The sequence below is a fragment of the Mustelus asterias genome, unplaced genomic scaffold (assembly GCF_964213995.1).
Source record: "Mustelus asterias unplaced genomic scaffold, sMusAst1.hap1.1 HAP1_SCAFFOLD_1243, whole genome shotgun sequence".
Lineage (NCBI taxonomy): Eukaryota > Metazoa > Chordata > Chondrichthyes > Carcharhiniformes > Triakidae > Mustelus > Mustelus asterias.
The window spans coordinates 13,323-84,581 of NW_027591188.1; the positions used below are offsets into that span (position 1 = coordinate 13,323).

General features: G+C 56.1%; 1 protein-coding gene across 1 annotated transcript; it reads left to right on the top strand.

Moving 5' to 3' along the window:
* The first annotated feature begins 15,516 nt into the window (after positions 1-15,516).
* rbm42 (RNA binding motif protein 42) lies at positions 15,517-48,102 on the top strand. The gene is made up of 10 exons (XM_078206076.1): positions 15,517-15,783; positions 17,437-17,566; positions 18,278-18,365; positions 23,363-23,431; positions 29,713-29,858; positions 32,497-32,622; positions 36,271-36,384; positions 40,588-40,705; positions 43,912-44,106; positions 47,227-48,102. Exons 1-10 carry the CDS (start codon positions 15,668-15,670, stop codon positions 47,337-47,339), a joined length of 1,215 nt encoding a protein of 404 aa, XP_078062202.1. The 5' UTR covers positions 15,517-15,667; the 3' UTR covers positions 47,340-48,102.
* The last annotated feature ends 23,157 nt before the right edge of the window (positions 48,103-71,259 follow it).

Genomic DNA, 71,259 nt, shown 5'->3' on the forward strand with positions numbered 1-71,259 from the left:
CTCTGCAGAGAGGTGACCTATTGGAGGAGGAGGAGGACGTGGGGGCTGAACAGCTGGGCATCACTGGCGAGGGTGACCAGCCGGGCGTCGCTGGCGAGGGTGATCAGGTGGGCATCACTGGCGAGGCTGACCAGTCGGGTGTCGCTGGGGAGGATGACCAGCCGGGCGTCGCTGGCGAGGCTGACCAGCCGGGTGTCGCTGGGGAGGGTGACCAGTCGGGTGTCGCTGGCGAGGGTGACCAGCCGGGCGTCGCTGGTGAGGATGACCAGTCGGGTGTCGCTGGCGAGGGTGACCAGTCGGGTGTCGCTGGGGAGGGTGACCAGCCGGACGTCGCTGGCGAGGGTGACCAGCCGGGCGTCGCTGGGGAGGGTGACCAGCCGGGCGTCACTGGGGAGGGTGACCAGCCGGGCGTCGCTGGGGAGGGTGACCAGCCGGGCGTCGCTGGGGAGGGTGACCAGCCGGGCGTCGCTGGGGAGGGTGACCAGCCGGACGTCGCTGGCGAGGATGACCAGCCGGGCGTCGCTGGCGAGGATGACCAGCCGGGTGTCGCTGGTGAGGGTGACCAGCCGGGCGTCGCTGGCGAGGATGACCAGCCGGGTGTCGCTGGGGAGGGTGACCAGCCGGGCGTCGCTGGGGAGGGTGACCAGTCGGGTGTCGCTGGGGAGGGTGACCAGCCGGGCGTCGCTGGGGAGGGTGACCAGCCGGGTGTCGCTGGGGAGGATGACCAGCTGGGCGTCGCTGGCGAGGCTGACCAGTCGGGTGTCGCTGGGGAGGGTGACCAGTCGGGTGTCGCTGGGGAGGGTGACCAGCAGGAGGAGGAGGGAGAGGAAGAGGAAGCCGATGAACAGCACCCAGGCACTGGAGTGCCGGCAGCCCAAATGAAGCATGTGAGGGCGGCAAGGGAGGCCCTGATCACCAGGCGGTTCAGTCGCTAGGGGGTTGTGTCTGTGGGTTCCGTTAACCCCCCCGCAAATTCCTTCCATCTCCTGCAACATCGCCGCCACAGAGTGGTGGGCCTGGGTACTCTGTGTTAGCGAGTTTCTTTGGCAGACAGGAGGGCGATGAAGACTCGCTAAGCTCCATTATGACGAAGCTCTGATGCAAACTAGTCTGACTCCTACCTGAGCTCCGCATGCACGCTGGCACCTGGGCCCACGTCTGTGTAGTGGGTAAGGGATCTGAAACCCCCATACAGGGCCCTGGGGGATGGGAGGGAATCGCCCGTGGGGACTGGGGAACCAATGGCTTCCTTTTCTCAGTGACGCAGCATTGAGGGGCCTCCCGAACTGACATCAACATGAAGCACTTGGAGCACTGTGCACAGTTCCAGTCTCCATATCCCTCGGTTAGACCCACACTGGGAGCACTGTGCACAGTTCCAGTCTCCATATCCCTCGGTTAGACCACACTCGGAGCACTGTGCACAGTTCCAGTCTCCATATCCCTCGGTTAGACCACACTCGGAGCACTGTGCACAGTTCCAGTCTCCATATCCCTCGGTTAGACCACACTCGGAGCACTGTGCACAGTTCCAGTCTCCATATCCCTCGATTAGACCACACTCGGAGCACTGTGCACAGTTCCAGTCTCCATATCCCTCGGTTAGACCACACTCGGAGCACTGCACACAGTTCCAGTCTCCCTATCCCTCGGTTAGACCCACACTTGGAGCACTGTGCACAGTTCCAGTCTCCATATCCCTCGGTTAGACCACACTCGGGACACTGTGCACAGTTCCAGTCTCCATATCCCTCGGTTAGACCACACTCGGAGCACTGTGCACAGTTCCAGTCTCCATATCCCTCGGTTAGACCACACTCGGAGCACTGCACACAGTTCCAGTCTCCCTATCCCTCGGTTAGACCCACACTTGGAGCACTGTGCACAGTTCCAGTCTCCCTATCCCTCGGTTAGATCACACTCGGAGTACTGTGCACAGTTCCAGTCTCCGTATCCCTCGGTTAGACCCACACTGGGAGCACTGTGCACAGTTCCGGTCTCTATATCCCTCGGTTAGACCCACACTTGGAGCATTGTGCACAGTTCCAGTCTCCATATCCCTCGGTTAGACCCACACTCGGGGCACTGTGCACAGTCTGGTCTCCATATCCCTCAGTTAGACCCACACTCGGAGCACTGTGCGCAGTTCCGGTCTCCATATCCCTCGGTTAGACCCACACTCGGGGCACTGTGCACAGTCTGGTCTCCATATCCCTCAGTTAGACCCACACTCGGAGCACTGTGCGCAGTTCCGGTCTCCATATCCCTCGGTTAGACCACAGTCGGAGCACTGTGCACAGTTCCAGTCTCCATATCCCTCGGTTAGACCCACACTCGAAGCACTGTGCACAGTTCCGGTCTCCATATCCCTCGGTTAGACCACACTCGGAGCACTGTGCACAGTTCCAGTCTCAATATCCCTCGGTTAGACCCACACTTGGAGCACTGTGCACAGTTCCAGTCTCCATATCCCTCGGTTAGACCACACTCGGAGCACTGTGCACAGTTCCAGTCTCCATATCCCTCGGTTAGACCACACTCGGAGCACTGTGCACAGTTCCAGTCTCCATATCCCTCGGTTAGACCACACTCGGAGCACTGCACACAGTTCCAGTCTCTCTATCCCTCGGTTAGACCCACACTTGGAGCACTGTGCACAGTTCCAGTCTCCCTATCCCTCGGTTAGATCACACTCGGAGTACTGTGCACAGTTCCAGTCTCCGTATCCCTCGGTTAGACCCACACTGGGAGCACTGTGCACAGTTCCGGTCTCTATATCCCTCGGTTAGACCCACACTTGGAGCATTGTGCACAGTTCCAGTCTCCATATCCCTCGGTTAGACCCACACTCGGGGCACTGTGCACAGTCTGGTCTCCATATCCCTCAGTTAGACCCACACTCGGAGCACTGTGCGCAGTTCCGGTCTCCATATCCCTCGGTTAGACCCACACTCGGGGCACTGTGCACAGTCTGGTCTCCATATCCCTCAGTTAGACCCACACTCGGAGCACTGTGCGCAGTTCCGGTCTCCATATCCCTCGGTTAGACCACAGTCGGAGCACTGTGCACAGTTCCAGTCTCCATATCCCTCGGTTAGACCCACACTCGAAGCACTGTGCACAGTTCCGGTCTCCATATCCCTCGGTTAGACCACACTCGGAGCACTGTGCACAGTTCCAGTCTCAATATCCCTCGGTTAGACCCACACTCGGAGCACTGTGCACAGTTCCAGTCTCCATATCCCTCGGTTAGACCACACTCGGAGCACTGTGCACAGTTCCAGTCTCCATATCCCTCGGTTAGACCACACTCGGAGCACTGTGCACAGTTCCAGTGTCCATCTCCCTCGGTTAGACCCACACTCGGAGCACTGTGCACAGTTCCAGTCTCCCTATCCCTCGGTTAGACCACACTCGGAGCACTGTGCACAGTTCCAGTCTCCATATCCCTCGGTTAGACCCACACTCGGAGCACTGTTCACAGTTCCAGTCTCCATATCCCAGTTACACCACACTCGGAGCACTGTGCACAGTTCCAGTCTCCATATCCCTCAGTTACACCACACTCGGAGCACTGTGCACAGTTCCGGTCTCCATATCCCTCGGTTAGACCACACTCGGAGCACTGCGCACAGTTCCAGTCTCCATATCCCTCGGTTAGACCCACACTCGGAGCACTGTGCACAGTTCCAGTGTCCATCTCCCTCGGTTAGACCCACAATCGGAGCACTGTGCACAGTTCCAGTCTCCCTATCCCTCGATTAGACCACACTCGGAGCACTGTGCACAGTTCCAGTCTCCATATCCCTCGGTTAGACCCACACTCAGAGCACTGTGCACAGTTCCAGTCTCCATATCCCTCGGTTAGACCCACACTCAGAGCACTGTGCACAGTTCCAGTCTCCATATCCCTCAGTTACACCACACTCGGAGCACTGTTCACAGTTCCAGTCTCCATATCCCTCAGTTACACCACACTCGGAGCACTGTGCACAGTTCCAGTCTCCATATCCCTCAGTTACACCGCACTCGGAGCACTGTGCACAGTTCCAGTCTCCATATCCCTCAGTTACACCACACTCGGAGCACTGTGCGCAGTTCCAGTCTCCATATCCTTCGGTTAGACCCACACTCGGAGCACTGTGCACAGTTCCAGTCTCCGTATCCCTCGGTTAGACCCACACTCGGAGCACTGTGCACAGTTCCAGTCTCCGTATCCCTCCGTTAGACCCACACTCGGAGCACTGTGCACAGTTCCAGTCTCCATATCCCTCAGTTACACCACACTCGGAGCACTGTTCACAGTTCCAGTCTCCATATCCCTCAGTTACACCACACTCGGAGCACTGTGCACAGTTCCAGTCTCCATATCCCTCAGTTACACCACACTCGGAGCACTGTGCGCAGTTCCAGTCTCCGTATCCCTCGGTTAGACCCACACTCGGAGCACTGTGCACAGTTCCAGTCTCCGTATCCCTCGGTTAGACCCACACTCGGAGCACTGTGCACAGTTCCAGTCTCCGTATCCCTCCGTTAGACCCACACTCGGAGCACTGTGCACAGTTCCAGTCTCCGTATCCCTCGGTTAGACCACACTCGGAGCACTGTGCACAGTTCCAGTCTCCGTATCCCTCCGTTAGACCCACACTCGGAGCACTGTGCACAGTTCCAGTCTCCGTATCCCTCGGTTAGACCCACACTCGGAGCACTGTGCACAGTTCCAGTCTCCGTATCCCTCCGTTAGACCCACACTCGGAGCACTGTGCACAGTTCCAGTCTCCGTATCCCTCGGTTAGACCACACTCGGAGCACTGTGCACAGTTCCAGTCTCCGTATCCCTCCGTTAGACCCACACTCGGAGCACTGTGCACAGTTCCAGTCTCTGTATCCCTCGGTTAGACCCACACTCGGAGCACTGTGCACAGTTCCAGTCTCCGTATCCCTCGGTTAGACCACACTCGGAGCACTGTGCACAGTTCCAGTCTCCGTATCCCTCGGTTAGACCCACACTCGAAGCACTGTGCACAGTTCCAGTCTCCATATCCCTCGGTTAGACCCACACTGGGAGCACTGTGCACAGTTCCAGTCTCCATATCCCTCGGTTAGACCCACACTTGGAGCACTGTGCACAGTTCCAGTCTCCATATCCCTCGGTTAGACCCACACTCGGAGCACTGTGCACAGTTCCGGTCTCCATATCCCTCGGTTAGACCACACTCGGAGCACTGTGCCCAGTTCCAGTCTCCATATCCCTCGGTTAGACCCACACTCGGGGCACTGTGCACAGTTCCAGTCTCCATATCCCTCGGTTAGACCCACACTCGGGGCACTGTGCACAGTTCCAGTCTCCATATCCCTCGGTTAGACCCACACTTGGAGCACTGTGCACAGTTCCGGTCTCCATATCCCTCGGTTAGACCCACACTCGGAGCACTGTGCACAGTTCCAGTCTCCATATCCCTCGGTTAGACCACACTCGGAGCACTGTGCACAGTTCCAGTCTCCGTATCCCTCGGTTAGACCACACTCGGAGCACTGTGCACAGTTCCAGTCTCCGTATCCCTCGGTTAGACCACACTCGGAGCACTCTGCACAGTTCCAGTCTCCGTATCCCTCGGTTAGACCACACTCGGAGCACTGTGCACAGTTCCAGTCTCCATATCCCTCGGTTAGACCCACACTCGGAGCACTCTGCACAGTTCCAGTCTCCATATCCCTCGGTTAGACCACGCTCGGAGCACTGTGCACAGTTCCAGTCTCCATATCCCTCGGTTAGACCACACTCGGAGCACTCTGCACAGTTCCAGTCTCCATATCCCTCGGTTAGACCCACACTCGGAGCACTCTGCACAGTTCCAGTCTCCATATCCCTCGGTTAGACCACACTCGGAGCACTGTGCACAGTTCCAGTCTCCATATCCCTCGGTTAGACCACACTCGGAGCACTGTGCACAGTTCCAGTCTCCATATCCCTCGGTTAGACCACACTCGGAGCACTGTGCACAGTTCCAGTCTCCATATCCCTCGGTTAGACCCACACTCGGAGCACTGTGCACAGTTCCAGTCTCCATATCCCTCAGTTAGACCACACTCGGAGCACTGTGCACAGTTCCGGTCTCCATATCCCTCAGTTAGACCCACACTCGGAGCACTGTGCACAGTTCCAGTCTCCATATCCCTCGGTTAGACCCACACTCGGAGCACTCTGCACAGTTCTGGATATGTGTAGAGAACATTCATAAGGACAGTGTCAGAAATGAGAGGTTATAACTATCAGATGAGGCTGAACAGGCCGGGGCCCTTTCCTACGGAAAGAGAAGGCTGAGAGGGTGACCTGATCGAGGCATTTAAAATTCGGAAGGGGTTTTGATTGGGTCGATGTTGAGAAGATGTTTCCCCTCGAGTCGGGGAGACACCAGAACTCAGGGCCATCGATATATGACAGTCACTGATAAATCCAATGAGGAATTCAGGAGAAACCTCTTCACTCAGTCAGGAGAGTGTGGGACTCGCTCCCATGGGGAGTGGGGGAGAATGTGGGACTCGCTCCCACGGGGAGTGGGGAGAATGTGGGACTCGCTCCCATGGGGAGTGGGGAGAATGTGGGACTCGCTCCCACGGGGAGTGGGGAGAATGTGGGACTCATTCCCACAGAGAGTGGGGAGAATGTGGGACTCGCTCCCACGGGGAGTGGGGAGAATGTGGGACTCACTCCCACGGGGAGTGGGGAGAATGTGGGACTCACTCCCACAGAGAGTGGGGAGAATGTGGGACTCACTCCCACAGAGAGTGGGGGGAGAATGTGGGACTCGCTCCCACGGGGAGTGGGGAGAATGTGGGACTCGCTCCCACGGGGAGTGGGGAGAATGTGGGACTCGCTCCCACGGGGAGTGGGGAGAATGTGGGACTCGCTCCCACGGGGAGTGGGGAGAATGTGGGACTCGCTCCCACGGGGAGTGGGGAGAATGTGGGACTCGCTCCCACAGAGAGTGGGGAGAATGTGGGACTCGCTCCCACGGGGAGTGGGGAGAATGTGGGACTCGCTCCCACGGGGAGTGGGGGAGAATGTGGGACTCGCTCCCACGGGGAGTGGGGGAGAATGTGGGACTCGCTCCCATGGGGAGAATGTGGGACTTGCTCCCTCGGGGAGTGGGGGAGAATGTGGGACTCGCTCCCACGGGGAGTGGGGAGAATGTGCGACTCGCTCCCACGGGGAGTGGGTAGAATGTGCGACTCGCTCCCACGGGGAGTGGGGGAGAATGTGGGGATAAACGCGAGGGAGAGATGAATAGGAGATGGTGATGGGGGCAGGGGGAGGGGGGGGTGGGACGCGGCTGGCATGAAGCGGGAACACTGGCACGGAGCAGGGTGAGGGGCCGAATGGCCTGGTTCGATGCTGTGATGGCTCCTAGCCTTCACATATCCGCCATTTACCCTCTCTGGTTGAGGGGGTGATTCAGGGAAAGCTAGTCACTGCGATACTGTTCAGGGGGTAAACGTGACTCCCTGTTTGAGTGTCATGTGGCTTTGCAAACCATGACGGTGGAGATAAGCGAGGCTGATCTTGCCTGCGCCGTGTTTGCTGTTTGATTGTTCCTTGCTTAATCCAGCAATCAGCAACTCGAAAGATATCGGTGGTTCCTTTATCTGAGCGTACGCTCTCAAGGTGACAGCAAGGTTTATTTGTCCTAGATTCACACGGTTAATTCGAGAGAAATCTCTTTCCCGTTAGACCTTCATGGTGTCTCTGGATGGGCCCAACATCCCTAACTGCCCCTTAAACTGAGTGTCTCACTCGGTCAGTTCAGGGGGCAGTTAAGGGCCAACCACATTGCTGTGGCTCTGGAGTCACATGTAGGCCAGACCGGGTAAGGACGGCAGATTTCCTTCCCCTCTGCTGCCTCACAGCGCCAGAGACCCGGGTTCGATTCCCGGCTCGGGTCACTGTCTGTGTGGAGTCTGCACATTCTCCCCGTGTCTGCGTGGGTTTCCTCCGGGTGCTCCGGTTTCCTCCCACAGTCCAAAGATGTGCTGGTTAGGGGGACTGGCCATGCTAAATTTCCCCTTAGGTTTGATTTGATTTATTATTGTCACATGTATTAGCACACAGTGAAAAGTATTGTTTCCTGCGCACTATACAGACAAAGCATACCGTTCATAGAGAAGGAAAGGAGAGGGTACAGAATGTAGTGTTACAGTCATAGCTAGGGTGTAGAGAAAGATCAACTTAATGCGAGGTAGGTCCATTCAAAAGTCTGACAGCAGCAGGGAAGAAGCTGTTCTTGAGTCGGTTGGTACGAGACCTCAGACTTTTGTATCTTTTTCCCAACGGAAGACCATGAGACATAGGAGCAGAATGAGGCCACTCGGCCCATCGAGTCTGCTCCGCCATTCAATCATGGCTGATATTTTTCTCATCCCCCATTCTCCTGCCTTTTCCCCATAACCCCTGATCCCCTTATTAATCAAGAACCTATCTATCTCTGTCTTAAAGACACTCAATGACCTGGCCTCCACAGCCTTCTGCGGCAAAGAGTTCTACAGATTCACCACTCTCTGGCTGAAGAAATTCCTCCTCATCTCTGTTTTAAAGGATTGTCCCTTTAGCCTGAGGTTGTGCCTCTGGTTCTAGTTTTTCCCACTAGTGGAAACATCCTCTCCACGTCCACTCTATCCAGGCCTCGCAGTATCCTGTAAGTTTCAATAAGATCCCCCCTCATCCTTCTAAACTCCAACAAGTACAGACCCAGAGTCCTCAACCGTTCCTCAAACGACAAGCTCTTCATTCCAGGGATCATTCTTGTGAACCTCCTCTGGACCCTTTCCAAGGCCAGCACATCCTTCCTTAGATACGGGGCCCAAAACTGCTCACAATATTCCAAATGGGGTCTGACCAGAGCCTGATACAGCCTCAGAAGTCCATCCCTGCTCTTGTATTCTAGCCCTCTCGGTATGAATGCTAACATTGCATTTGCCTTCCTAACTGCCGACTGAACCTGCACGTTAACCTGAAGAGAATCTTGAACAATGACTCCCAAGTCCCTTTGTGCTTCTGATTTCCTAAACATTTTCCTATTTAGAGAAGTCAATGCCTCCATTCCTCCTTCCAAAGTGCATAACCTCTCACTTTTCCACATTGTATTCCATCTGCCACTTCTTTGCCCACTCTCCTAACCTGTCCAAGTCCTTCTGCAGCCCCCCTGCTTCCTCAATACTACCTGTCCCTCTACATATCTTTGTACCATCTCAAACAATGACGAGACAGAGTACAGGAATGAGATAGACAACAATAATCTCTCCCTCAATGTCAACAAAACGAAGGAGATTGTTATCGACTTCAGGAAGTGTAAAGGAGAACATGCTCCTGTCTACATCAACGGGGATGAAGTAGAAAGGGTCGAGAGTTTCAAGTTTTTAGGTGTCCAGATCACCAACAACCTGTCCTGGTCCCCCCATACCGACACTATAGTTAAGAAAGCCCCACCAACGCCTCTACTTTCTCAGAAGACTAAGGAAATTTGGCATCTCAGCTACGACTCTCACCAACTTTTACAGATGCACCATAGAAAGCATTCTTTCTGGTTGTATCACAGCTTGGTATGGGCTCCTGCTCTGCCCAAGACCACAAGGAACTACAAAAGGTCATGAATGTAGCCCAATCCACCACACAAACCAGCTTCCCATCCATTGACTCTGTCTACACTTCCCGCTGCCTCGGCAAAGCAGCCAGCATAATTAAGGACCCCCACGCACCCCGGACATTCTCTCTTCCACCTTCTTCCGTCGGGAAAAAGATACAAAAGTCTGAGGTCTCGTACCAACCGACTCAAGAACAGCTTCTTCCCTGCTGCCGTCAGACTTTTGAATGGACCCTCCTTGCATTAAGTCACTACACCCCAGCTATGACTGTAACACTACATTCTGCACTCTCTCCTTTCCTTCTCTATGAATGGTATGTTTTGTCTGTATAGTGCGCAAGAAACAATACTTTTCACTGTACCCTAATGATAAATCAAATCACATGATCTGCAAACTTAGCCACAATGCCCTCAGTTCCTTCGGTGGAAGAGGGAAAGTCCGGGGTGCGTGGTGTCCTTAATTATGCTGGCTGCTTTGCTGAGGCAGCGGGAAGTGTAGACAGAGTCAATGGATGGGAGGCTGGTTTGCGTGATGGATTGGGCTACATTCACGATCCTTTATAGTTCCTTGTGGTCTTGGATGGAGTGGGGAGACGCTGTCAGGGAATCAATGCAGTCTCAATGGCCTCCTTTTGCAGTGTAGCGATTCTCTGATTCGAAAGGGGACGTTACAGGGCCAGATGTGTTTTTGACAACAATCAGTCACCGTTACCAGGACAAGATTTCAATCCCGGATTTTGAGAATGGAATTTAGATTCCACCACTGGCCGAGGGTGGGATTTGAACCTGTGTCTCCAGAACATTAGTCTGGGACCTCTGCATGATCAGCCCATCAACAAAACGACCATGTTCCCTGGTGTGACAGAATGTGAACCAAATTACTGTCAGGGTCAGTGCTGAGGGAGTGCCGCACTGTCAGAGGGTCAGTGCTGAGGGAGTGCCTCACTGTCAGAGGGTCAGTGCTGAGGGAGTGCCGCACTGTCAGAGGGTCAGTGCTGAGGGAGTGCCTCACTGTCAGAGGGTCAGTGCTGAGGGAGTGCTGCACTGTCAGAGGGTCAGTGCTGAGGGAGTGCCGCACTGTCAGAGGGTCAGTACTGAGGGAGTGCTGCACTGTCAGAGGGTCAGTGCTGAGGGGGTGCCGCACTGTCAGAGGGTCAGTGCTGAGGGAGTGCCGCACTGTCAGAGGGTCAGTACTGAGGGAGTGCCGCACTGTCAGAGGGTCAGTGCTGAGGGAGTGCCGCACTGTCAGAGGGTCAGTACAGAGGGAGTGCCGCAGTGTCAGGGTCAGTGCTGAGGGAGTGCTGCACTGTCAGAGGGTCAGTGCTGAGGGAGTGCTGCACTGTCAGAGGGTCAGTGCTGAGGGAGTGCTGCACTGTCAGAGGGTCAGTGCTGAGGAAGTGCCGTACTGTCAGAGGGTCAGTACTGAGGGAGTGCCGCACTGTCAGAGGGTCAGTACTGAGGGAGTGCCGCACTGTCAGAGGTTCAGTGCTGAGGGAGTGCCGCACTGTCAGAGGGTCAGTGCTGAGGGAGTGCCGCGCTGTCAGAGGGTCAGTACTGAGGGAGTGCCGCACTGTCAGAGGGTCAGTGCTGAGGGAGTGCTGCACTGTCAGAGGGTCAGTATTGTGGGAGTGCCGCACTGTCAGAGGGTCAGTGCTGAGGGAGTGCCGCACTGTCAGAGGGTCAGTGCTGAGGGAGTGCTGCACTGAGGGTCAGTATTGTGGGAGTGCCGCACTGTCAGAGGGTCAGTGCTGAGGGAGTGCCGCACTGTCAGAGGGTCAGTGCTGAGGGAGTGCTGCACTGTCAGAGGGTCAGTGCTGAGGGAGTGCTGCACTGTCAAAGGGTCAGTGCTGAGGGGGTGCCGCACTGTCAGAGGGTCAGTACTGAGGGAGTGCCGCACTGTCAGAGGGTCAGCGCTGAGGGAGTGCCGCACTGTCAGAGGGTCAGTACTGAGGGAGTGCTGCACTGTCAGAGGGTCAGTGCTGAGGGAGTGCCGCACTGTCAGAGGGTCAGTACTGAGGGAGTGCCGCACTGTCAGAGGGTCAGTGCTGAGGGAGTGCCGCACTGTCAGAGGGTCAGTGCTGAGGGAGTGCTGCACTGTCAGAGGGTCAGTGCTGAGGGAGTGCCACACTGTCAGAGGGTAAGTACTGAGGGAGTGCCGCACTGTCAGAGGGTCAGTGCTGAGGGAGTGCCGCACTGTCAGAGGGTCAGTATTGTGGGAGTGCTGCACTGTCAGAGGGTCAGTGCTGAGGGAGTGCCGCACTGTCAGAGGGTCAGTACTGAGGGAGTGCCGCACTGTCAGAGGGTCAGTGCTGAGGGAACGCCGCACTGTCAGAGGGTCAGTGCTGAGGGAGTGCCGCACTGTCAGAGGGTCAGTACTGAGGGAGTGCTGCACTGTCAGAGGGTCTGTGCTGAGGGAGTGCCGCACTGTCAGAGGGTCAGTGCTGAGGGAGCGCCGCACTGTCAGAGGGTCAGTGCTGAGGGAGTGCCGCACTGTCAGAGGGTCAGTACTGAGGGAGCGCCGCACTGTCAGAGGGTCAGTACTGAGGGAGTGCTGCACTGTCAGAGGGTCTGTGCTGAGGGAGTGCCGCACTGTCAGAGGGTCAGTGCTGAGGGAGTGCCGCACTGTCAGAGGGTCAGTGCTGAGGGAGTGCTGCACTGTCAGAGGGTCAGTGCTGAGGGGGTGCCGCACTGTCAGAGGGTCAGTGCTGAGGGAGTGCCGCACTGTCAGAGGGTCAGTGCTGAGGGAGTGCCGCACTGTCAGAGGGTCAGTACTGAGGGAGTGCCGCACTGTCAGAGGGTCAGTGCTGAGGGAGTGCCGCACTGTCAGAGGGTCAGTACTGAGGGAGTGCCGCACTGTCAGAGGGTCAGTGCTGAGGGAGCGCCGCACTGTCAGAGGGTCAGTACTGAGGGTGCGGAAGGCATTTTCTTAATGCAGCCCATTGTAACTGGAGGTAAAGTTCCCTTTCCAGCCTCTCAGTCCGGAGGAGGCTTTCCTCATACAGCCCGGCTGCTGGACAGCTGCACGGAGCAGGGTGCCCACTCCTAGCTGGGTCGGGATAGAACAGGAACAAAGAACAATACAGCACAGGAACACGCCCTTCGGCCCTCCAAGCCCGCGCCGCTCCCTAGTCCAAACTAGACCATTCTTTTGTACCCCTCCATTCCCACTCCGTGGCTATCTAGATAAGTCTTAAACGTTCCCAGTGTGTCCGCCTCCACCACCTTGCCCGGCAGCGCATTCCAGGCCCCCACCACCCTCTGTGTAAAATACGTCCTTCTGATATCCGTGTTAAACCTCCCCCCCTTCACCTTGAACCTATGACCCCTCGTGAACATCACCACCGACCTGGGAAAAAGCTTCCCACCGTTCGCCCTATCTATGCCTTTCATAATTTTATACACCTCTATTAGGTCACCCCTCATCCTCCGTCTTTCCAGTGAGAACAACACCAGTTTCCCCAAACTCTCCTCATAACTAAGCCCTTCCATACCAGGCAACTTCCTGGTAAACCTCCTCTGCACTCTCTCTAAAGCCTCCACGTCCTTCTGGTAGTGTGGCGACCAGAACTGGACGCAGTGTTCCAAATGCAGCCGAACCAACGTTCTATACAACTGCAACATCAGACCCCAACTTTTATACTCTATGCCCCGTCCTATAAAGGCAAGCATGCCATATGCCTTATTCACTACCTTCTCCACCTGTGACGTCACCTTCAAGGATCTGTGGACTTGCACACCCAGGTCCCTCTGCGTATCTACACCCTTTATGGTTCTGCCATTTATCGTATAGCTCCCCCCTACGTTAGTTCTACCAAAATGCATCACTTCGCATTTATCTGCATTGAACTCCATCTGCCATTTCTTTGCCCAAATTTCCAGCCTATCTATATCCTTCTGTAGCCTCTGACAATCTTCCTCACTATCTGCAAGTCCAGCCATTTTCGTGTCGTCCACAAACTTACTGATCACCCCAATTACACCTTCTTCCAGATCGTTTATATAAATCACAAACAGCAGAGGTCCCAATACAGAGCCCTGCGGAACACCACTAGTTACAGGCATCCAGCTGGAAAAAGACCCTTCCACTACCACCCTCTGTCTTCTGTGACCAAGCCAGTTCTCCACCCATCTAGCCACCTCCCCTTTATCCCAATCCCAGATCCAACCTTTTGTACCAACCTACCATGAGGGACTTTGTCAAACGCTTTACTAAAGTCCATATAGACGACATCCATGGCCCTTCCCTCGTCAACCATTCTAGTCACTTCTTCAAAAAGCTCCACCAGGTTAGTGAGGCATGCCCTCCCTCTCACAAAACCATGCTGACTATCGTTAATGAGTTTATTCCTTTCTAAATGCGCATACATCCTATCTCTAAGAATCCTCTCCAACAACTTTCCTACCACAAACGTCAAGCTCACCGGCCTATAATTTCCCGGGTTATCCTTCCTACCCTTCTTAAATAACGGGACCACATTAGCTATCCTCCAATCCTCTGGGACCTCACCTGTGTCCAGTGACGAGACAAAGATTTGTGTCAGAGGCCCAGCGATTTCATCTCTCGTCTCCCTGAGCAGCCTTGGATAGATTCCATCAGGCCCTGGGGATTTGTCAGTCTTTATATTCTCTAACAAACCTCACACTTCCTCCCTTGTAATGGAGATTTTTTCTAACGGGTCAACACTCCCCTCCGAGACACTCCCAATCAACACATCCCTCTCCTTTGTGAATACCGACGCAAAGTATTCATTTAGGATCTCCCCTACTTCTTTGGGCTCTAAGTATAATTCCCCACTTTTGTCCCCGAGAGGTCCGATTTTTCCCCGACAACCCTTTTGTTCCTAACGTATGAATAAAATGCCTTGGGATTCTCCTTAATCCTGTCTGCCAAGGACATTTCGTGACCCCTTTTTGCCCTTCTAATTCCTCGTTTGAGTTCTTTCCTACTTTCTTTGTATTCCTCCACTGATATCACCGGGATCACTGCTATCAGCCTGGACGGTGGAAGGGAACTCTGTCCTACAATTTCACTCTGGCCCCAAGGTGAGGTGAGGCTGGGGAGATGCTAGAACATCTCTCTGCTCCCTCCATTTTCCAGGAAAGACTGCTGGAAAAGGAATCAGGATTGGCCGTCCTGGTCTGAATAGTCTGTGATGCCCTCTGCAGTCAAATAGCCAGGTCAGCAGCAGGGGACCTATTGAGTCCTCCAGGGCAGCAGGGGGAGCAGTGAGTCCTCCAAGGCAGGAGAGGGAACAGTGAGTCCTCCAGAGCAGCAGGGGGAGCAGTGAGCCCTCCAGGGCAGCAGGGGAAGCAGTGAGTCCTCCAGTGCAGCAGGGGGAGCAGTGAGTCCTCCAGGGCAGCAGGGGGAGCTGTGAGTCCTCCATGGTAGGAGACGAAACAGTGAGTCCTCCAGGCATGGGGGCGGTGCAGTGAGTCCTCCAGGGCAGCAGGGGGAGCGGTGAGTCCTTCAAGGCAGCAGGGGGAGCAGTGAGTCCTCCAGGGCCACAGGGGGATCGGTGAGTCCTCCAGGGCAGGAGAGGGAGCAGTGAGTCCTCCAGGGCAGCATGGGGGAGCTGTGAGTCTTCCAGGGCAGCAGGGGGAGCAATGAGTCCTCCAGGGCAGCAGGGGGAGGAATGAGTCCTCCAGGGCAGGAGAGGGAGCAGTGAGCCCTCCAGGGCAGGAGAGGGAGCAGTGAGTCCTCCAGGGCAGCAGGGGGAGCAGTGAGCCCTCCAGGGCAGCAGGGGGAGCAGTGAGTCCTCCAGGGCAGCAGGGGGAGCAGTGAGCCCTCCGGGGCAGCAGGCGGCGCAGTGTGTCCTCCAGCCCAGTGATGGCGCTGAGTCCTCGCGGCAGCGCAGTGAGTCCTGCAGACCAGTGGTGGCGGTGACTCCTCCACGCCAGTGGTGGCACTGAGTCCTCCAGGCGGCGGTGGCGCTCGGTAGCGGGGCTGCTCTTTTCGGGCCTGGTAGCCTCCTCGGCGGGGGGGGAAAGTGAGGCCTGGGAGGCCGCGGACACACACAGGCCGGGAGACTATGATGGCAGCACCGCCACCACCGGGACCACCGCCCCCTCCGCCGCCGGCTGGGGCGGGAGGGGGGCTGAAAACTGGCGAGGAGAAGCTGAAGGAGATGGAGGCGGAGATGGCGCTGTAAGTGCGGAATCCGCTCAGCCCCGTGGGGCCGGCCCTCTACCCGCGCCGAGAGCGGCGGCTCCCTCAGTCCGCGCTGCAGTCCCGCCGCCGACCACACAGCTCCCGGGCGCTGTTTACGGAGGGTGCGCAGGCGCAGTGATTTATCTTGCAGTCCCGCCGCCGACCATTGCTACCTCCGAGGCGCTATTTGTGGTGGGCTGACTTAGCGCAGCCGCAATGACACCTTTTGCAGTTCCGCCGCTGGCCACAGAGACCTCCAGGGCGCTGTCGCACACGGGTGGTTATCGCTCCCTAGTGGCCGAACCAAGAATAGCAGCTCAGAGACTTGATCTCCATTGATGGGAACAAGAGCAGGCCATTCAGCCCCTCAAACCCACCTTGCCAGTCAACCAGCTGGAGGCTGGCAGACAATCCAGTTTTGTCCCATAGCCCATAATACATTTCACTAACAAAAATCTACTATGGAAACATTCAACACACAAATACAGTTGCCATAGTTGTCCATTCAGCCCATTAACCATGTACTAGCTCTTTGCAAATTGGTCCCCAACCTCATCTCATTTCCCCTATACCTTCGGCCCTCCAAGCCTGCACTGATCACGTTGTCCTACCCACTGCCTGTATCCCTCTGTTCCCCGTCTGTTCATGTGTCTCTCCAGATAAGTCTTAAATGTCACTAACGTGTCTGCCTCAAACACCTCACTTGGCAGCGCATTCCAGGCCCCCACCACCCTCTGTGTAAAAACACTTCCCCCCGCACATCTCCACTGAACCTTTCCCTCCTGACCTTGAGCTTGTGCCCCCTGTAATTGTCATTTCTGCCCTGGAGGAAAGCTCCCAACTGTTCACCCTATCCACACCCCTCATCATTTTATAAACTTCTATCAGGTCGCCCCTCGGCCTCCGTCTTTCCAGGGAGAACAATCCCAGTTTATTCAATCTCTCCTCATAGCTAATACCCTCCACACCAGGCAACATCCTGGTAAACCTTCTCTGTACTCCCTCCAAAGCCTCCACGTCCTTCTGGTAGTGCGGCGACCAGAACTGGACACAGTATTCCAAATGTGGCCTAACCAATGTTTTATATAACGAACATAATTTCCCAACTTTTACACTCGATGCCCCGTCCGGTGAAGACAAGAATGTCGTTTGCTTTCTCCACCACCGTTTCCACCTGTGCTGCTACTTTTAAGGATCTGTGGACCTGTACTCCCAGATCTCTCTGCGTGTCTGTGCTCCGGATGGATCCCCGTCTCCACTCTGTTCCGGACCCCCTCACGCTTTGACCTCCTCAATCAAATCCCGATTCTCTTCAATCTGTGTCCCCTCTGGTTACCGAGCCTCCTGTCACTGGAAACACTTTCTCCTCATTCACTCCATCCAAACCCCCCCCTCCCCCTCGTGATTCTGAACGCCTCGATTCAATCTCCCCCTGAACCTTCTCCGCTCCGAGGGGAGCGATCCCAGCTTCTCCCAGTCTCTCCGCCTGAACTGAAGCCCCCTCGTCCCCCGGAACGTTCTGGTAATTCTCCCTCCGCGCGCTCTCCCGGACCTCGATGCCCGTCGGGGAGCGTGTGGTGTGCGGAATTGTACCCCAGCAGGACCCGAACGCAGTGAGCATCTCTCATTGTTCCCTTTCTCTATCCGCAGCTTCGAGCAGGAGGTGTTAGGGGCGCCAGTCTCCACCCCAGCGGTCACAGCAGCGCCCGAGACCGTGCCCGTGGCACTCATTCCAGTGCCAGTAGCCCGTCCCATCATTGGAACCAACACGTATCGGCAGGTAAAACACGGTGCATCGGCCTGTGTGTCTGTGCAGGCGACAGCGCGTCACAGTGGAGTTTGTGGTTGTTAAAGAGAGCCTGTTACACAGGAACAGGAGGAGGCCCCATTCAGCCCCTCGAGCCTGTTACACAGGAACAGGAGGAGGCCCCATTCAGCCCCTCGAGCCTGTTACACAGGAACAGGAGGAGGCCCCATTCAGCTCCTCCAGCCTGTTACACAGGAACAGGAGGAGGCCATTCAGCCCTCGAGCCTGTTACACAGGAACAGGAGGAGGCCCCATTCAGCCCCTCGAGCCTGTTACACAGGAACAGGAGGAGGCCCCATTCAGCTCCTCCAGCCTGTTACACAGGAACAGGAGGAGGCCATTCAGCCCCTCGAGCCTGTTACACAGGAACAGGAGGAGGCCATTCAGCCCCTCGGGCCTGTTACACAGGAACAGGAGGAGGCCATTCAGCCCCTCGAGCCTGTTACACAGGAACAGGAGGAGGCCCCATTCAGCCCCTCGAGCCTGTTACACAGGAACAGGAGGAGGCCATTCAGCCCCTCGAGCCTGTTACACAGGAACAGGAGGAGGCCATTCAGCCCCTCGGGCCTGTTACACAGGAACAGGAGGAGGCCATTCAGCCCCTTGAGCCTGTGACATGCTTTAAGCTGATGTGTGTGCTGTTCAGTGTCGTAACCGTGTCTGTGTCTCTCCCGCCCTCGGCAGGTGCAGCAGAGTCTGGAGGCTCGAGCTGCTGCTGCAGCCACTGTGATGCCGCCAGTCCTGGGACCCCCGTCACCCTTTGTGGGACCGGGTGAGTACCCCCCGACTCGGGACAAACCTACCCCTTCTCAATCACTGCCGCACGGCTGCTGCTCCGCTCTGAACCGCTACTCTCTGTCTCTCTCCCTCCCTCCGTCTCTCCCTCTCCCCCTCCCTCCCTCTCCCCCTCCCTCCCTCTCCCCCTCCCTCCCTCTCCCCCTCCCTCCCTCTCCCGCTCCCTCCCTCTCCCGCTCCCTCCCTCTCCCGCTCCCTCCCTCTCCCGCTCCCTCCCTCTCCCGCTCCCTCCCTCTCCCGCTCCCTCCCTCTCCCGCTCCCTCCCTCTCCCGCTCCCTCCCTCTCCAGCTCCCTCCCTCTGCCTCTCCCTCCCTCATTCATTCCCTCCCTCCCTCGCCCGCCCTCCCTCGCCCGCCCTCCCTCGCCCGCCCTCCCTCGCCCGCCCTCCCTCGCCCGCCCTCCCTCGCCCGCCCTCCCTCGCCCGCCCTCCCTCGCCCGCCCTCCCTCGCCCGCCCGCCCTCCCTCGCCCGCCCTCCCTCGCCCGCCCGCCCTCCCTCGCCCGCCCGCCCTCGCCCGCCCGCCCTCCCTCGCCCGCCCTCCCTCGCCCTCCCTCGCCCGCCCTCCCTCGCCCGCCCTCCCTCGCCCGCCCGCCCTCCCTCGCTCGCCCGCCCTCCCTCGCCCGCCCTCCCTCGCCCGCCCTCCCTCGCCCGCCCTCCCTCGCCCGCCCTCCCTCGCCCGCCCTCCCTCGCCCGCCCTCCCTCGCCCGCCCTCCCTCGCCCGCCCTCCCTCGCCCGCCCTCCCTCGCCCGCCCTCCCTCGCCCGCCCTCCCTCGCCCGCCCTCCCTCGCCCGCCCTCCCTCGCCCGCCCTCCCTCGCCCGCCCTCCCTCGCCCGCCCTCCCTCGCCCGCCCTCCCTCGCCCGCCCTCCCTCGCCCGCCCTCCCTCGCCCGCCCTCCCTCGCCCGCCCTCCCTCGCCCGCCCTCCCTCGCCCGCCCTCCCTCGCCCGCCCTCCCTCGCCCGCCCTCCCTCGCCCGCCCTCCCTCGCCCGCCCTCCCTCGCCCGCCCTCCCTCGCCCGCCCTCCCTCGCCCGCCCTCCCTCGCCCGCCCTCCCTCGCCCGCCCTCCCTCGCCCGCCCTCCCTCGCCCGCCCTCCCTCGCCCGCCCTCCCTCGCCCGCCCTCCCTCGCCCGCCCTCCCTCGCCCGCCCTCCCTCGCCCGCCCTCCCTCGCCCGCCCTCCCTCGCCCGCCCTCCCTCGCCCGCCCTCCCTCGCCCGCCCTCCCTCGCCCGCCCTCCCTCGCCCGCCCTCCCTCGCCCGCCCTCCCTCGCCCGCCCGCCCGCCCGCCCTCGCCCGCCCTCCCTCGCCCGCCCGCCCTCGCCCGCCCGCCCTCGCCCGCCCGCCCTCCCTCGCCCGCCCTCCCTCGCCGCCCTCCCTCGCCCGCCCTCCCTCGCCCGCCCTCCCTCGCCCGCCCTCCCTCGCCCGCCCTCCCTCGCCCGCCCTCCCTCGCCCGCCCTCCCTCGCCCGCCCTCCCTCGCCCGCCCTCCCTCGCCCGCCCTCCCTCGCCCGCCCTCCCTCGCCCGCCCTCCCTCGCCCGCCCTCCCTCGCCCGCCCTCCCTCGCCCGCCCTCCCTCGCCCGCCCTCCCTCGCCCGCCCTCCCTCGCCCGCCCTCCCTCGCCCGCCCTCCCTCGCCCGCCCTCCCTCGCCCGCCCTCCCTCGCCCGCCCTCCCTCGCCCGCCCTCCCTCGCCCGCCCTCCCTCGCCCGCCCTCCCTCGCCCGCCCTCCCTCGCCCGCCCTCCCTCGCCCGCCCTCCCTCGCCCGCCCTCCCTCGCCCGCCCTCCCTCGCCCGCCCTCCCTCGCCCGCCCTCCCTCGCCCGCCCTCCCTCGCCCGCCCTCCCTCGCCCGCCCTCCCTCGCCCGCCCTCCCTCGCCCGCCCTCCCTCGCCCGCCCTCCCTCGCCCGCCCTCCCTCGCCCGCCCTCCCTCGCCCGCCCTCCCTCGCCCGCCCTCCCTCGCCCGCCCTCCCTCGCCCGCCCTCCCTCGCCCGCCCTCCCTCGCCCGCCCTCCCTCGCCCGCCCTCCCTCGCCCGCCCTCCCTCGCCCGCCCTCCCTCGCCCGCCCTCCCTCGCCCGCCCTCCCTCGCCCGCCCTCCCTCGCCCGCCCTCCCTCGCCCGCCCTCCCTCGCCCGCCCTCCCTCGCCCGCCCTCCCTCGCCCGCCCTCCCTCGCCCGCCCTCCCTCGCCCGCCCTCCCTCGCCCGCCCTCCCACGCCCGCCCTCCCCAGCCCGCCCTCGCCCGCCCTCGCCCGCCCGCCCTCCCCCGCCCGCCCGCCCTCCCCCGCCCGCCCGCCCTCCCCCGCCCGCCCTCCCTCGCCCGCCCTCCCCCGCCCGCCCTCCCCCGCCCGCCCGCCCTCCCCCGCCCGCCCGCCCTCCCCCGCCCGCCCGCCCTCCCCCGCCCGCCCGCCCTCCCCCGCCCGCCCGCCCTCCCCCCCCCGCACTCCCTCAGCACTGACCCTCTGACAGTGCAACACTCCCTCAGCACTGACCCTCTGACAATGCGGCACTCCCTCAGCACTGACCCTCTGACAGTGCAACACTCCCTCAGCACTGACCCTCTGACAGTGCGGCACTCCCTCAGCACTGACCCTCTGACAGTGCAACACTCCCTCAGCACTGACCCTCTGACAGTGCGGCACTCCCTCAGCACTGACCCTCTGACAGTGCGGCACTCCCTCAGCACTGACCCTCTGACAGTGCAACACTCCCTCAGCACTGACCCTCTGACAGTGCGGCACTCCCTCAGTACTGACCCTCTGACAGTGCGGCACTCCCTCAGCACTGACCCTCTGACAGTGCGGCACTCCCTCAGTACTGACCCTCTGACAGTGCGGCACTCCCTCAGTACTGACCCTCTGACAGTGCGGCACTCCCTCAGCACTGACCCTCTGACAGTGCGGCACTCCCTCAGTACTGACCCTCTGACAGTGCGGCACTCCCTCAGCACTGACCCTGTGACAGTGCGGCACTCCCTCAGTACTGACCCTCTGACAGTGCGGCACTCCCTCAGCACTGACCCTCTGTCAGTGCGGCACTCCCTCAGCACTGACCCTCTGTCAGTGCGGCACTCCCTCAGTACTGACCCTCTGACAGTGCGGCACTCCCTCAGTACTGACCCTCTGACAGTGCGGCACTCCCTCAGCACTGACCCTCTGACAGTGCGGCACTCCCTCAGCACTGACCCTCTGACAGTGCGGCACTCCCTCAGCACTGACCCTCTGACAGTGCGGCACTCCCTCATTGAATGGACCTACCTTATATTAAGTTGATCTTTCTCTACACCCTAGCTATGACTGTAACACTACATTCTGCACCCTCTCCTTTCCTTCTCCCCTATGTACTCTATGGGTGGCATGATGGTTAGCGCTGCTGCCTCACAGCGCCAGGGACCCGGGTTCGATTCCCGGGGGCACGGTGACACAGTGGTTAGCACTGCTGCCTCACAGCGCCAGGGACCCGGGTTCGATTCTCGGGGGCACGGTGACACAGTGGTTAGCGCTGCTGCCTCACAGCGCCAGGGACCCGGGTTCGATTCCCGGCTCGGGTCACTGTCTGTGTGGAGTCTGCACGTTCTCCCCGTGTCTGCGTGGGTTTCCTCCGGGTGCTCCAGTTTCCTCCCACAGTCCAAAGATGTGCGGGTTAGGTGGATTGGCCGTGCTAACTTGCCCCTCAGTGTCAGTGGGATTGGCAGGGTAAATACATGGGGTTATGGGGATAGGGCCTGGGTGGGATTGTGGTCGGTGCAGACTCGATGGGCTGAATGGCCTCCTTCAGCACTGTAAGATTCTATGAACGGTATGCTTTGTCTGCGCAGGAAACAATACTTTTCACTGTATCCCAGTACATGTGACAATATTAAATCAAATCAAATCAATGGAAAGACAGTGGGAGGAGAGACTTTGAATATTTCTAAGGCAGAGCGAGATAGATTCTCGACTAAGGACACCCGGACACGACTGCATCAGACAACACTTTTCCAGAAGCCCTATTCTGGGACTGTGAGTCAGAGCAGAGAGGGTTCGCTTCCAGCTTTCCTGCAGCAATGTCCCTGGGAGGCAACAGGAGTCAAACTCCTGACAATGGGCTGTCTGGGACACAGCCAAGGAACAGGGAAAATCGATCCGAGCTTTCAGGAGAAAGGGCGGGAGGGCGGGGTGAGAGCGGTACATAAAACGAGCACAGAAAGATCCCAGGTAGTGCTTCCCTCAAGAAGCCAGGGCCCTGTCTTTAAGCGTGTGCGTGTGTGTGTGTGTGTGCGTGTGTGTGCCACACACATGTACAAAGGCATCATACTGATACCCTCCCTCACATTTGCCAAGAAGACACAACAGAGAGAGTTGAGGGGGGGAGACAGAGAGGGAGGGGGGAGGGAAAGGGGGAGAAGGAGGTAGAGGGGGGTGGGGAGGGGGAGCGGGAGGGAGAGGGGTCGGTTCCAAGTCCATTCCGTCGGCAATGAGAAACGGGATATATAAATCCTTACCCACTGCCAACACCACCATTCCAGTCGCTCCGATCATCTTCTCCCTGTGAATCCAAGATAGATCAACATGAGATTAATCACTCGAGTTCCCATAGAATAGAAAAATATTCCCAAAATATTCCTGTCCAATACGAACAAACAGGAAAGCCGACAAGTAACAGGTTAATCTTTCTCTACACCCGAGCTGTGACTGTAACACTCCATTCTGCACCCTCTCCTTTCCTTCTCTATGAATGGTATGCTTTGTCTGTACAGCGCGCAGGAAACAATACTTTTCACTATTAATCCATGTGATAATAAATCAAGTCAGATGAACCGCTGTTTTTGGGATGGATGGGGGTGTGTCTGGTTCCCACGGAGAGACAGTTTCACCATTCTACAGAGTGGAATTGTGAACCTCGGAATACCTGCCGCTCTGTAACTCTCTCAGGTAACGGAAGCGCTCTCGCTGACATTGAGACTCCGATATGTTCGACCAGCTCCTGATACACGTTCTTCCCTCTCTCCACAGCGATGCCACCTCCGAGACAGGCTCCCATCATCCGACCCGTCTTCGTTCCGCATGTATTACAGAGACCAGGTACAGACACACAGCACGCAGCAGCAGCCCAGTGTGACACTGTAACCCAGTGTGACACTGTAACCCAGTGTGACACTGTAACCCAGTGTGACACTGTAACCCAGTGTGACACTGTAACCCAGTGTGACACTGTAACCCAGTGTGACACTGTAACCCAGTGTGACACTGTAACCCAGTGTGACACTGTAACCCAGTGTGACACTGTAACCCAGTGTAACACAGTGACAGACCCGTCCCCACCAGTACTGTACCCCAGTGTTATACAGTGACAGACCCGTCCCCACCAGTACTGTACCCCAGTGTTATACAGTGACAGACCCATCCCCACCAGTACTGGACCCCAGTGTTATACAGTGACAGACCCATCCCCACCAGTACTGTACCCCAGTGTTATACAGTGACAGACCCATCCCCACCAGTACTGTACCCCAGTGTTATACAGCGACAGACCCGTCCCCACCAGTACTGTACCCCAGTGTTATACAGTGACAGACCCATCCCCACCAGTACTGTACCCCAGTGTTATACAGCGACAGACCCGTCCCCACCAGTACTGTACCCCAGTGTTATACAGTGACAGACCCATCCCCACCAGTACTGTACCCCAGTGTTATACAGCGACAGACCCGTCCCCACCAGTACTGTACCCCAGTGTTATACAGCGACAGACCCGTCCCCACCAGTACTGGACCCCAGTGTTATACAGTGACAGACCCATCCCCACCAGTACTGTACCCCAGTGTTATACAGTGACAGACCCATCCCCACCAGTACTGTACCCCAGTGTTATACAGTGACAGACCCGTCCCCACCAGTACTGTACCCAGTGTTATACAGCGACAGACCCGTCCCCACCAGTACTGAACCCCAGTGTTATACAGCGACAGACCCGTCCCCACCAGCACTGCACCCCAGTGTTATACAGCGACAGACCCGTCCCCACCAGCACTGTACCCCAGTGTTATACAGCGACAGTCCCATCCCCACCAGTACTGTACCCCAGTGTTATACAGTGACAGACCCGTCCCCACCAGTACTGTACCCCAGTGTTATACAGTGACAGACCCGTCCCCACCAGCACTGTACCCCAGCGTTATACAGCGACAGACCCATCCCCACCAGTCCTGTACCCCAGTGTTATACAGCGACAGACCCATCCCCACCACTACTGTACCCCAGTGTTATACAGTGACAGACCCATCCCCACCAGTACTGTACCCCAGTGTAACACAGTGACAGACCCGTCCCCACCAGTACTGTACCCCAGTGTAAAACAGTGACAGACCCGTCCCCACCAGTACTGTACCCCAGTGTTATACAGCGACACATCCGTCCCCACCAGTACTGTACCCCAGTGTTATACAGTGACAGACCCGTCCCCACCAGTACTGTACCCCAGTGTTATATACATAAGACACCGAACCCCTCGATTAGATTCCAGTCTGTAACTCACTCCCGGGTATCTGTTATTCTATATATAAACCACCCCGAGCCCCTCGATTCGATTCCAGTCGGGAACTCACTCCCGGGTATCTGTTATTCTATATATAAACCACCCCGAACCCCTCGATTAGATTCCAGTCAGTAACTCACTCCCGGGTATCTGTTATTCTATATATAAACCACCCCGAGCCCCTCGATTAGATTCCAGTCTGTAACTCACTCCCGGCTATCTGCTATTCCATATATAAACCACCCTGAACCCCTCGATTAGATTCCAGTCTGTAACTCACTCCCGGGTATCTGTTATTCTATATATAAACATCCCGACCCCTCGATTAGATTCCAGTCTGTACCTCACTCCCGGGTTTCTGTTATTCCATATATAAACCACCCTGAACCCCTCGATTAGATTCCAGTCTGTAACTCACTCCCGGGTATCTGTTATTCTATATATAAACATCCCGACCCCTCGATTAGATTCCAGTCTGTAACTTACTCCCGGGTTTCTGTTATTCTATACATAAACCATCCTGAACCCCTCAATTAGATTCCAGTCTGTAACTCACTCCCGGGTATCTGTTATTCTAAATATAAACCACACCGAACCACTCGATTAGATTCCAGTCTGTCACTCATTCCCGGGTATCTGTTATTCTATATATAAACCACCCTGAACCCCTCGATTAGATTCCAGTCTGTAACTCACTCCCGGGTATCTGTTATTCTATATATAAACCACCCCGAACCCCTCGATTAGATTGCAGTCTGTGACTCACTCCCGGGTATCTGTTATTCTATATATAAACCACCCCGAACCCCTCGATTCGATTCCAGTCTGTGACTCACTCCCAGGTATCTGTTATTCTATATATAAACCATCCCGAACCCCTCGATTAGATTCCAGTCTGTAACTCACTCCCGGATATCTGTTATTCTATATATAAACCACCCCGAACCCCTCGATTAGATTCCAGTCTGTGACTCACTCCCAGGTGTTTGTTATTCGAAAATAAACCACCCTGAACCCCTCGATTAGATTCCAGTCTGTAACTCACTCCTGGGTATCTGTTATTCTATATATAAACCACCCCGAACCCCTTGATTAGATTCCAGTCTGTAACTCACTCCCGGTTATCTGTTATTCTAGATATAATCCAAACCGAACCCCTCGATTAGATTCCAGTCTGTAACTCACTCCCGGGTATCTGTTATTCTATATATAAACCACCCTGAACCCCTCGATTAGATTCCAGTCTGTAACTCACTCCTGGGTATCTGTTATTCTATATATAAACCACCCTGAACCCCTCGATTAGATTCCAGTCTGTAACTCACTCCTGGGTATCTGTTATTCTATATATAAACCACCCTGAACCCCTCGATTAGATTCCAGTCTGTAACTCACTCCCGGGTATCTGTTATTCTATATATAAACCACTCTGAACCCCTCGATTAGATTCCAGTCTGTAACTCACTCCCGGCCACCTGTTATTCTACATATAAACCACCCCGAACCCCTCGATTAGATTCCAGTCTGTAACTCACTCCCGGGTATCTGTTATTCTATATATACACCACCCCGAACCCCTCGATTCGATTCCAGTCTGTAACTCACTCCCGGGTATCTGTTATTCTATATATAAACCACCCCGAACCCCTCGATTAGATTCCAGTCTGTAACTCACTCCCGGGTATCTGTTATTCTAAATATAAACCACACCGAACCCCTCGATTAGATTCCAGTCTGTAACTCACTCCCAGGTATCTGTTATTCTATATATAAACCACCCTGAACCCCTCGATTAGGTTCCAGTCTGTAACTCACTCCCGGGTATCTGTTATTCTATACATCAACCACCCCGAACCCCTCTATTAGATTCCAGTCTGTAACTCATTCCCAGGTATCTGTTATTCTGTATATAAACCACCCTGAACCCCTCGATTAGATTCCAGTCTGTAACTCACTCCCGGGTATCTGTTATTCTATATATAAACCACCCCGAACCCCTCGATTAGATTCCAGTCTGTAACTCACTCCCGGGTATCTGTTATTCTATATATAAACCACCCTGAACCCCTCGATTAGATTCCAGTCTGTAACTCACTACCGGGTATCTGTTATTCTATATATAAACCACCCCGAACCCCTCGATTAGATTCCAGTCTGTAACTCACTCCCGGGTATCTGTTATTCTATATATAAACCACCCCGAACCCCTCGATTAGATTCCAGTCTGTAACTCACTCCCAGGTATCTGTTATTCTATATATAAACCACCCTGAACCCCTCGATTAGATTCCAGTCTGTAACTCACTCCCGGGTATCTGTTATTCTATATATAAACCACCCCGAACCCCTCGGTTAGATTCCAGCCTGTCACTCACTCCCGGGTATCTGTTATTCTATATATAAACCACCTCGAACCCCTCGATTAGATTCCAGTCTGTAACTCACTCCCGGGTATCTGTTATTCTATATATAAACCCCCCCGAACTCCTCGATTAGATTCCAGTCTGTAACTCACTCCCGGGTATCTGTTATTCTATATATAAACCACCCCGAACCCCTCGATTAGATTCCAGTCTGTAACTCACTCCCGGGTATCTGTTATTCTATATATAAACCACCCCGAACCCCTCGATTAGATTCCAGTCTGTGACTCACTCCCGGGTATCTGTTATTCTGTATATAAACCACCCCGAACCCCTCGATTAGATTCCAGTCTGTAACTCACTCCCGGGTATCTGTTATTCTATATATAAACCACCCCGAACCCCTCGATTAGATTCCAGTCTGTAACTCACTCCCAGGTATCTGTTATTCTATATATAAACCACCCTGAACCCCTCGATTAGATTCCAGTCTGTAACTCACTCCCGGGTATCTGTTATTCTATATATAAACCACCCCGAACCCCTCGATTAGATTCCAGTCTGTAACTCACTCCCGGGTATCTGTTATTCTATATATAAACCACCCCGAACCCCTCGATTAGATTCCAGTCTGTAACTCACTCCCGGGTATCTGTTATTCTATATATAAACCACCCTGAACCCCTCGATTAGATTCCAGTCTGTAACTCACTCCCGCGTATCTGTTATTCTATATATAAACCACCCTGAACCCCTCGATTAGATTCCAGTCTGTAACTCACTCCCGGGTATCTGTTATTCTATATATAAACCACCCTGAACCCCTCGATTAGATTCCAGTCTGTGACTCACTCCCGCGTATCTGTTATTCTATATATGAACCACCCCGAACCCCTCGATTAGATTCCAGTCTGTAACTCACTCCCGGGTATCTGTTATTCTATATATAAACCACCCTGAACCCCTCGATTAGATTCCAGTCTGTAACTCACTCCCGGGTATCTGTTATTCTATATATAAACCACCCTGAACCCCTCGATTAGATTCCAGTCTGTAACTCACTCCCGCGTATCTGTTATTCTATATATAAACCACCCCGAACCCCTCGATTAGATTCCAGTCTGTAACTCACTCCCGGGTATCTGTTATTCTATATATAAACCACCCCGAACCCCTCGATTAGATTCCAGTCTGTAACTCACTCCCAGGTATCTGTTATTCTGTATATAAACCACCCGGAACCCCTCGATTAGATTCCAGTCTGTAACTCACTCCCGGGTATCTGTTATTCTATATATAAACCACCCCGAACCCCTCGATTAGATTCCAGTCTGTAACTCACTCCCAGGTATCTGTTATTCTGTATATAAACCACCCGGAACCCCTCGATTAGATTCCAGTCTGTAACTCACTCCCGGGTATCTGTTATTTGTTACGTCCATTGCTGGGCTCTGTGCCGGGACTCTGTGCCGGGGCTCTGTTCCGGGGCTCTGTTCCGGGGCTCTGTTCCGGGGCTCTGTTCCGGGGCTCTGTGCCGGGGCTCTGTTCCGGGGCTCTGTTCCGGGGCTCTGTGCCGGGGCTCTGTGCAGGGACTCTGTGCCGGGACTCTGTGCCGGGGCTCTGTTCCGGGGCTCTGTGCAGGGACTCTGTGCCGGGGCTCTGTGCCGGGGCTCTGTGCAGGGACTCTGTGCCGGGACTCTGTGCCGGGGCTCTGTTCCGGGGCTCTGTGCAGGGACTCTGTGCCGGGGCTCTGTGCCCGGACTCTGTGCCGGGACTCTGTGCCGGGGCTCTGTGCCGGGGCTCTGTGCAGGGACTCTGTGCCGGGGCTCTGTGCCGGGGCTCTGTGCCGGGGCTCTGTGCCGGGGCTCTGTGCAGGGGCTCTGTGCCCGGACTCTGTGCCGGGACTCTGTGCCGGGGCTCTGTTCCGGGGCTCTGTGCCGGGGCTCTGTTCCGGGGCTCTGTGCAGGGACTCTGTGCCGGGACTCTGTGCCGGGGCTCTGTTCCGGGGCTCTGTGCAGGGACTCTGTGCCGGGGCTCTGTGCCGGGGCTCTGTGCAGGGACTCTGTGCCGGGACTCTGTGCCGGGGCTCTGTTCCGGGGCTCTGTGCCGGGACTCTGTGCCGGGGCTCTGTGCCGGGGCTCTGTGCCGGGGCTCTGTTCCGGGGCTCTGTGCCCGGACTCTGTGCCGGGACTCTGTGCAGGGGCTCTGTGCCGGGGCTCTGTTACCGGGGCTCTGTTACCGGGGCTCTGTTACCGGGGCTCTGTTACCGGGGCTCTGTTACCGGGACTCTGTGCAGGGGCTCTGTGCAGGGGCTCTGTGCCCGGACTCTGTGCCGGGGCTCTGTGCAGGGGCTCTGTGCCCGGACTCTGTGCCGGGGCTCTGTGCCGGGGCTCTGTGCCGGATGTTTGTATTTATTGAATCTCGCCCTGGATGGTTAACAGCTCTCATTCTTGTTCCCTTTGCAGCTGTTCCCAGGATCCCTCCGATGAGACCCCCACCCCCCCCACCGCTGATGGGACCTCCAATGCGGACCCCTCCCCCTCTCATGATGGGCCATCCGATGGCTCCCCCTCCGCCAATGGGACCGATGCATCCTGTCCGATACTCCAACGTGAGTGTGATCCTGCCCACAGCCCCTCCCGCAAGTCCCCCCACCCCAGAGAACCGAGACCTTGCAGCAACTCCGGGATCAGTGCTGGGCCCACTGTTATTTGTCATTTATATTAATGATTTGGATGAGAATATAGGGGGCATGGTTAGTAACTTTGCAGATGACACCAAGATTGGTGGCAGAGTGGACAGTGAAGAAAGTTATCTCCAATTGCAGCGGGATCTTGATCAATTGGGCCAGTGGGCTGACGAATGGTAAATGGAGTTTAATTTAGACAAATGCGAGGTGATGCGTTTTGGTAGATTGAACCAGGGCAGGACTTACTCAGTTAATGGTAGGGCGTTCGGGAGAGTTACAGAACAAAGAGATCTAGGGGTTCAGGTTCATAGCTCCTTGAAAGTGGAGTCACAGGTGGACAGAGTGGTGAAGAAGGCATTCGGCATGCTTGGTTTCATCGGTCAGAACATTGAATACAGGAGTTGGGATGTCTTGTTGAAGTTGTACAAGACATTGGTAAGGCCACACTTGGAATACTGTGTACAGTTCTGGTCACCCTATTATAGAAAGGATATTATTAAACTAGAAAGAGTGCAGAAAAGATTTACTAGGATGCTACCGGGACTTGATGGATTGAGTTATAAGGAGAGGCTGAAGAGACTGGGACTTTTTTCTCTGGAGCGTAGGAGGCTGAGGGGTGATCTTATAGAGGTCTATAAAATAATGAGGGGCACAGATCAGCTAGATAGTCAACATCTTTTCCCAAAGGTAGGGGAGTCTAAAACTAGAGGGCATAGGTTTAAGGAGGGAGGGGAGAGATACAAAAGTGTCCAGAGGGGCAATTTTTTCGCACAGAGGGTGGTGAGTGTCTGGAACGAGCTGCCAGAGGCAGTAGTAGAGGCGGGTACAATTTTGTCCTCTAATAAGTGTTTAGACAGTTACAGTTAGAGGGATCTGGGCCAAATGCAGACAATTGGGATTGTTTAGGGGTTTTAAAAAAAAGGGCGGCATGGACAAGTTGGGCCGAAGGGCCTGTTTCCATGTTGTAAACCTCTCTGACTCTCTGAACTCATATCCCGCCATTAATTGTCAATTGCATTCAAGAGTGAGCGCGCAGCTCGCTTCAGGATTCATTTCTGATGGGAAATTATTGTAAAAAAGATCATTACAAACGCAGGGTAGATCACACTGGGAGCACTGTGCACAGTTCCAGTCTCCATATCCCTCGGTTAGACCCACACTGGGAGCACTGTGCACAGTTCCAGTCTCCATATCCCTCGGTTAGACCACACTCGGAGCTCTGTGCACAGTTCCAGTCTACGTATCCCTCAGTTACACCCACACTCGGAGCACTGTGCACAGTTCCAGTCTCCATATCCCTCGGTTAGACCACACTCGGAGCACTGTGCACAGTTCCAGTCTCCATATCCCTCGGTTAGACCACACTCGGAGCACTGTGCACAGTTCCGGTCTCCATATCCCTCGGTTAGACCACACTCGGAGCACTGTGCACAGTTCCAGTCTCCATATCCCTCGGTTAGACCCACACTCGGAGCACTGTGCACAGTTCCAGTCTCCGTATCTCTCGGTTAGACCCACACTCGGAGCACTGTGCACAGTTCCAGTCTCCATATCCCTCAGTTAGACCCACACTCGGAGCACTGCGCACAGTTCCAGTCTCCATACCCTCGGTTAGACCACACTCGGAGCACTGTGCACAGTTCCAGTGTCCATATCCCTCGGTTAGACCACACTCGGAGCACTGTGCACAGTTCCAGTCTCCATATCCCTCGGTTAGACCCGCACTCGGAGCACTGTGCACAGTTCCGGTGTCCATATCCCTCGGTTAGACCACACTCGGAGCACTGTGCACAGTTCCGGTGTCCATATCCCTCGGTTAGACCCACACTCGGAGCACTGTGCACAGTTCCAGTCTCCATATCCCTCGGTTAGACCCACACTCGGAGCACTGTGCACAGTTCCAGTCTCCATATCCCTCGGTTAGACCCACACTCGGAGCACTGTTCACAGTTCCGGTATCAGTGAAGTCCGGTATCGGGTTAGACTTGGGGTCTGACCTGGACACACTAAATATCCAATGGGGAATTCAGGAGAAACATCTTTACTGAGGAAGTGGGGAGAATGTGGGACTCGCTCCCACAGGGAGTGGGGAGAATGTGGGACTCGCTCCCACGGGGAGTGGGGAGAATGTGGGACTCGCTCCCACGGGGAGTGGGGAGAATGTGGGACTCGCTCCCACGGGGAGTGGGGGAGAATGTGGGACTCGCTCCCCATGGGGAGTGGGGGAGAATGTGGGACTCGCTCCCACGGGGAGTGGGGAGAATGTGGGACTCGCTCCCCACGGGGAGTGGGGGAGAATGTGGGACTCGCTCCCACGGGGAGTGGGGGAGAATGTGGGACTCACTCCCACGGGGAGTGGGGGAGATGAATAGTATCGATGTGTTGCTGAGGGGAGAAGCTGGATAAACACTGAGGGAGAAAGGAATGGAAGGAGATGGTGATGCGATTGAACGGACGGGTGGGAGACGGCTCATGTGGAACTGGAACAACAGCATGGGACAGATGGGCCGAATGGACCTGGTGCTGTGCACTAATGCGTGTTATCTCCCTCCTCCCACAGGTGAACCAGCTCCCTCCCCTCATGCCTGTCCACCCGCCTGTAATGCAACCCGTCCCCAAGGTAAACCTGACCATTATCCAGGCAGCACCCACTGTCTACAGACCCCCTGTGGTCAAACCTAAAGAGGTGAGTCGCTGCCATTCACTGGCCAGTCCTTAAGGTTGTGTGTGTGTGTCTCTGTGTGTGTGTCTCTGTGTGTGTGTGTGTCTCTGTGTGTGTGTGTGTGTCTCTGTGTGTGTGTGTGTGTCTCTGTGTGTGTGTCTCTGTGTGTGTGTCTCTGTGTGTGTGTGTGTCTCTGTGTGTGTGTCTCTGTGTGTGTGTGTCTCTGTGTGTGTGTGTGTCTCTGTGTGTGTGTGTGTCTCTGTGTGTGTGTGTGTCTCTGTGTGTGTGTCTCTGTGTGTGTGTCTCTGTGTGTGTGTGTCTCTGTGTGTATGTGTCTCTGTCTGTGTGTGTGTCTCTGTGTGTGTGTGCGGGTCTGTGTGTGTGTGCGGGTCTGTGTGTGTGTGCGGGTCTGTGTGTGTGTGCGGGTCTGTGTGTGTGTGCGGGTCTGTGTGTGTGTGCGGGTCTGTGTGTGTGTGCGGGTCTGTGTGTGTGTGCGGGCCTGTGTGTGTGTGCGGGCCTGTGTGTGTGTGCGGGCCTGTGTGTGTGTGCGGGCCTGTGTGTGTGTGTGCGGGCCTGTGTGTGTGTGTGCGGGCCTGTGTGTGTGTGTGCGGGCCTGTGTGTGTGTGTGCGGGCCTGTGTGTGTGTGTGCGGGCCTGTGTGTGTGTGTGCGGGCCTGTGTGTGTGTGTGCGGGCCTGTGTGTGTGTGTGTGCGGGCCTGTGTGTGTGTGTGCGGGCCTGTGTGTGTGTGTGCGGGCCTGTGTGTGTGTGTGCGGGCCTGTGTGTGTGTGTGCGGGCCTGTGTGTGTGTGTGCGGGCCTGTGTGTGTGTGTGCGGGCCTGTGTGTGTGTGTGCGGGCCTGTGTGTGTGTGTGCGGGCCTGTGTGTGTGTGTGCGGGCCTGTGTGTGTGTGTGCGGGCCTGTGTGTGTGTGTGCGGGCCTGTGTGTGTGTGTGCGGGCCTGTGTGTGTGTGTGCGGGCCTGTGTGTGTGTGTGCGGGCCTGTGTGTGTGTGTGCGGGCCTGTGTGTGTGTGTGCGGGCCTGTGTGTGTGTGTGCGGGCCTGTGTGTGTGTGTGCGGGCCTGTGTGTGTGTGTGCGGGCCTGTGTGTGTGTGTGTGCGGGCCTGTGTGTGTGTGTGTGCGGGCCTGTGTGTGTGTGTGTGCGGGCCTGTGTGTGTGTGTGCGGGCCTGTGTGTGTGTGTGCGGGCCTGTGTGTGTGTGTGCGGGCCTGTGTGTGTGTGTGCGGGCCTGTGTGTGTGTGTGCGGGCCTGTGTGTGTGTGTGCGGGCCTGTGTGTGTGTGTGCGGGCCTGTGTGTGTGTGTGCGGGCCTGTGTGTGTGTGTGCGGGCCTGTGTGTGTGTGTGTGCGGGCCTGTGTGTGTGTGTGCGGGCCTGTGTGTGTGTGTGCGGGCCTGTGTGTGTGTGTGCGGGCCTGTGTGTGTGTGTGCGGGCCTGTGTGTGTGTGTGCGGGCCTGTGTGTGTGTGTGCGGGCCTGTGTGTGTGTGTGTGCGGGCCTGTGTGTGTGTGTGCGGGCCTGTGTGTGTGTGTGCGGGCCTGTGTGTGTGAGTGCGGGCCCGTGTGTGTGTGTGCGGGCCCGTGTGTGTGTGTGCGGGCCCGTGTGTGTGTGTGCGGGCCCGTGTGTGTGTGTGCGGGCCCGTGTGTGTGTGTGCGGGCCCGTGTGTGTGTGTGCGGGCCCGTGTGTGTGTGTGCGGGCCCGTGTGTGTGTGTGCGGGCCCGTGTGTGTGTGTGCGGGCCCGTGTGTGTGTGTGCGGGCCCGTGTGTGTGTGTGTGCGGGCCCGTGTGTGTGTGTGCGGGCCCGTGTGTGTGTGTGCGGGCCCGTGTGTGTGTGTGCGGGCCCGTGTGTGTGTGTGTGCGGGCCCGTGTGTGTGTGTGCGGGCCCGTGTGTGTGTGTGCGGGCCCGTGTGTGTGTGCGCGGGCCCGTGTGTGTGTGCGCGGGCCCGTGCGTGTGTGCGCGGGCCCGTGCGTGTGCGCGCGGGCCCGTGCGTGCGCGCGCGGGCCTGTGTGTGTGCGCGGGCCCGTGCGTGCGCGCGCGGGCCCGTGCGTGCGCGCGCGGGCCTGTGTGTGTGCGCGGGCCGGTGTGCGCCCGTCTGCCTGTGCGCCCGTCTGCCTGTGCATGTCTCTCTGTGTGAGTTTGTGTGTGTCTCTGTGTGTGTGTCTGTGACTCAGTGTGAGTGTGTGTCTCTGTGTGTGTGTCTGTGACTCAGTGTGTGTGTGTGTCTCTGTGTGTGTGTCTGTGACTCAGTGTGAGTGTGTGCGTGCGTGTCCCTGTGTGAGTGCGTGCGTGTCCCTGTGTGAGTGCGTGCGTGTCCCTGTGTGAGTGCGTGCGTGTCCCTGTGTGAGTGCGTGCGTGTCCCTGTGTGAGTGCGTGCGTGTCCCTGTGTGAGTGCGTGCGTGTCCCTGTGTGAGTGCGTGCGTGTCCCTGTGTGAGTGCGTGCGTGTCCCTGTGTGAGTGCGTGCGTGTCCCTGTGTGAGTGCGTGCGTGTCCCTGTGTGAGTGCGTGTGTGTCCCTGTGTGAGTGCGTGCGTGTCCCTGTGTGAGTGCGTGCGTGTCCCTGTGTGAGTGCGTGCGTGTCCCTGTGTGAGTGCGTGCGTGTCCCTGTGTGAGTGCGTGCGTGTCCCTGTGTGAGTGCGTGCGTGTCCCTGTGTGAGTGCGTGCGTGTCCCTGTGTGAGTGCGTGCGTGTCCCTGTGTGAGTGCGTGCGTGTCCCTGTGTGAGTGCGTGCGTGTCCCTGTGTGAGTGCGTGCGTGTCCCTGTGTGAGTGCGTGCGTGTCCCTGTGTGAGTGCGTGCGTGTCCCTGTGTGAGTGCGTGCGTGTCCCTGTGTGAGTGCGTGCGTGTCCCTGTGTGAGTGCGTGCGTGTCCCTGTGTGAGTGCGTGCGTGTCCCTGTGTGAGTGCGTGCGTGTCCCTGTGTGAGTGCGTGCGTGTCCCTGTGTGAGTGCGTGCGTGTCCCTGTGTGAGTGCGTGCGTGTCCCTGTGTGAGTGCGTGCGTGTCCCTGTGTGAGTGCGTGCGTGTCCCTGTGTGAGTGCGTGCGTGTCCCTGTGTGAGTGCGTGCGTGTCCCTGTGTGAGTGCGTGCGTGTCCCTGTGTGAGTGCGTGCGTGTCCCTGTGTGAGTGCGTGCGTGTCTCTGTGTGAGTGCGTGCGTGTCTCTGTGTGAGTGCGTGCGTGTCTCTGTGTGTGTGTGTGTCTCTGTGTGTGTGTGTCTCTGTGTGTGTGTGTCTCTGTGTGTGTGTGTCTCTGTGTGTGTGTGTCTCTGTGTGTGTGTGTCTCTGTGTGTGTGTGTCTCTGTGTGTGTGTGTCTCTGTGTGTGTGTGTCTCTGTGTGAGTGCGTGTGTGTCTCTGAGTGCGTGTGTGTCTCTGTGTGTCTCTGTGTGAGTGCGTGTGTGTCTCTGTGTGAGTGTGTGTGTGTCTGTGTGTGTCTCTGTGTGAGTGTGTGTGTCTCTGTGTGTGTCTCTGTGTGAGTGTGTGTGTCTCAGTGTGTGTCTCTGTGTGAGTGTGTGTGTCTCTGTGTGTGTCTCTGTGTGAGTGTGTGTGTGTCTCTGTGTGAGTGTGTGTGTCTCTGTGTGTGAGTGTGTGTCTCTGTGTGTGTCTCTGTGTGAGTGTGTGTGTGTCTCTGTGTGTGAGTGTGTGTGTCCCGTACTGATCTCCCCCCTGGTCCCCGCAGGTGGAGATCCCTGAGCCTCACTTGCCACCGTTGTTAGAGGAGACGGAACCGATGAACATGGACGACAGTCTGATTGGACCCACCCTGCCCGAGGCAGAGCCTCCACATGTCGAGGTAAGGACGGACCGGAGAGCGGCTGGAGGGACCGCCCCTCACAACAGCCATCAGATCCCGAGACTGAGCCTCTGAGGAGCGCAGCGCACTCGTAATCTCTCCCCGCAATCCATCCCGTCGGCAGGCCAGTTATCAGCGTGCTGTCTGTGGGATCTTGCTGTGCGTGGATTGTTCTCTGTCTTTCCGACGTTACGACAGTGACTTCCCTTTAAACAAAGCTATTCACTGAGGGTGAAAGGGTTCGGGCTGTCTGGGGGGAGGGGGCCTTTCAGTATTTACAGACACAATGTCAGCACTGACGCTGAACAGAATCCCTCACTGCGCTTTGACAGGTGGGAGCTGTGCCATTCGGAACACTTCCTCAAATAACCTCCCCCGCAGTCTCTGGTGAACATATTTCAGCCTCCTCTGTGAGGCTCTGAAACATCGCCCAATTGTACCAGGGCAGCACAGTGGTTAACACTGCTGCCTCACAGCGCCAGGGACCCGGGTTCGATTCCCGGGGGCACGGTGACACAGTGGTTAGCACTGCTGCCTCACAGCGCCAGGGAGCCGGGTTCCATTCCCGGGGGCACGGTGACACAGTGGTTAGCGCTGCTGCCTCACAGCGCCAGGGACCCGGGTTCCATTCCCGGGGGCACGGTGACACAGTGGTTAGCACTGCTGCCTCACAGCGCCAGGGACCCGGGTTCCATTCCCGGGGGCACGGTGACACAGTGGTTAACGCTGCTGCCTCACAGCGCCAGGGACCCGGGTTCGATTCCCGGGGGCACGGTGGCACAGTGGTTAGCACTGCTGCCTCACAGTGCCAGGGACCCGGGTTCGATTCCCGGGGGCACGGTGACACAGTGGTTAGCGCTGCTGCCTCACAGCGCCAGGGACCCGGGTTCCATTCCCGGGGGCACGGTGACACAGTGGTTAGCACTGCTGCCTCACAGCGCCAGGGACCCGGGTTCGATTCCCGGGGGCACGGTGACACAGCGGTTAGCGCTGCTGCCTCACAGCGCCAGGGACCCGGGTTCGATTCCCGGGGGCACGGTGACACAGTGGTTAGTGCTGCTGCCTCACAGCGCCAGGGACCCGGGTTCCATTCCCGGGGGCACGGTGACACAGTGGTTAGCGCTGCTGCCTCACAGCGCCAGGGACCCGGGTTCGATTCCCGGGGGCACGGTGACACAGTGGTTAGCACTGCTGCCTCACAGCACCAGGGACCCGGGTTCGATTCCCGGCTCAGGTCACTGTCTGTGTGGAGTTTGCACATTCTCCCCATGTCTGTGTGGGTTTCCTCCGGGTGCTCCGGTTTCCTCCCACAGTCCAAAGATGTGTGGGTTCGATGGATTGGCCATGCTAAATTCTTCCTCAGTGTACGAGAGGATTTTCACAGTTACTTCATTGCAGTGTTAATGTAAGCCTACTTGTGACACTAATAAATAAACAACTTTATATCCACACATACAGCCTCACAGGTGAACCCACTGCTCTCCTCATCACAGGCCACAGCGCAGGCCGGAATGGCTCTCATTCTCCCCACTCTCTGACTGTTAGAAACTAGAAGCAGGAGGAGGCCATTCAGCCCTTCCAGCTGCTCCGCCATTCATTTCGATCATGTCTAATCATTGAATTCTATATCCTGATCCCCCTTCCCCCCCCCATATCCCTCGATCCCTTCGGCCCCAAGAGCGAAATCTAATTTCTTCCTGAAATCACAGACTTTTGGCCTCAACTACTTTCTGTGGCAGTTGAATTCCACACATTCACCACCCTCTGGGTGAAGAAATTTCCCCTCCCCTCAGTTCTAAAAGGTTTACCCCTTATCCTCAAACTATGACCCCTAGTTCTGGACTCCCCCACCATGAGGAACATTCTTTCTGAATCTACCCTGTCTCACCCTGTGTGAATTTTATAAGTTTCTATGAGATCCCCTCTCACTCTTCTAAACTCCAGTGAATATAATCCTCACCGACTTAGTCTCTCCTCATGTGACAGACCTGCCATCCCAGGAATCAGCCTGGTAAACCTTCGCTGCACTCCCTCTATAGCAAGGACATCCTTCCTCAGATAAGGAGACCAAAACTGCACACAATACTCCAGGTGTGGCCTCACCAACGCCCTGTACAATTGCAGCGAAACATCCCTATCCCTATACTCAAATCCTCTCGCTGTGAAGTCCAACATATCATTTGCCTTCTTTACTGCCTGCTGCACCTGCACGCCTGCTTTCAGCAACTGATGCACGAGGGCTCCAAGGTCTCGCTGAGTATCCGCCTCTCTCAATTTACACCCATTCAAATAATAATCTGTCTTCCTATTATTGCTACCAAAGTGGATACCCTCACATTTATCCACATTATGCTGCATCTGCCATGCAGATACCCACACACTCTGCCTGTCCCAATCACACTGAAGCATCTCTGCATCCTCCTCACAGCTCACCCTCCCACCCAACTTTGTATCATCTGCAAATTTGGAGATAATACATTCAGTTCCCTCTTCCAAATCATTTATAATGTGAACAGTTGGGGCCCGAGCGCAGATCCCTGCAGAACCCCACTCGTCACTGACTGCCAATCAGAACAAGACCCGTTTATGCCAACTCTTTGTTTCCTATCTGCTAACCAGATTTCTATCCATCTCAAGACATTCCCTGCAATCCCATGTGCTTTAACTTTACACAGTAGTCTGTTATGTGAGACCTTGTCGAAAACCTTCTGAAAGACTAAATAAACCACATCCACTGGTTTTCCTCGGTCAACTCAACTAGTGACATCCTCAAAAAATTCCAATAGATTCGTCAAGCATGATTTCCCTTTTGTAAATCCATGCTGACTTTGTCTGATTATACCACTGCCTTCCAAATGCTGAGTTATAAAATCCTTGATAATAGACTCTAACAACTTCCCCAGTACCAACTTCTGCTCTCCCTGCTTCTTGCGATGCCTGTGTTAGAGAGAGAGAGGGGGAATCAGCCAGGGTTCCTGCTCCTGATCCCTGTCCAGTGACCCCTGCGTTAGAGAGAGAGAGGGGAAATCAGCCAGGGTTCCTGCTCCTGATCACTGTCCAGTGACCCCTGGGTTAGAGAGAGAGGGGAAATCAGCCAGGGTTCCTGCTCCTGATCACTGTCCAGTGATCACCGGGTTAGAGAGAGAGAGAGAGGGGAAATCAGCCAGGGTTCCTGCTCCTGATCACTGTCCAGTGATCCCTGGGTTAGAGAGAGAGGGGAAATCAGCCAGGGTTCCTGCTCCTGATCCCTGTCCTGTGATCCCTGGGTTAGAGAGAGAGGGGAAATCAGCCAGGGTTCCTGCTCCTGATCCCTGTCCAGTGATCCCTGGGTTAGAGAGAGAGAGAGAGGGGAAATCAGCCAGGATTCCTGCTCCTGATCCCTGTCCTGTGATCCCTGGGTTAGAGAGAGAGGGGAAATCAGCCAGGGTTCCTGCTCCTGATCCCTGTCCAGTGATCCCTGGGTTAGAGAGAGAGGGGAAATCAGCCAGGGTTCCTGCTTCTGATCACTGTCCAGTGATCCCTGGGTTAGAGAGAGAGAGGGGGAAATCAGCCAGGGTTCCTGCTCCTGATCACTGTCCAGTGACCCCTGGGTTAGAGAGAGAGGGGAAATCAGCCAGGGTTCCTGCTTCTGATCACTGTCCAGTGATCCCTGGGTTAGAGAGAGAGAGGGGGAAATCAGCCAGGGTTCCTGCTCCTGATCACTGTCCAGTGACCCCTGGGTTAGAGAGAGAGGGGAAATCAGCCAGGGTTCCTGCTTCTGATCACTGTCCAGTGATCCCTGGGTTAGAGAGAGAGAGGGGGAAATCAGCCAGGGTTCCTGCTCCTGATCACTGTCCAGTGATCACCGGGTTAGAGAGAGAGAGAGGGGAAATCAGCCAGGGTTCCTGCTCCTGATCCCTGTCCAGTGATCCCTGGGTTAGAGAGAGAGGGGAAATCAGCCAGGGTTCCTGCTCCTGATCCCTGTCCTGTGATCCCTGGGTTAGAGAGAGAGGGGAAATCAGCCAGGGTTCCTGCTCCTGATCCCTGTCCAGTGATCCCTGGGTTAGAGAGAGAGGGGAAATCAGCCAGGGTTCCTGCTCCTGATCCCTGTCCTGTGATCCCTGGGTTAGAGAGAGAGGGGAAATCAGCCAGGGCTCCTGCTCCTGATCACTGTCCAGTTCCCTCTGGGATCCAGCCTCTGAATTTCCTGATATATTCCTCCAGGTCGGGGAGGTGGTGACCGAAGACAAAAAGAAGAGTAAGCAGGAGAGGACAAAGCGGTGTATCCGGACCGCGGCTGGAATATCCTGGGAGGATCCCAGCCTGCTGGAGTGGGAACACGGTGAGTAAATCCCGGGGGAGAAGTGGGGGAACATGTCGACATTGCCAAGCTCATGCGGAATGGATGTTTCACTCGATTGAGGGGTGTGGGTTCGGCAGATTGGCTGATGAACTGGTGATGGTGTTAAACCCGCAGAGTCCAGCAATCGAGGCTGTTCATGGAGGCTTTGGAGAGAGTGCAGAAAAGGTTTACCAGGATGTTGCCTGGTATGGAGGGTATTAGCCATGAGGAGAGTTCGAGTAAACTGGGATTGTTCTAGAACATAGAAAAAATACAGCACAAACAGGCCCTTCAGCCCACAAGTTGCGCTGGTCATGTCCCTACCTACCTAGGCCTATATATAGGCTTACCTATAACCCTCAATCCTATTAAGTCCCATGTACTCATCCAGAAGTCTCTTAAAAGACCCTATTGAGTTTGCCTCCACCACCACTGACGGCAGCCGATTCCACTCACCCACCACCCTCTGAGTGAAAAACTTACCCCTGACATCTCCTCTGTACCTACCCCCCAGCACCTTAAACCCGTGTCCTCTCGTAGCAGCCATTTCAGCCCTGGGAAAAAGCCTCCGAGAATCCACCCGATCTATACCTCTCAACATCTTGTACACCTCTATCAGGTCACCTCTCATCCTTCGTCTCTCCAAGGACAAAAGACCGAGCTCCCTCAACCTATCCTCATAAGGCATGCCACCCAATCCAGGCAACATCCTTGTAAATCTCCTCTGCACCCTTTCAATCATTTCCACATCCTTCCTGTAATGAGGCGACCAGAACTGAGCACAGTACTCCAAGTGGGGTCTGACGAGGGTCTTATATAGCTGCATCATTATCTCCCGACTCCTAAACTCAATCCCTCGATTGATGAAGACCAGCACACCATACGCCTTCTTAACCACCTCCTCCACCTGCAGGGCCGATTTTAGAGTCCTATGGACCCGGACTCCAAGGTCCTTCTGATCCTCTACACTGCTAAGAGTCTTACCCTTGATATTATACTCCTTCATCCCATTTGACCTGCCAAAATGGACCACCACACATTTATCCGGGTTGAAGTCCATCTGCCACTTCTCCGCCCAGTCTTGCATCCTGTCTATGTCACGCTGCAGCTTCTGACATCCCTCCAAACTATCCACAACACCACCAACCTTCGTGTCGTCGGCAAACTTACCAACCCATCCCTCCACTTCCTCATCCAGGTCATTTATGAAAATGACAAACAGCAAGGGTCCCAGAACAGATCCCTGGGGCACTCCACTGGTGACCGACCTCCATTTAGAAAAAGACCCATCTATACATACTCTCTGCCTCCTTTGGGCAAACCAGTTCTGGATCCACAAGGCGACAGCCCCTTGGATCCCATGCCCTCTCACTTTCTCGAGAAGTCTTGCATGGGGGATCTTATCGAACGCCTTGCTGAAGTCCATGGAAACCACATCGACCGCTTCTCCTTCGTCAATGTGTTTAGTCATATTTTCAAAGAACTCCACCAGGCTCGTAAGGCACGATTTGCCTTTGACAAAGCCGTGCTGACTCCTTTTGAGCATACTAAACTTCTCTAAATGTTCATAAATCCTGTCCCTCAGGATCTTCTCCATCAACTTACCAACCACTGAGGTTAGACTCACCGGTCGGTAATTTCCTGGGCCCTATTCCCTTTCTTGAAAATAGGAACCACATCCGCAATCCTCCGGCACCTCTCCCGTCTCCATCGACGACGCAAAGATCATCGCTAGAGGCTCTGCAATCTCTTCCCTCGCCCCCCACAGTAACCTGGGGTACATCCCATCCGGACCCGGTGACTTATCTATCTTGATGCTATTCAAAATTTCCAACACATCCTCTTGCTTAATGTCCACACACTCAATCTTTTCAGTCCGCCTCAATCCTGTAGTACAACCACCCAGGTCTTTTTCCACCGTGAATACCGTGAATTTTCTCCCTGGAAAGACGGAGGTTGAGGGGCGACCGAAGAGAAGTTTATAAAATTATGAAGGGCATAGATAGGGTGAACAGTTGGAAGCTTTTTCCCAGGTCAGAAATGACAAACACAAGGGGTCACAAGTTCAAGGTGCGGGGGGGCAAGGTTCAACACAGATATGCGGGGGACGTATTTTACACAGAGGGTGGTGGGGGCCTGGAATGCACTGCCAAGCAAGGTGGTTGAGGCGGACACGCTGGGATCGTTTAAGACTTATCTAGATAACCACATGAACAGACTGGGAATAGAGGGATACAAGCGGATGGTCTAGTGAGGAACACATGATCGGTGCAGGCTTGGAGGGCCGAAGGGCCTGTTCCTGTGCTGTATTGTTCTTTGTTCCCTCACCCCCAGTACTTAATCCACCAGCGGATAGGGAACTCCCCATTAGAACCCAACTGAACCTCCTTCCCCCTGCACTGCCTCCCACACCGCAGTGTAGCAGAGATAGCAACCCCTTCAGGCACTGCAAGATCCCACAGCAGCATAACCGCAGAGATCCCTTCACGCACAGCACGATCCCACAGCAGCATAACCGCATAGATCCCTTCACGCACAGCACGATCCCACAGCAGCATAACCGCATAGATCCCTTCACGCACAGCACGATCCCACAGCAGCATAACCGCAGAGATCCCTTCACGCACAGCACGATCCCACAGCAGCATAACCGCAGACCCCTTCACGCACAGCAAGATCCCACAGTAGTGTGGCAGAGATAGCAACCCCTTCAGGCACAGTAAGATCCCACAGCAGCGTAACCGCAGAGCGCCCGCCAGGCACAGCATGATCCCACAGCAGTGTCACCGCAGAGCGCCCTCCGGGCACAGCACGATCCCACAGCAGTGGAACCGCAGAGACCCCTTCGCGCACAGCAAGATCCCACAGCAGTGTCACCGCAGAGCGCCCTCCAGGCACAGCACGATCCCACAGCAGTGTCACTGCAGAGCGCCCTCCAGGCACAGCACGATCCCACAGCAGTGGAACCGCAGAGACCCCTTCGCGCACAGCAAGATCTCACAGTAGTGTCACCGCAGAGACCCCCTCACGCACAGGAAGATCCCACAGTAGTGTCACCGCAGAGACCCCTCCAGGCACAGCAAGACTCCACAGCAGTGCAACCACAGAAATCCCTTCACGCACAGCAAGATCCCACGAGGCAGCAACCACCCATTGCTGCTTTTGGGACGGACGGACATAATGAGCTCTTTCCTTCCCCTTTGCAGACGATTTCCGGATCTTCTGCGGTGACCTGGGTAACGAGGTGAATGACGACATCTTGGCCAGGGCCTTCAGCAAGTACCAGTCCTTCCTCAAGGCCAAGGTGATCCGAGACAAACGGACCGGAAAGACCAAGGGCTACGGTTTCGTCAGCTTCAAAGACCCCAATGACTATGTCAGGGCAATGAGGGAAATGAACGGTGAGTCCGGGCAGAGCAGCGGACCGCACAGAACCCCTGCCAATCACACTGCGAGACAGTCACAGACTGGAATCTAACCCAGGGGCTCGGGGTGGTTTATATATAGAATAACAGATACCCGGGAGTGAGTTACAGACTGGAATCTAATCGAGGGGTTCGGGGTGGTTTATATATAGAATAACAGATACCCGGGAGTGAGTTACAGACTGGAATCTAATCGAGGGGTTCAGGGTGGTTTATATATAGAATAACAGATACCCGGGAGTGAGTTACAGACTGGAATCTAATCGAGGGGTTCAGGGTGGTTTATATATAGAATAACAGATACCCGGGAGTGAGTTACAGACTGGAATCTAATCGAGGGGTTCGGGGTGGTTTATATATAGAATAACAGATACCCGGGAGTGAGTTACTGACTGGAATCTAATCGAGGGGTTCGGGGTGGTTTATATATAGAATAACAGATACCCGGGAGTGAGTTACTGACTGGAATCTAATCGAGGGGTTCGGGGTGGTTTATATATAGAATAACAGCTCCCCGGGAGTGAGTTACAGACTGGAATCTAATCGAGGGGTTTGGGGGGTTTATATATAGAATAACAGATACCCGGGAGTGAGTTACAGACTGGAATCTAATCGAGGGGTTCGGGGGGGTTTATATATAGAATAACAGATACCCGGGAGTGAGTTACAGACTGGAATCTAATCGAGGGGTTCAGGGTGGTTTATATATAGAGTAACAGATACCCGGGAGTGAGTGACAGACTGGAATCTAATCGAGGGGTTCGGGGTGGTTTATATATAGAATAACAGATACCCGGGAGTGAGTTACAGACTGGAATCTAATCGAGGGGTTCGGGGGGGTTTATATATAGAATAACAGATACCCGGGAGTGAGTTACAGACTGGAATCTAATCGAGGGGTTCAGGGGGGCTTATATATAGAATAACAGATACCCAGGAATGAGTTACTGAGTGGAATCTAATCGAGGGGTTCGGGGGGGTTTATATACAGAATAACAGATACCCGGGAGTGAGTTACAGACTGGAATCTAATCGTGGGGTTCGGGGTGGTTTATATATAGAATAACAGATACCCGGGAGTGAGTTACTGAGTGGAATCTAATCGAGGGGTTCAGGGGGGTTTATATATAGAATAACAGATACCCGGGAGTGAGTTACAGACTGGAATCTAATCGAGGGGTTCGGGGTGGTTTATATATAGAATAACAGATACCCGGGAGTGAGTTACAGACTGGAATCCAATCGAGGGGTTCGGGGTGGTTTATATATAGAATAACAGATACCCGGGAGTGAGTTACAGACTGGAATCCAATCGAGGGGTTCGGGGTGGTTTATATATAGAATAACAGATACCCGGGAGTGAGTTACAGACTGGAATCAAATCGAGGGGTTTGGAATGGGTTTATATATAGAATAACAGATACCCGGGAGTGAGTTACAGACTGGAATCTAACCAAGGGGTTCGGGGGGATTTATATATAGAATAACAGATACCCGGGAGTGAGTTACAGACTGGAATCTAATCGAGGGGTTCGGGTGGTTTATATATAGAATAACAGATACCCAGGAGTGAGTTACAGACTGGAATCTAATCGAGGGGTTCGGGGTGGTTTATATATAGAATAACAGATACCCGGGAGTGAGTTTCAGACTGGAATCTAATCGAGGGGTTCGGGGTGGTTTATATATAGAATAACAGATACCCGGGAGTGAGTTACAGACTGGAATCTAATCGAGGGGTTCGTGGTGGTTTATATATAGAATAACAGATACCCGGGAGTGAGTTACAGACTGGAATCTAATCGAGGGGTTCGGGGTGGTTTATATACAGAATAACAGATACCCGGGAGTGAGTTACAGACTGGAATCTATCCCAGGGGGCTCGGGGTGATTTATATATAGAATAACAGATACCCGGGAGTGAGTTACAGACTGGAATCTAATCGAGGGGTTCGGGGTGGTTTATATACAGAGTAACAGATACCCGGGAGTGAGTTACAGACTGGAATCTAATCGAGGGGTTCAGGGAGGTTTATATATAGAATAACAGATACCCGGGAGTGAGTTACAGACTGGAATCTAATCGAGGGGTTCGGGGTGGTTTATATATAGAATAACAGATAGCCGGGAGTGAGTTACAGACTGGAATCTAATTGAGGGGCTCGGGGTGGTTTATATATAGAATAACAGATACCCGGGAGTGAGTTACAGACTGGAATCTAATCGAGGGATTTGGGGTGGTTTATACATAGAATAACAGAGACCCGGGAGTGAGTTACAGACTGAAATCTAATCCAGGGGACTCGGGGTGGTTTATATATAGAATAACAGCTCCCTGGGAGTGAGTTACAGACTGGAATCTAATCCAGTGGTTCTGGGTGGTTTATATATAGAATAACAGATACCCGGGAGTGAGTTCCAGACTGGAATCTAATCGAGGGATTTGGGGTGGTTTATATATAGAATAACAGATACCCGGGAGTGAGTTACAGACTGGAATCTAATCGAGGGGTTCAGGGTGGTTTATATATGGAATAACAGATACCCGGGAGTGAGTTACAGACTGGAATCTAATCGAGGAATTCAGGGTGGTTTATATATAGAATAACAGATACCCGGGAGTGAGTTACAGACTGAAATCTAATCCAGGGGACTCGGGGTGGTTTATATATAGAATAACAGCTCCCTGGGAGTGAGTTACAGACTGGAATCTAATCGAGGGGTTCGGGGTGGTTTATATATAGAATAACAGATACCCGGGAGTGAGTTACAGACTGGAATCTAATCGAGAGGTTCTGGGTGGTTTATATATAGAATAACAGATACCCGGGAGTGAGTTACAGCCTGGAATCTAATCGAGGGGTTCGGGTTGGGTTGGGGGTGGGATCGGTGTGGGATCTGGGGTGGGAGCGGGGTGGGATCAGGGTGGGATCGGGTGGGTTGGGGGTGGGATCGGGGTGGGATCGGGTGGGTTGGGGGTGGGATCGGGGTGGGATCGGGTGGGTTGGGGGTGGGATCAGGGTGGGTTCGGGGTGATTCGGGGGTGCGTTCTGTACAGAGCTGCTTGAACCCCATTCTCTCCATGTTTTTTCACAGGGAAGTACGTGGGCAGTCGGCCAATCAAGTTGCGGAAGAGCATGTGGAGAGACCGCAATCTGGATGTGGTGAGGAAGAAACAGAAGGAGAAGAAGAAGCTGGGGCTGCGCTGAGCGACTGTGGGGGGCATCGCCGAAACCTCACGCCCCCTCCCATCACCCCCACCTGCCGGCCCACTGGGGGACAAGGGGCCGGCTCGAGCCTGGGGATCACACGTGATGCCCATCCCCCCTCCCCCTGCCCCTCCCCCCTGCCCCACTCTCCCATCCCCCCTCCCCCTGCCCTTCCCCCTGCCCTTCCCCCTGCCCCTCCCCCTGCCCCTCCCCCCTGCCCCACTCTCCCACCCCTCCTCCCCCTGCCCCTCCCCCCTGCCCCACTCCCTCCCCCTGCCCCACTCCCTCCCCCTGCCCCACTCCCTCCCCCTGCCCCACTCCCTCCCCCTGCCCCACTCCCTCCCCCTGCCCCACTCCCTCCCCCTGCCCCACTCCCTCCCCCTGCCCCACTCCCTCCCCCTGCCCCACTCCCTCCCCCTGCCCCACTCCCTCCCCCTGCCCCACTCCCTCCCCCTGCCCCACTCCCTCCCCCTGCCCCACTCCCTCCCCCTGCCCCACTCCCTCCCCCTGCCCCACTCCCTCCCCCTGCCCCACTCCCTCCCCCTGCCCCACTCCCTCCCCCTGCCCCACTCCCTCCCCCTGCCCCTGTCCCACTCCTTCCCTCTCTGTCTCTCTCTCCATCTGTCTTTCCCCCCTCCCCCTCCCGCTCTCCCTCTCCCTCTCCCCTCCCCTCCCTCCCTCCCTCTCCCCCTCCCCCCCTCCCTCTCCCCCTCTCCCCCACTCCGTCTCCCCCTCTCCCCACTTCGTCTCCCCCTCTCCCCCTCCCCCACCCCCTCCCCCTCTCCCTCTCCCCCACTCCGTGTCCCCCTCTCCGTCTCCCCCTCTCCCCCACTCCGTCCCCCTCTCCCTCTCCCCCCTCTCCCCCACTCCGTGTCCCCCTCTCCGTCTCCCCCTCTCCCCCCTCTCCCTCCCCCCTCCTCCCCCGCCACCCCCCTGTGTGAATGTTTGCCGCTGTGTTTTTGGGCTGGTGATGCGCAGCAGCTTTGTACAGATCGGCTGTGGCCTCAGTGCTGGGCTGAGGAAAGGGGTGTTTGAGCCAGCAAAGCGCCTCCAGATGTTGTGTGATCTTTATGTGTACTCACACACACTCACACACACACTCTCACACTCACACACACTCACACACACTCACACACACTCTCACACACACACACACACGCACTCTCTCTCACACACACACTCTCACACACGCACTCTGACAGATGAACACGCCATCAGCCGCACTCATTTTGATTTGTGAGTCTCGCTTGTTTAATGGCAATATATGTTTTTTTTTGAGAATTCCGAATCTTGCCTCCTTGTTGTTGCGTTTGGCTGCCACTGGCCTGGGTCCATCTGCACTTCACAGAGGTGACAGAGCGTGAAATGGCCAGAAGTGACCGCTCAGTGTCCCTTCAGTCAGATCAAGGGATGGCACAGTGGTCAGCACTGCTGCCTCACAGCGCCAGGGACCCGGGTTCAATTCCCGGGGGCACGGTGACACAGTGGTTAGCGCTGCTGCCTCACAGCACCAGGGACCCGGGTTCGATTCCCGGGGGCACGGTGACACAGTGGTTAGCGCTGCTGCCTCACAGCGCCAGGGACCCGGGTTCGATTCCCGGGGGCACGGTGACACAGTGGTTAGCGCTGCTGCCTCACAGCGCCAGGGACCCGGGTTCGATTCCCGGGGGCACGGTGACACAGTGGTTAGCGCTGCTGCCTCACAGCGCCAGGGACCCGGGTTCCATTCCCGGCTTGGGTCACTGTCTGTGTGGAGTTTGCACGTTCTCCCCGTGTCTGCGTGGGTTTCCTCCGGGTGCTCCGGTTTCCTCCCACAGTCCAAACGTGCAGGTTAGGTTGATTGGCCATGCTAAATTGCCCCTTGTGTCAGGAGGATTAGGAAGGGGAATGCGTGGGGTTACGGGGATAGGGCCAGGGTGGGATTCTGGTCAGTGCTGACTCAATGGGCCGAATGGCCTCCTGCAATGTCGGGATTCTGTGAGAGGAGAATCTTTCACATTTCTGTTTGTTTCTCTTCACTCCCATCCCCCTCGCCCCGTCCGCCCCCTCGCCCCGTCCACCCCCTCGCCCCGTCCACCCCCTCGCCCCGTCCACCCCCTCGCCCCCTCGCCCCGTCCGCCCCATCGCCCCGTCCGCCCCCTCGCCCCGTCCGCCCCCTCGCCCCGTCCGCCCCCTCGCCCCGTCCGCCCCCTCGCCCCGTCCGCCCCCTCGCCCCGTCCGCCCCCTCGCCCCGTCCGCCCCCTCGCCCCGTCCGCCCCCTCGCCCCGTCCGCCCCCTCGCCCCTGATACACATTCAGGCCCCATTCAGCCCCTCGAGCCTGTTACACAGGAACAGGAGGAGCCATTCAGCCCCTCGAGCCTGTTACACAGGAACAGGAGGAGGCCATTCAGCCCCTCGAGCCTGTTACACAGGAACAGGAGGAGGCCATTCAGCCCCTCGAGCCTGTTACACAGGAACAGGAGGAGCCATTCAGCCCCTCGAGCCTGTTACACAGGAACAGGAGGAGGCCATTCAGCCCCTCGAGCCTGTTACACAGGAACAGGAGGAGGCCATTCAGCCCCTCGAGCCTGCTACACAGGAACAGGAGGAGGCCATTCAGCCCCTCGAGCCTAATCTGCCATTTAATTCGATCTTGGCTAACCCGTACGATTTACTAGTTGAAACCAGACTGGGAGGGCACAAAGGGCCTGTTTCTGTGAGAGAGGAGCTGAGACATCCCCAGATTGTTCTGGGGATGGTTCCCGTACACTCTGTAACGGGGAATAGTCCTTCCGAGTCATTCTCTCCCTGGTCAGTGATCACTGAAGTTTGGTTTGATTGGATTTGATTTATTATTGTCACATGTAATAACATACAGTGAAAAGTATTGTTTCCTGCGCGCTATACAGACAAAGCATACCGTTCATAGAGAAGGAAAGGAGAGGTTGCAGAATGTAGTGTTACAGTCATAGCTAGGGTGTAGAGAAAGATCAATTTAATGCGAGGTAGGTCCATTCAAAAGTCTGACAGCAGCAGGGAAGAAACTGTTCTTGAGTCGGTCGGTCCGTGACCTCAGACTTTTGTATCTTTTTCCCGACGGAAGAAGGTGGAAGAGGGAATGTCCAGGGTGTGTGGGGTCCTTAATTATGCTGGCTGCTTTTCCGAGGCAGCAGGAAGTGTAGACAGAGTCAATGGATGGGAGGCTGGTTGGCGTGATGGATTGGGCTACATTCACGACCTTTAATGAGTTAATGAGTGTGTTTAGAACTCTTTATCCCGAGTGTTTTTCCTCTGTGCCCAGTTAGTGGTCACGTACGTCACAGTAAACAGAGACAAGCTGTCTGTGTGCAGAGCAACAGAACGGCAACCTGACTCAGAACCACACACAAGCACAAATAAACACACTGATGTCTTTATCCATCAAATACATTCCAATATCAACCTCCCTCTACACTGTCCCCATTAAACACTCCCAGGACAGGTACAGCACGGGGTTAGATACAGAGTAAAGCTCCCTCTACACTGTCCCCATCAAACACTCCCAGGACAGATACAGCACGGGGTTAGTTACAGAGTAAAGCTCCCTCTACACTGTCCCCATCAAACACTCCCAGGACAGATACAGCACGGGGTTAGATACAGAGTAAAGCTACCTCGACACTGTCCCCATCAAACACTCCCAGGACAGATACAGCACGGGGTTAGATACAGAGTAAAGCTCCCTCTACACTGTCCCCATCAAACACTCCCAGGACAGATACAGCACGGGGTTAGATACAGAGTAAAGCTACCTCGACACTGTCCCCATCAAACACAGTAAGAAGTTTAACAACACCAGGTTAAAGTCCAACAGGTTTATTTGGTAGCAAAAGCCACACAAGCTTTCGAGGCTCTGAGCCCCTTCTTCAGGTGAGTGGGAATTCTGTTCACAAACAGAACTTATAAGACACAGACTCAATTTACATGAATAATGGTTGGAATGCGAATACTTACAACTAATCCAGTCTTTAAGAAACAAAACAATGGGAGTGGAGAGAGCATCAAGACAGGCTAAAAAGATGTGTATTGTCTCCAGACAAGACAGCCAGTGAAACTCTGCAGGTCGGGTTAGATACAGAGTAAAGCTCCCTCTACACTGTCCCCATCAAACACTCCCAGGACAGGTACAGCACGGGGTTAGATACAGAGTAAAGCTCTCTCTACACTGTCCCCATCAAACACTCCCAGGACAGGAACAGCACGGGGTTAGATACAGAGTAAAGCTCCCTCTACACTGTCCCCATCAAACACTCCCAGGACAGATACAGCACGGGGTTAGATACAGAGTAAAGCTCCCTCTACACTGTCCCCATCAAACACTCCCAGGACAGGTACAGCACGGGGTTAGATACAGAGTAAAGCTCCCTCTACACTGTCCCCATCAAACACTCCCAGGACAGGTACAGCACGGGGTTAGATACAGAGTAAAGCTCCCTCTACACTGTCCCCATCAAACACTCCCAGGACAGGTACAGCACGGGGTTAGATACAGAGTAAAGCTCCCTCTACACTGTCCCCATCAAACACTCCCAGGACAGATACAGCACGGGGTTAGATACAGAGTAAAGCTACCTCGACACTGTCCCCATCAAACACTCCCAGGACAGGTACAGCACGGGGTTAGATACAGAGTAAAGCTCTCTCTGCACTGTCCCCATCAAACACTCCCAGGACAGGTGCAGCACGGAGTTAGATACAGAGTAAAGCTCCCTCTACACTGTCCCCATCAAACACTCCCAGGACAGGTACAGCACGGGGTTAGATACAGAGTAAAGCTCCCTCTACACTGTCCCCATCAAACACTCCCAGGACAGGTACAGCACGGGGTTAGATACAGAGTAAAGCTCCCTCTACACTGTCCCCATCAAACACTCCCAGGACAGGTACAGCACGGGGTTAGATACAGAGTAAAGCTCCCTCTACACTGTCCCCATCAAACACTCCCAGGACATGTACAGCACGGGGTTAGATACAGAGTAAAGCTCCCTCTACACTGTCCCCCATCAAACACTCCCAGGACAGGTACAGCACAGGGTTCGATATAAAGACCTAAGGGGACAGAGATGGATCACCTTTCTTCCAGCGCAGAGCTCCCTGGGTGTGGATAATTGGAACGTCAGCCTATCTTTGGGGAAGCAGGTTCTGGAAAGGAGGCCTCAGTTTGTGGGATGAGAGATTGAGGAATGTGCAGAACCTCCTGACCGCTTTGCTTGTTTATTTGTGTGGAAACAGCTGCCCCGTGTGACACAGCCGAACGCAACCCGACTCGGACAATTCTCATTCCAATTTTAATTCTGGAGAAGGAATTAACTCTTTACAGATGGGTTTGGGGTGGCTGCGGGGGGCGGGGGCGTGTCCCAGTCCTGTGTCTCCGACGCGAGCTCCCTCCTCCTGCTGTTCCTTGTCCAGGGGGGGGCGAGCGTCCCCGTTATCTGTGCGTGTCCGGGAGCACCATGATGGTGATCAGCAGGACGTATCCGGCCGCTCTGATTGCCATCCCCAACCCGTTCAAAACCTTCGTCTTCCTGCAGTGTCACTGGGCTAGCTCCTGAATCCCGAGCCAACGAGTGGGAAACATGGGGATACGCACTGGGAGCAACGGTCCAGCTCCGAGCGATTCCCGCGGCAATCCCCTCGCACGCCCCAAACTCGCAGAAGCTGCCCTCAGCGCGACATCGGTCTAAACCTCCCCCGACCTGCCACACTTAGCGAAACTTTCTCAGCTCAGAAACAGGCCATTCGGCCCCTCTGCATCTCGCCAGCATTCCTACCTCACATCGGACTCCATCCCCCAACCCGCCCCCCACTCCCCATCCCCCAACCCGCCCCCCACTCCCCATCCCCCAAACCCACTCCCCATCCCCCAACTCGCCCCCGACTCTCCATCCCCAACCCGCCCCCCATCCCCCAACCCGCCCCCCACTCTCCATCCCCCAACCCGCCCCCCACTCCCCATCCCCCAACCCGCCCCCCCACTCCCCATCCCCCAACCCGCCCCCCACTCCCCATCCCCCAACCCGCTCCCCATCCCCCAACCCGCCCCCCACTCCCCATCCCCCAACCCGCCCCCCACTCCCCATCCCCCAACCCGCCCCCCACTCCCCATCCCCCAACCCGCTCCCCATCCCCCAACCCGCCCCCCACTCCCCATCCCCCAACCCGCTCCCCATCCCCCAACCCGCCCCCCACTCCCCATCCCCCAACCCGCCCCCCACTCCCCATCCCCCAACCCACCCCCGACTCTCCATCCCCCAACTCGCCCCCCACTCCCCATCCCCCAACCCGCCCCCCACTCCCCATCCCGCCCCCCACTCTCCATCCCCCAACCCGCATCCCACTCTCCATCCCCCAACCCGCCCCCCACTCCCCAAACAGCCCCCCACTCCCCATCCCCCAACCAAACCCCCCACTCTCCATCCCCCAACTCCCCATCCCCCAACCCGCCCCCCACTTTCCATCCCCCAACCCGCCCCCCACTCCCCATCCCCAACCCGCACCCCACTCCCCATCCCACAACCCGCTCCCCATCCCCCAACCCGCACCCCACTCCCCATCCCCCAACCCACACCCCATCCCCCAACCCGCACTCCACTCCCCATCCCCCAACCCGCTCTCCATCTCCCAACCTGCCCCCCACTCCCCATCCCCCAACCCGCTCTCCATCCCCCAACCCGCCCCCCATCCCCCAACCCGCACCCCACTCCCCATCCCCCAACCCGCACCCCACTCCCCATCCCCCAACCCGCCCCCCACTCTCCATCCCCCAACCCGCCCCCCACTCTCCATCCCCCAACCCGCCCCCCACTCCCCATCCCCCAAACCGTCCCCCACTCCACATCCCCCAACCCGCCCCCCACTCTCCATCCCCCAACCCGCCCCCCACTCTCCATCCCCCAACCCGCCCCCCACTCTCCATCCCCCAACCCGCCCCCCACTCCCCATCCCCAACCCGTCCCCCACTCCGCATCCCCCAACCCGCCCCCCACTCCGCATCCCCCAACCCGCCCCCCACTCCCCATCCCCAACCCGTCCCCCACTCCGCATCCCCCAACCCGCCCCCCACTCCCCATCCCCCAACCCGCCCCCCACTCCGCATCCCCCAACCCGCCCCCCACTCCCCATCCCCAACCCGTCCCCCACTCCGCATCCCCCAACCCGCCCCCCACTCCCCATCCCCAACCCGTCCCCCACTCCGCATCCCCCAACCCGCCCCCCACTCTCCATCCCCCAACCCGCCCCCCACTCTCCATCCCCCAACCCGCCCCCCCACTCCCCATCCCCCAACCCGCCCCCCACTCTCCATCCCCCAACCCGCACCCCACTCCCCATCCCCAACCCGCCCCCCCACTCCCCATCCCCCAACCCGCCCCCCACTCCGCATCCCCCAACCCGCCCCCCACTCCCCATCCCCAACCCGTCCCCCACTCCGCATCCCCCAACCCGCCCCCCACTCCCCATCCCCAACCCGTCCCCCACTCCGCATCCCCCAACCCGCCCCCCACTCTCCATCCCCCAACCCGCCCCCCACTCTCCATCCCCCAACCCGCCCCCCCACTCCCCATCCCCCAACCCGCCCCCCACTCTCCATCCCCCAACCCGCACCCCACTCCCCATCCCCAACCCGCCCCCCCACTCCCCATCCCCCAACCCGCCCCCCACTCTCCATCCCCCAACCCGCCCCCCACTCCGCATCCCCCAACCCGCCCCCCACTCTCCATCCCCCAACCCGCCCCCCACTCTCCATCCCCCAACCCGCCCCCCACTCCCCATCCCCAACCCGTCCCCCACTCCCCATCCCCCAACCCGCCCCCCACTCCGCATCCCCCAACCCGCCCCCCACTCTCCATCCCCCAACCCGTCCCCCACTCCCCATCCCCCAACCCGTCCCCCACTCCGCATCCCCCAACCCGCCCCCCACTCCGCATCCCCCAACCCGCCCCCCACTCCGCATCCCCCAACCCGCCCCCCACTCCCCATCCCCCAACCCGCCCCCCACTCCCCATCCCCCAACCCGCCCCCCGACACTCCATCCCCCAACCCGCCCCCACTCCCCATCCCCCAACCCGCCCCCCACTCTCCATCCCCCAACCCGCCCCCCACTCCCCATCCCCCAACCCGCCCCCCACTCCCCATCCCCCAACCCGCCCCCGACTCTCCATCCCCAACCCGCCCCCCATCCCCCAACCCGCCCCCCACTCTCCATCCCCCAACCCGCCCCCCACTCTCCATCCCCCAACCCGCCCCCCACTCTCCATCCCCCAACCCGCCCCCCACTCTCCATCCCCCAACCCGCCCCCCACTCTCCATCCCCCAACCCGCCCCCCACTCTCCATCCCCCAACCCGCCCCCCACTCTCCATCCCCCAACCCGCCCCCCACTCCCCATCCCCAACCCGTCCCCCACTCCGCATCCCCCAACCCGCCCCCCACTCTCCATCCCCCAACCCGCCCCCCACTCCCCATCCCCCAACCCGCCCCCCACTCTCCATCCCCCAACCCGCCCCCCACTCTCCATCCCCCAACCCGCCCCCCACTCCATCCCCCAACCCGCCCCCCACTCTCCATCCCCCAACCCGCCCCCCACTCTTCATCCCCCAACCCGCCCCCCACTCTCCATCCCCCAACCCGCCCCCCACTCCCCATCCCCCAACCCGCCCCCCACTCCCCATCCCCCAACCCGCCCCCGACTCTCCATCCCCAATCCGCCCCCCAACCCACACCCCACTCTCCATCCCCCAACCCGCTCCCCATCCCCCAACCCGCCCCCACTCTCCATCCCCCAACCCGCTCCCCATCCCCCAACCCGCCCCCCACTCTCCATCTCCTCCTATTCCTCTCTCCCCCATGTGTTTATCCAGCTCCCCCCACCTTAAACACATCGATACTATTCACCTCAACCACTCCCTGTGGGAGAGAGTCCCACATTCTCCACCACTCTCTCTGCGTCCCTGCGTGTCCCCCCCTCTGCGTGTGCGTCCCCCCCTCTGCGTGTGCGTCCCCCCTCTGCGTGTGCGTTCCCCCCTCTGCGTGTGCGTCCCCCCCTCTGCGTGTGCGTCCCCCCCTCTGCGTGTGCGTCCCCCCCTCTGCGTGTGCGTCCCCCCCTCTGCGTGTGCGTCCCCCCCTCTGCGTGTGCATCCCCCCCTCTGCGTGTGCGTCCCCCCCTCTGCGTGTGCGTCCCCCCCTCTGCGTGTGCGTCCCCCCTCTGCGTGTGCGTCCCCCCCTCTGCGTGTGCGTCCCCCCCTCTGCGTGTGCGTCCCCCCCTCTGCGTGTGCGTCCCCCCCTCTGCGTGTGCGTCCCCCCCTCTGCGTGTGCGTCCCCCCCTCTGCGTGTGCGTCCCCCCCTCTGCGTGTGCGTCCCCCCCTCTGCGTGTGCGTCCCCCCCTCTGCGTGTGCGTCCCCCCCTCTGCGTGTGCGTCCCCCCCTCTGCGTGTGCGTCCCCCCCTCTGCGTGTGCGTCCCCCCCTCTGCGTGTGCGTCCCCCCCTCTGCGTGTGCGTCCCCCCCTCTGCGTGTGCGTCCCCCCCTCTGCGTGTGCGTCCCCCCCTCTGCGTGTGCGTCCCCCCCTCTGCGTGTGCGTCCCCCCCTCTGCGTGTGCGTCCCCCCCTCTGCGTGTGCGTCCCCCCCTCTGCGTGTGCGTCCCCCCCTCTGCGTGTGCGTCCCCCCCTCTGCGTGTGCGTCCCCCCCTCTGCGTGTGCGTCCCCCCCTCTGCGTGTGCGTCCCCCCCTCTGCGTGTGCGTCCCCCCCTCTGCGTGTGCGTCCCCCCCTCTGCGTGTGCGTCCCCCCCTCTGCGTGTGCGTCCCCCCCTCTGCGTGTGCGTCCCCCCCCTCTGCGTGTGCGTCCCCCCCTCTGCGTGTGCGTCCCCCCCTCTGCGTGTGCGTCCCCCCCTCTGCGTGTGCGTCCCCCCCTCTGCGTGTGCGTCCCCCCCTCTGCGTGTGCGTCCCCCCCTCTGCGTGTGCGTCCCCCCCTCTGCGTGTGCGTCCCCCCCTCTGCGTCTGCGTCCCCCCCTCTGCGTCTGCGTCCCCCCCTCTGCGTCTGCGTCCCCCCCTCTGCGTCTGCGTCCCCCCCTCTGCGTCTGCGTCCCCCCCTCTGCGTCTGCGTCCCCCCCTCTGCGTCTGCGTCCCCCCCTCTGCGTCTGCGTCCCCCCCTCTGCGCCTGCGTCCCCCCCTCTGCGCCTGCGTCCCCCCCTCTGCGCCTGCGTCCCCCCCTCTGCGCCTGCGTCCCCCCCTCTGCGCCTGCGTCCCCCCCTCTGCGCCTGCGTGCTCCCCCTCCCTGCGTGCTCCCCCTCCCCCTCTCGCTCTGTCTGTCCTGCTCTGTCATAGAGGTTTACAGCATGGAAACAGGCCCTTCGGCCCAACTTGTCCATGCCGCCCTTTTTTTAAAATAAAACCCGAAACTAATCCCAATTGCCCATATTTGGCCGATATCCCTCTATACCCATCTTACCCATGTAACTATCTAAATGCTTTTTAAAAGATAAAATTGTACCCGCCTCTACTACTACCTCTGGCAGCTTGTTCCAGACACTCTCCACCCTCTGTGAAAAATTTGTCCCTCTGGACACTTTTGTATCTCTCCCCTCTCACCTTAAACCTATGCCCTCTAGTTTTAGACTCCCCAACCTTTGGGAAAAGATATTGACTATCTCGCTGATCTGTGCCCCTCATTATTTTATAGACCTCTATAAGATCACCCCTCAGCCTCCTACGCTCCAGGGAAAAAAGTCCCAGTCTATCCAGTCTCTCCTTATAACTCAAACCATCAAGTCCCGGTCGCATCCTAGTAAATCTTTTCTGCACTCTTTCTAGTTTAATGATATCCTTTCTATAACAGGGTGACCAGAATTGTACACAGTATTCCAAGTGTGGCCTTACCAATGTCTTGTACAACTTCAACAAGATATCCCAACATCTGTATTCAATGTTCTGACCAATGAAACCAAGCATGCCGAATGCCTTCTTCACCACTCTGTCCACCTGTGACTCCATTTTCAAGGAGCTATGAACATGTACCCCGAGATCTCTTTGTTCTGTAACTCTCCCCAACGCCCTACCATTAACTGAGTAAGTCCTGCCCTGGTTCAATCTACCAAAACGCATCACCTCGCATTTGTCTAAATTAAACTCCATCTGCCACTTGTCAGCCCACTGGCCCAATTGATCAAGATCCCGTTGCAATTGGAGATAACTTTCTTCACTGTCCACTATGCCACCAATCTTGGTGTCATCTGCAAACTTACTAACCATGCCTCCTATATTCTCATCCAAATCATTAATATAAATGACAAATAACAGTGGACCCATCACTGATCCCTGAGGCACACCGCTGGTCACAGGCCTCCAGTTTGAAAAACAATTCTCTACAACCACCCTCTGGCTTCTGTCAAGAAGCCAATTTTGTATCCATTTAGATACCTCACCCTGGATCCCATGAGATTGAACCTGATACAACAACCTCCCTTGTCAAAGGCCTTGCTAAAGTCCATGTAGACAACATCAACTGCACTGCCATCATCTACCTTCTTGGTTACCCCTTCAAAACTCAATCAAATTTGTGAGACATGATTTTCCACTCACAAAGCCATGCTGACAGTTCCTAATCAGTCCTTGCATCTCTAAATGCCTGTAGATCCTGTCTTTCAAAATACCTTCCAACAATTTACCCACCACAGATGTGAGGCTCACTGGCCTGTAGTTCCCAGGCTTTTCCCTGCAGCCCTTTTTAAACAAAGGCACAACATTTGCCACTCTCCAATCTTCAGGCACCTCACCGGTGACTATCGATGATTCAAATATCTCGGCTAGGGGACCCGCAATTTCCTCCCTAGCCTCCCACAACGTCCTGGGATACACTTCATCAGGTCCCGGGGATTTATCTACCTTGATGTGGTTTAAGACTTCCAGCACCTCCTTCTCTGTAATATGTACACTCCTCAAGACATCACGATTTATTTCCCCAAGTTCCCTAACATCCATGGCTTTCTCAACAGTGAATACTGATGAGAAATGTTCATTTAGGATCTCACCCATCTCTTGTGGATCCGCACATAGATGACCTTGTTGATCCTTAAGAGCTCCACCTCTCTCCCGAGTTACTCTTTTGCCCTTTATGTATTTGTTGAAGCTCTTTGGATTCTCCTTTGCCTTATCTGCCAAAACAATCTCCTGTCCCCTTTTTGCTCTCCAGTGGCACAAGGAGCAGAAAGCACCTCGCACTTTAACCTCTGACGATCAAAACTTCCTCCACAACCAAATGTTTATTATTTAGCTCAGTGGGACCCGTACCCCAGTGAGAGTCAGTGTGTGTGGGACCCGTACCCCAGTGAGAATCAGTGTGTGGGGAACCTGTACCCCAGTGAAAGTCAGTGTGTGTGGGACCCGTACCCCAGTGAGAATTAGTGTGTGTGGGACCCGTACCCCAGTGAGAGGCAGTGTGTGTGGAACCCGTACCCCAGTGAGAGTCAGTGTGTGTGGGACCCGTACCCCAGTGAGAGTCAGTGTGTGTGGGACCCGTACCCCAGTGAGAGTCAGTGTGTGTGGGACCCGTACCCAAGTGAAAGTCAGTGTGTGTGGGACCCGTACCCCAGTGAGAATCAGTGTGTGTGTGGAACCTGTACCTCAGTGAGAGTCAGTGCATGTGGGACCCGTATCCCAGTGAGAGTCTGTGTGTGGGACCCATACCCCAGTGAGAGTCATTGTGTGTGGGACCCATACCCCAGTGAGAGTCATTGTGTGTGGGACCCATACCCCAGTGAGAGTCATTGTGTGTGGGACCCGTACCCCAGTGAGAATCAGTGTGTGTGTGGAACCTGTACCCCAGTGAGAGTCATTGTGTGTGGGACCCGTACCCCAGTGAGAGTCATTGTGTGTGGGACCCATACCCCAGTGAGAGTCAGTGTGTGGGACCCGTACCCCAGTGAGAGTCAGTGTGTGTGGAACCCGTACCCCAGTGAGAGTCAGTGTGTGTGGGACCCGTACCCCAGTGAGAGTCTGTGTGTGGGACCCGTTCCCCAGTGAGAGTCAGTGTGTGTGGAACCCGTACCCCAGTGAGAGTTAGTGTGTGTGGAACCCGTACCCCAGTGAGAGTCAGTGTGTGTGGGACCCGTACCCCAGTGAGAGTCAGTGTGTGTGGGACCCGTACCCCAGTGAGAGTCAGTGTGTGTGGGACCCGTACCCCAGTGAAAGTCAGTGTGTGTGGGACCCGTACCCCAGTGAGAATCAGTGTGTGTGTGGAACCTGTACCTCAGTGAGAGTCAGTGCATGTGGGACCCATATCCCAGTGAGAGTCTGTGTGTGGGACCCGTACCCCAGTGAGAGTCATTGTGTGTGGGACCCGTACCCCAGTGAAAATCAGTGTGTGTGTGGAACCTGTACCCCAGTGAGAGTCATTGTGTGTGGGACCCGTACCCCAGTGAGAGTCATTGTGTGTGGGACCCATACCCCAGTGAGAGTCAGTGTGTGGGACCCGTACCCCAGTGAGAGTCCGTGTGTGTGGAACCCGTACCCCAGTGAGAGTCAGTGTGTGTGGGACCCGTACCCCAGTGAGAGTCAGTGTCTGTGGGACCCGTACCCCAGTGAGAGTCTGTGTGTGGGACCCGTTCCCCAGTGAGAGTCAGTGTGTGTGGAACCCGTACCCCAGTGAGAGTTAGTGTGTGTGGAACCCGTACCCCAGTGAGAGTCAGTGTGTGTGGGACCCGTACCCCAGTGAGAGTCAGTGTGGGTGGGACCCGTACCCCAGTGAGAGTCAGTGTGTGTGGGACCCGTACCCCAGTGAGAGTCAGTGTGTGTGGAACCCGTACCCCAGTGAGAGTCAGTGTGTGTGGAACCCGTACCCCAGTGAGAGTCAGTGTGTGTGGAACCCGTACCCCAGTGAGAGTCAGTGTGTGTGGGACCCGTACCCCAGTGAGAGTCAGAGTGTGTGTGGAACCCGTACCCCAGTGAGAGTCAGTGTGTGTGGGACCCGTACCCCAGTGAGAGTCAGTGTGTGTGTGGAACCCGTACCCCAGTGAGAGTCAGTGTGTGTGGGACCCGTACCCCAGTGAGAGTCAGTGTGTGTGGGACCCGTACCCCAGTCAGAGTCAGTGTGTATGGGACCCGTACCCCAGCGAGAGTCGGTGTGTGTGGAACCCGTACCCCAGTGAGAGTCAGTGTGTGTGGAACCCGTACCCCAGTGAGAGTCAGTGTGTGTGGAACCCGTACCCCAGTGAGAGTCAGTGTGTGTGGGACCCGTACCCCAGTGAGAGTCAGTGTGTGTGGAACCCGTACCCCAGTGAGAGTCAGTGTGTGTGGAACCCGTACCCCAGTGAGAGTCAGTGTGTGTGGAACCCGTACCCCAGTGAGAGTCAGTGTGTGTGGAACCCGTACCCCAGTGAGAGTCAGTGTGTGTGGAACCCGTACCCCAGTGAGAGTCAGTGTGTGTGGAACCCGTACCCCAGTGAGAGTCAGTGTGTGTGGGACCCGTACCCCAGTGAGAGTCAGTGTGTGTGGAACCCGTACCCCAGTGAGAGTCACTGTGTGTGGAACCCGTACCCCAGTGAGAATCAGTGTGTGTGGGACCCGTACCCCAGTGAGAGTCAGTGTGTGTGGAACCTGTACCCCAGTGAGAGTCAGTGTGTGTGGAACCCGTACCCCAGTGAGAGTCAGTGTGTGTGGAACCCGTACCCCAGTGAGAGTCAATGTGTGTGGAACCCGTACCCCAGTAAGAGTCAGTGTGTGTGGGACCCGTACCCCAGTGAGAGTCAGTGTGTGTGGGACCCGTACCCCAGTGAGAGTCAGTGTGTGTGGGACCCGTACCCCAGTGAGAGTCAGTGTGTGTGGGACCCGTACCCCAGTGAGAGTCAGTGTGTGTGGGACCCGTACCCCAGTGAGAGTCAGTGTGTGTGGGACCCGTACCCCAGTGAGAGTCAGTGTGTGTGGAACCCGTACCGCAGTGAGAGTCAGATCCCTTTTCTTATTCTTGTGTTTTGTACCCAGGTTCTATGTACTTCCTGCCATCAGGGTGGAATTGTTGTGATGTCGTGAAAAGGCAAAATGATTTAAACAGAGCTTGCTTTTATTAGTTTTTAAAATTCATTCCTGGGACACGGGCGTCGCTGGCTGGGCCCAGCATTTATTGCCCATCCCTAGTTGCCCTTGGAGGGCAGTTGAGAGTCAACCACATTGCTGTGGCTCTGGAGTCACATGTAGGCCAGACCGGGGAAGGACGGCAGATTTCCTTTCCTAAAGGGAACCAGATGGGTTTTTCCAATGGTGGGACTGTGGCATATCAGATTGGGGGAGAGTGATTTGATTTGATTTGATTTATTATTGTCACGTGAAAAGTATTGTTTCCTGCTCGCTATGCAGATAAAACATACCGTTCGTAGAGAAGGAAAGGAGAGAGTGCAGAATGTAGTGTTACAGTCATAGCTAGGGTGTAGAGAAAGATCAACTTAATGTAAGGTAAGTCCATTCAAAAGTCTAATGGCAGCAGGGAAGAAGCTGTTCTTGAGTCGGTCGGTACGTGACCTCAGACTTCTGCGCCTTTTTCCCGACGGAAGATGATGGAAGAGAGAATGTCCGGGGTGCGTGGGGTCCTTAATTATGCTGCTGCTTTGCTGAGGCAGCGGGAAGTGTAGACAGAGTCAATGGATGGGAGGCTGGTTTGCGTGATGGATTGGGCTACATTCACGACCTTTTGTAGTTCCTTGCGGCCTTGGACAGAGCAGGAGCCCCAGACCAAGCTGTGATACAACCAGAAAGAATGCTTTCTTTGGGGCATCTGTAAAAGTTGGTGAGAGTCGTAGCTGACATGCCAAATTTCCTTCGTCTTCTGAGAAAGTAGAGGTGTTGGTGGGGCTTTCTTAACTATAGTGTCGGCATGGGGGGGACCAGGACAGGTTGTTGGTGATCTGGACACCTCGTGGGACATGAGAATGGGATGTGGGAGAGGGGGATATCAGATGGGGATGTTGGACAGGAGCAGTGGGATATCTGATGGGGTGGGGGAGTGGGAGATTGGGAAAAGCAAGAACATTGCGACGAACGTGGCAACCTTCGATTCTAGCATGACACAGTTAATCTGGGTCATTGTCAGATTGCTGCTTGTGGGATCTTGCTGTGCATAAAGCAGCGGCCGAATTTCCTACTTGACAGCAGTGGGCCTTCTTCAAACAAAGTCCTCCATTGGCTGGGAAAATGGGACGCCCAGGTGGTGAGTAAGAGGTGCAGGAGGAATGGGAGTCTGTCTCTCTCTCTCTGTCGACCCAATCTGAAGGTTCTCAGCGATGGACAGTATAGTCTGATCTTTTGCTGCTGTTCCACTGTCACTTTTTGAGTCCTGCTTCCCCCGGGGCTCGCAGGCGGCGGGTTGCGGGGGGCTCTTCAGGTCCGTTCGATGACCGTAATGATGAATCGGGCGACCCAGACAAAATGCACGATGAGTCCAATCAGGACGGCACCAATGTTGAGTTGGCGTGAAATCATCAGGTTCCTCCGAGCAGCTGCGGTCGTTCCCGCTTGATTCGCTGACCAGGTCTGGAACGGGAGAGAGAGAGACGGAGAGAGTCGGTGTGACGGTGACACAAGCACCCCTCCCCTCCCATCGCCTCCTGTCCCCTCACCATTATTCCGACAAAACTCATCTCCAAACTCCGTGGCCTGGGCCTCGGCTCCTCCCTCTGCGACTGGATCCTGAACTTCCTAACTCACAGATCACAATCACTAAGGATCGGCAACAACACCTCCTCCACGATCATCCTCAACACCGGTGCCCCACAAGGCTGTGTCCTCAGCTCCCTACTATACTCCTTATACACCTATGACTGTGCGGCCAAATTCCTTCCAACTCGATTTTCAAGTTTGCTGACGACACCACTGTAGTGGGTCGGATCTCAAACAATGACGAGACAGAGTACAGGAATGAGAGAGAATCTGGTGAACTGGTGCGGCAACAATAATCTCTCCCTCAATGTCAACAAAACGAAGGAGATTGTCATCGTAAAGGAGAACATGCCCCTGTCTACATCAATGGGGACGAAGTAGAAAGGGTCGAGAGCTTCAAGTTTTTAGGTGTCCAGATCACCAACAACCTGTCCTGGTCCCCCCATGCCAACACTATAGTTAAGAAAGCCCCACCAACGCCTCTACTTTCTCAGAAGACTAAGGAAATTTGGCATGTCAGCTACGACTCTCACCAACTTTTACAGATGCACCACAGAAAGCATTCTTTCTGGTTGTATCACAGCTTGGTCTGGGGCTCCTGCTCTGCCCAAGACCGCAAGGAACGACAAAAGGTCGTGAATGTAGCCCAATCCACCACGTAAACCAGCCTCCCATCCATTGACTCTGTCTACACTTCCCGCTGCCTCGGCAAAGCAGCCAGCATAATTAAGGACCCCACGCACCCCGGACATTCTCTCTTCCACCTTCTTCCTTCGGGAAAAAGATTCAAAAGTCTGAGGTCACGTACCAACCGATTCAAGAACAGCTTCTTCCCTGCTGCTGGCAGACTTTTGAATGGACCTACCTCGCATTAAGTTGATCTTTCTCTACACCCTAGCTATGACTGTAACACTACATTCTGCACTCTCTCTTTTCCTTCTCTATGAACGGTATGCTCTCTGTATAGTGCGCAAGAAACAATACTTTTCACTGTATACTAATACACGTGTCAATAATAAATCAAATCAATACCTCAACGTCATCTCCCCATTGCTGGAGAAAGTGTAAAGACGGTGGGGGAGGAATGGCAGGGGGTGGGGCTGTAGAATTGGATCTGCCACGGACCTAACTCCTGAAAGCCTCAGCGGGGAGATTGGGAGTGCGTGGGATTAGGGTTCAGAGTGTTGGCTGCATGGATGAGTGTAAAGATCACTGGGGTTCGGTATCTTGGCCTGTGAGGTTGTGTACACACCAGAGTGTGTATACGTGTGCCCATGTTCTCATGTCATAGAGTCATAGAGGTTTACAGCATGGAAACAGGCCCTTTGGCCCAACTTGTCCATGCAGCCCAGTTTTTTTTAACTCCTAAGTTAGTTCCAATTGCCCGCATTTGGCCCGTATCCCTCTGTACCCATCGTACCCATGTAACTATCTAAATGCTTTTTAAAAGATAAAATTGTACCCGCCTCTACTACTACCTCTGGCAGCTTGTTCCAGACACTCACCACCCTCTGTGTGAAAAAATTGCCCCTCTGGACACTTTTGTATCTCTCCCCTCTCACCTTAAACCGATGCCCTCTAGTTTTAGACTCCCCTACCTTTGGGAAAAGATATTGACTATCTAGCTGATCTGTGCCCCTCATTATTTTATAGACCTCTATAAGATCACCCCTCAGCCTCCTACGCTCCTGAGAAAAAGTCCCGGTCTATCCAGCCTCTCCTTATAACTCAAACCATCAAGTCCTGGTAGCATCCTAGTAAATCTTTTCTGCACTCTTTCTGGTTTAATAATATCCTTTCTATAATAGGGTGACCAGAACTGTGCACAGTATTCCAAGTGTGGCCTTACCAATGTCTTGTACAACTTCAACAAGACATCCCAATTCCTGTATTCCATGTTCTGAACAATGAAACCAAGCATGTCGAATGCCTTCTTCACCACTCTGTCCACCTGTGACTCTACTTTCAAGGAGCTATGAACCTGTACCCCGAGACCTCTTTGTTCTGTAACTCTCCCCAACGCCCTACCATTAACTGAGTAAGTCCTGCCCTGGTTCAATCAAAATGCATCACCTCGCATTTGTCCAAATTAAACTCCATCTGCCATTCGTCAGCCCACTGGCCCAATTGATCAAGATCCCGCTGCAATTCTTCACTGTCCACTATGCCACCAATCTTGGTGTCATCTGCAAACTTAGTAATCATGGTTCACATGTGTACAATCCCAATGGGAATCTTAGTGAATCCCATTCCGGAATCTCAGTTGATCCCATTGGGAATCTCACTCAATCCCATTCCGGAATCTCACTCAATCCCAATGGGAATCTCACGCAATCCCATTCTGGAATCTCACTCAATCCCATTCCATCCCGTGTCGTGTCGATGTGTGCACACATTCCCGTGCATATGTGTCCCTGTAAAAGCGGGCCAATGCACGTCGTCTACATCCCAATGGGAATCTCACATAATCCCAACCGGAATCTCACACTATCCCAACGGGAATCTCACCCAATCCCAATTTGGAATCTCACACGATCCCAATGGGCATCTCACGCTATCCCAATGGGAATTCACGCAATCCCAATGGGAATCTCACTCAATCCCAATTCGGAATCTCAATCCCAATTCTGAATCTCACTCAATCCCAATGGGAATCACACTCGATCCCAATGGGAATCTCACAGGATCCCAATTTGGAATTTCACTCAATCCCAATGGGAATCTCATTTAATCCGAATGGGAATCTCACTCAATCCCAACAGGAATCTCACGAACCCCAACAAAAATCTCTCACAATCCCAATGGGAATCTCAATCACTCGCAATTCAGAATCTGACAATCCCAATGGGAATCTCACTCAATCCCAATTCGCAACTCACTCAATCCCGATTCAGAATCTCACATGATCCCAATGGGAATCTCGCTCGATCTCATTCCAGAATTTCACTCAATCCCTTCGGGAATCTCACTCAATCCCAATTCGCATCTCACTCAATCCCGATTCGGAATCCCACATGATCCCAATGGGAATCTCGCTCGATCTCATTCCAGAATTTCACTCAATCCCATTAGGCATCTCACTCAATCCCATTCCAGAATGTCACTCGATCTCATTCCAGAATCTCAATCCCAATGGGAATCTCACTCAATCCCAATGGGAATCTCACTCAATCCCATTCCGGAATCTCACTCAATCCCAGTGAGACTCTCACTCAATCCCATTCCAGAGAGAGACCCCTCTCACTCTGCCCATTGCCCACAGCAAGCACTGACCCCCTCAACTGCCCAGCGCTGACCCCCTCACTGCCCAGCGCTGACCCCCTCACTGCCCAGCGCTGACCCCCTCACTGCCCAGCGCTGACCCCCTCACTGCCCAGCGCTGACCCCCTCACTGCCCAGCGCTGACCCCCTCACTGCCCAGCACTGACCCCCTCACTGCCCAGCGCTGACCCCCTCACTGCCCAGCGCTGACCCCCTCACTGCCCAGCGCCAATCCCACCATCTGGTGACCGTTCTCTGCTCCTGCCTCTGGGGATGCCTCCTCCCCCTCCCCCTCCCCCTCCCCCTCCCGCTCCACAGTCGCCTTGACAACAACAAAAGGAAAGGAAGAGCCCCTCACCTTCATGGAGTAGACCAGAGCAGCAACCCCAAGGGGGCAGAAGCAGAACATGGCGGAAAAGATGGAGCAGCCCAGGTAATCAGGAACCTTTGGGGGGGCCGGTGAGGGGGCGGCCGGACTGTGGATCTCAATCATCGAGAACTCGGGGCGCCCGGGGGGGCCAGGGCTGCGTCTGCCTGACTCCCCCTCCCCCGGCAGTGGGCTGTCCGTCTGATCCCACAGGACCCCGAGGGGGTTGGCCACCACAGCCTGGGCCGAACCATTCTCCATCTCGCTCCTGCCCCGGGGGGCTCCGTACACTCCAGGGTGAGAGTGGGTCTCACCAGCTGTAACCTGCCCGCTCCCCCTCCCCCGCGGGCACCTGGGTGACTCCTGGCTGGAGCAGACAGGAGCCCGTCTCTGTCAGACGGACAATGGAATAACTGCTCACGCTGCGGCACTCAGCTCTGTGCAAGGTAAGCAAATATGCCTTTGTACACAGTGGAGCATTGTGAGCTCCTCCACACGCAGACACACACAAGAGCTCCCATTGTTCCCCAAACACAGCAACACCGATAGATTTTCCACAGCTAACCCAGACAGTTTACCCAAAGCAGACACCGCACCTATTTCAGAATAAACAAACTCATTCTCGATATCACCTCATCTCCACCACAGCTTGTACTCCACCACCCCACCCCGGGGCATGGGTACCCCACACACTGACTCTTACTGGGGTACGGGTCCCACACACACTGACTCTTACTGGGGTACGGGTCCCACACACATTGACTCTCACTGGGGTACGGGTCCCACACACATTGACTCTCACTGGGGTACGGGTCCCACACACACTGACTCTCACTGGGGTACGGGTCCCACACACACTGACTCTCACTGGGGTACGGGTCCCACACGCACTGACTCTTACTGGGGTACGGGTCCCACACACACTGACTCTCACTGGGGTACGGGTCCCACACACACTGACTCTCACTGGGGTACGGGTTCCACACACACTGACTCTCACTGGGGTACAGGTCCCACGCACACTGACTCTCACTGGGCTACGGGTTCCACACACACTGACTCTCACTGGGGTACAGGTCCCACACACACTGACTCTCACTGGGGTACGGGTCCCACACACACTGACTCTCACTGGGGTACGGGTCCCACACACACTGACTCTCACTGGGGTACGGGTCCCACACACACTGACTCTCACTGGGGTACGGGTTCCACACACTGACTCTCACTGGGGCACGGGTTCCACACCCACTGACTCTCACTGGGGTACGGGTCCCACACACACTGACTCTCAGATATCCTTTATTGCGAAGGAGGTATCAGACCTTCACACAGATGGGAGGTAGATTGTTAGTATCCAAATATCAGGGAGAGGTGAGAAATGGCATTTTGTAAATGGGTATACATTAAACTGTCTGTTTAATTCCAAGGGGAAGCAATGCAGGAGGATACTTCTGCTTTAATGCAAGGCCCGTATGATTCACATTGCCATGGAGATTGGCCTTGAGAGGAGAATAGTCCATTGGACACTGCTGTCTGACTCTGGTAAAGGTTTTCCTCTCTTGTTAGTCTGCGGCAATGCCTGTCGTTTGCTCCTCGCCAGGAAGGGGCTGTGTCATTGAATGTATCCAAGGCGGAGTTGGGTAGACTTTTGATAGTCAAGGGTTGTGGTTTTGGGGGGAGGTGAGGCGAGAACAGGAAAGCGGAGTGGAAACAACAAGCCATCTCAAAAGGCCTACACCTGCACCTCTGTTCTACCAGGCAGCCAGTCCTGCACTTTAAGCAGAGAAAATGCTGATCATAAGACATAGGAGCAGAATTAGGCCACTCAGCCCATCGAGTCTGCTCCACCCTTCAATCATGGCTGATATTTTTCTCATCCCCATTCTCCTGCCTTTTCCCCTGATCTCCTTATTGATCAAGAACCTATCTATCTCTGTCTTAAAGACACTCAATGACCCGGCCTCCACAGCCTTCTGCGGCAAAGAGTTCTACAGATTCACCACTCTCTGGCTGAAGAAATTCCTCCTCACCTCTGTTTTAAAGGATCGTCCCTTTAGCCTGAGGTTGTTTCCTCTGGTTCTAGGTTTTCCTACTAATGGAAACATCCTCTCCATGTCCACTCTATCCAGGCCTCGCAGTATCCTGTAAGTTTCAATCAGATCCCCCCTCATCCTTCTAAACTCCAACGAGTACAGACCCAGAGTCCTCAACCGTTCCTCATACGACAAGCTCTTCGTTCCAGGGATGAAGAGTTTCTCCCTGGGTTCAAAACTGCAAGACTGGCAGCAGAAATGGCAGATGATTTTGAATTGTTTTATAAATCAATGTTTAGTTTCTGACATCAATATCTACCTGCAAGGGATAGAAACTGGGAAAAGAGAAATCTGCAGGTAGTCAAGGCAAAGGAGATCTCGATGGAGATAGGACAGTGCACCTCAAGTTAAAAAGGAAACGTGAGGCTGGAAGAGAGTTAAGAAACCTTAACAGTTTTGATAGTAATAAGGTTGGACACAAAGTGTCAGTATTGGTGGCTTAAGGAAAGCAGTGGAAAGACAGATGTGATGAAACAGGATAAGCCGGTGGGATTTGTTAAATTGTCCAAGGAAACTAGTTGAGGCTGGAAAGGTTCAGAAGAATGTACAGCCTGGTCAGGAGTTGGTCAATAAGCAAGCGCCAGATCTTGTTAAAGATTTTATTTGTGTGGGTGAGGTTTACTCCTGTACAAGGAGAAGGGGGTAAGGAAGTTAAGATCTTCAGGGATGCAGGAACAAGTCAACCTTTATTGGTGAGAGATGAGGAGAAATATTGCTTGGAAGTATTGCCAGAAAAGGTAGAACTATAGCGAGCCATAGAGGTTTACAGCATGGAAACAGGCCCTTCAGCCCAACTTGTCCATTCTGCCCAGTTTTTACCACTAAGCTATTCCCAATTGCCCGCATTTGGCCCATATCCCTCTATACCCTTCTTACCCATGTAACTATCTAAATGCTTTTTGAAAGATAAAATTGTACTCGCCTCTACTACTACCTCTGGCAGCTTGTTCCAGACACTCCCCACTCTCTGTGTGAAACAATTGCCCCCTGGACCCTTTTGTATCTCTCCCCTCTCACCTTAAACCTATGCCCTCTAGTTTTAGACTCCCATACCTATTCATAAGTTCATAAGATATAGGAGCAGAATTAGGCCATTCGGCCCATCGAGGCACCTCCGCCATTCCATCATGGCTGATACGTTCCTCATCCCCATTTTCCTGCCTTCTCCCCATAACCCTCCAACCCATTACCAATTAAAAATCTGTCTCACTCCTCCTTAAATTTACTCCCTGTCCCAGCATCCACCGCACTTTGGGGCAGCGAATTCCACAGATTCACAACCCTTTGGGAGAAGTAGTTTCTCCTCAACTCTGTTTTAAATTTGCTATCCCTTATCCTGAGACTGTGACCTCTCGTCCCACAATGCCCCACAAGAGGAAGCATCCGTTCCACGTCTACTTTATCCACACCTTTTATCATCTTGTAAACCTCAATTTGATCTCCCCTCATTCTTCTAAATTCCAGAGAATATAGGCCTAAACTGTTCAATAGGGTAAATGTACCATATCTGTGGAAATCGGGGTGAAAATACAAGTGTTCCGTTG

Excerpts from the sequence above, each read along its gene's own strand:
- rbm42 (XM_078206076.1), top strand. The coding sequence starts at position 15,668 with ATGATGGCAGCACCGCCACCACCGGGACCACCGCCCCCTCCGCCGCCG. Across the intron at positions 15,784-17,436 it reads ATGGAGGCGGAGATGGCGCT|CTTCGAGCAGGAGGTGTTAG; the intron begins GTAAGTGCGGAA and ends CTCTATCCGCAG. Across the intron at positions 40,706-43,911 it reads CCTGCTGGAGTGGGAACACG|ACGATTTCCGGATCTTCTGC; the intron begins GTGAGTAAATCC and ends TCCCCTTTGCAG.